The sequence below is a fragment of the Chenopodium album genome, chromosome 3 (genome assembly GCF_948465745.1).
Source record: "Chenopodium album chromosome 3, dcCheAlbu1.1, whole genome shotgun sequence".
Classification (NCBI taxonomy): domain Eukaryota; kingdom Viridiplantae; phylum Streptophyta; class Magnoliopsida; order Caryophyllales; family Amaranthaceae; genus Chenopodium; species Chenopodium album.
The window spans coordinates 59,247,197-59,319,285 of record NC_137836.1 but is presented as its reverse complement, the minus strand read 5'-3'; the positions used below and the strand labels follow the sequence as shown (position 1 = coordinate 59,319,285).

The 72,089-nt window shown below is 35.0% G+C and overlaps 1 protein-coding gene across 2 annotated transcripts; it reads left to right on the top strand.

Annotated features, from left to right (window-relative positions):
* Positions 1-31,648: 31,648 nt before the first annotated feature.
* LOC145624003 (protein HUA2-LIKE 2-like) lies at positions 31,649-51,753 on the top strand. 2 transcript variants are annotated; one of them, XM_081676928.1, is made up of 12 exons: positions 31,649-32,435; positions 34,066-34,142; positions 40,694-42,937; positions 43,058-43,547; positions 44,101-44,209; positions 44,342-44,454; positions 44,570-44,757; positions 49,465-49,978; positions 50,457-50,847; positions 50,971-51,093; positions 51,197-51,252; positions 51,346-51,753. In XM_081676928.1, the coding sequence occupies exons 1-11, from the start codon at positions 32,313-32,315 to the stop codon at positions 51,220-51,222; spliced, it is 4,398 nt and encodes a 1,465-aa protein (XP_081533054.1). In that variant the 5' UTR covers positions 31,649-32,312; the 3' UTR covers positions 51,223-51,252; positions 51,346-51,753. The 2 variants fall into 2 exon arrangements, with proteins under 2 accessions (XP_081533054.1, XP_081533052.1); XM_081676926.1 differs by having other exon boundaries at positions 51,341-51,753.
* Positions 51,754-72,089: the final 20,336 nt, after the last annotated feature.

The window sequence follows — 72,089 nt, the reverse complement described above, 5'->3', positions numbered from 1 at the left end:
ATTTTCTTCTTTTTTCACGTCCACAACAAAAAGGAAGGCGTCATCATGCAGCGTAAAAATGCAAGGCGTTATCATACAGCGTAAAATTGTGTGGCGTAGGTGTTTAGGTGTTGTGTAAATTTTCACTTCTTCCTCAGCTTTGCGAGATTTACCTCTCGGAACTAAAAGGTAGAGAATTACTTTACTTTAGGCGTTAGCTCACGAGTTGAAAGGCACGCCGAACCATTCAGGAACACACACTTCTTGATTAGAAGCAAGTACGGTAGTTAGTGAGCTTACTAACTTACCGGACAGTTAGGGCATCGTCCACCCCCTGTATAAAGAGCGACGAGACGATGTCGCACCTATGTAGGCACGTGCCCCCATGAGACATATGTACTTATCTTGTGGACAAAACTGCTGAGAGAGTTGCCGATTTTCTTCTTTCTCACTGAATTTGGATATATGCCTCCAGTCCTAAAACATGTATTTCTATCTTGTGGACATCGAGTTTTGACAAATAAATTATTAAGAACTTTATTTCGGCTGCGAAAGCCGAAACGTTTAGGCTGCAAAAGCCGAAACGTTTAGGCTGCAAAAGCCGAAAGGATGCGAAAGCCAAAATGTTTAGGTTGGGAAAGTCGAAAGGCTGCGAAAGCTGAAACATTCTTTTATCATATTTTAAACTTGTTAAAATCAGGCTAAAGTTTCAATGAAATATCGAGGGGAATACGACCAACGCTAACATGGTTGGGAGGAAATCATCCCCTTTTAATCCTTTTTAAATTGATTTCTTCTCATGACATGACATCACCCTTTACTTGTAAAAGCGTTCTACAATTGCAAAAGGATCAATCTAGATTCTTCAGCGTGTTAAGACTAGAAAATACTTTTTCTAGCCTGAATAGCTACTTATTTCAAACACTTAGCGAATCAAGGATCATTTCGACATCCTTAACATTTCTGAAAGATTCTCTACTCTTTGAGAACTTCGCAGAATAACTCTCGGATTTATTTCCTTTGACTACTTTAATTTGATCCTCGTCTATTCTAGACTCGATCAAAGTGGGGGCTAACTGTAGACATCTACTTTTGGCCTCCTGTCCCGACAAGAAGTTCAATGACGATAAATAAAACCATCTTTGTATTGGATCAAAGTGAAAAATACTTACAGATGACTAGCTAAACCGCAAAGACACAAAACCAAATACAAACAAGAGTTAATTAACTAAACCCGGTCATAATTAGGCTTAAGCCCATGCTTAAGACCCAATAATGACGGATTTAGAGGCGCATAGGTTAAATTTAATGTTGTCGCAGAAAAAGCCGCACGCATCTCAATGAGTCGCGCAGGTCTGGCGCGCGCAACTAATTTAGTTGCGCGCTACACCCAACGAAACTTCTAATGATGCACTTGCGGAAGATTCAGAATTTCATAAAAATATAAAATCGAATCAAACCATAATGTCGCGCGCAAGATATCCAGTTGCGCTGCCCATAGCAGCGCAACTAAATCACTTGCGCTGGGATGCAGCGCGCGACACCTGTTGCGGCAAAATACTTAAAACTCTAATTGCACCCATTCCCTATAAATAGGGGCTTAATACGAGGCTTAAACACACAGAAATTAACCTAAAAACTCTGGCAGAAAATCTTGTGAACTTGTGCTACCAAACCCTCTTGTCCTAAACACTCACCCCTTTTGATATTTTGTTACTACGGTGGAGGTTCCCGAACAAGAAGGAGCCCATAAGTGTTCTAAATGAAGATCTAGCAAAGAGAAGTGGTAAATTCCCGAGCACTTAGATAAATCACATTTACTTTTCTTGTTTAAAAGAACCTTAATCAATTAAATAGTGTTGTTTAACCACTCTAAAAAAAGATATTTAATTAATCAACTCCACATAGTATCTTGCGTTAAATAAGATTAGAATTGAATAATTAATTGATTGATTGATCACTTAAGCCAAGGAGAATCTTGTTTATTTTTGCTCCTTTCACAAATTTGAATTAAATAAAGAATAATGACTTCGCAATGTAATTCCTACGTGATTGATGCATGTAAATAAAATTAACTAACTTAGTTTTAGGTATCGCGTTGCATATATTGTTTGGTGATGAAATTGTGAAAAAGGAAGAGCTAGTATAGGCCGCACTAGGGCTAGAATAACGATTCTCCTCTAAAGGGAACGTTATTTTAGTACCCTCGCTCCCGAACTCATTTTTGGATTATGTAGACCAATTTGGGCATGGGTAAAGTTACGATTTGTGCTAATTATCCCGTGAACTCCACATGAGAGAAAGGCATGAACGAGGTTTATGAGTTTTCCCAAAACTCATTGGCAACTCCTACTTGTTTCTTACAAAAAAGCGTAATGATAGAATCAATTCTAATTCAAGGTCCCCCAAACAGTCAGGAATTCAAATCCTAATACACCCTAACAAGTGTAAAGTCCTAGGCTTTTAAAGGGCCATAGGCATCTACGGAAGGATCCCCTACGATAGGAACACCCTCCTTACAGAGCTACCTCTAACCAAGCCTTGCCCTGGCTCAGCCAGTACAGTTCCTTCGGGCACCAAGGGGGCATTTCCCTTGTCTTTCTTTCCATCCCCCGAACTGTGATTTCCATATGGAGCGTTACGGGGGCGGTCGGTCAGCTCAACCATTACAATGCTAGTCCTAGCTTTGGCTAGGGGTGTACATAAATTAACCGGACCTGAACCGGACCGGACTAGACCCGGACCGGAACATTCAGGTCTGGTCCCAGTCCTTAAAAATGGTCTATTCCGATTTTCGGTCTGGCCGGGTTTAACCCGAACATTTTCGGTCCAGACCGAAAACCCAGTTTTTATTTTTTATTTTTTGGTTATAATAAAGAACCAATTCATTCTCACTCTCAAGTCTCACAAACGTTTAGTTCAATTCTCTCACCTAAAAAACCCTAAGTTCAATTCTCTCTCACCGGCGATTCTCCCTCACACCTGCGATTCTCCCTCACCGGCGATTCTCCATCACCGGCGATTCTCTCTCACCGGAATCAAATCTCTCTCTACGACTCCTCATTCATGGTTAGTGTTTTTTTCTCAATTATTGATGATTATTTACTTGGTTGATGTTTGCATGTTGATTTTTTAAATTTTATTACATTTTTTGAGTGCATTTATATGGGTTTTAGGGTTTCTTTGAATCTATGGGTTTATGATTTTTCAATAGCTTTGATTCTGGGTTTTTGTTTTTTCAATGCCCACCACCTGTTCGATAAAATTACAACATTTGCTACTAAGCTCTGAAATAATTTGGTAGTTAGTAATTGTGAAGTTATTTATTGATTTGACTCTGATTTCAATCTGGGTTTTGGTTATTCTGTTGTTTTCAGCACAAAGTTGGGTTTGATAATGGAAATTATGCAATTTTGGTTTTTGTGAAAGGTTGATTAATTTCGTTGTAATTGCAATTGAATGGTTGTTTTATCTGTTGATTGATGGATTGATTGTTGTTTGTTTTCAATTTTAATCTGAAGTTGATGGAAGAAAGGAATTTCTAATGTAAATTAGGCAATTTTGGTTATTGCTGAATTTTGATGATGAATTTTGGTTTGGAGGAACTAGAAACAACCCATGAAGCAACAGAGCTAGGAGGTTGTCCACCTTATTAAGAAAAAGAAGCTAATATTAGTTGGGATAACCTAGCTGGTAATTTGGATTGGGTCAGAAATAATAAGTGTTATTTATTTATTTTCAATAAACAATAGTAGAAAAAATGAAAAAGGCACCCCCATAATGCCACTGGTTCAGTCCAAACCGGTGGCAAAAAAGGCTAAAAATGGGCAAATTCAAACCAAGGTAGCATAATGGAACCGGTTCAGTTCAAACCGGTGGCAAAAATATGTAGGCCACTGGTTTGAACCGATGCCTTTTTCAAAAAAAAAAAAAAAAAACCCGCGTCTTCCTCCCCTCCTTTCTTCCTTCTCTTTCTCTTTCATTTTCATTTCTCCACTGTTGCATTCCCGAATAGGCGAAAACCCTCACCTGCAGTCTCCCCTTTTCCCTCCACCACAGCTGCCACCGTCGCCGGCCAGGGTCGAAAACCCTCCACCACAGTACAGCCGCCCTTTCTCCCCTGTCCTTCTCTTTCCCCCTTCATTTCTCTTTCATTTTCCACCACAGTCGCGTCCACCACTGCGCAGCCGCCACCACCACTCCAACGTCGCGCCACCGCCGCTGGTTCCTCCACCACCGAGGGTCGTCCTCAACCTCTTCTCCCCTTAGCTTCCACCTCCAACTAGCTTAAATTAGGGTAAGTTTTAAAGATAACAGAGTTAAATTTGTGTTCTGCTTTGGGCTATTTATTGAAATCATAGACTTTGAGTTGACTGAAGATAAATCAAAGTAAATTGTGAGCTTTGTATGGCATAAAACATAATGCTAGCTAGTATGCAGTAGCTTAAGTAAGTTGTAATAATTGTGTTCTGTAGCTCAAGATAAATCAAAGTAAATTGTGTTCAGTTGAAGTGTTGAGTATTGGAAACCTATAATAATTCTAGTAATAATTCCAGTGTGTCTGAATTATCTTCCCTGCCCTAACCTATCTCTTTTTAATGTAGGCGGAGAGCTCCCAATCCAAATGAACGCCCGCTTATTCTCAAGACACGGCACAATCACTTAGTGAAGTGGATGTAGAAGAATTGTATGCTACTTTGCCTTCGGGTAAAAATTTAAAAGTGGGGCGGGAATATCTACAAAATAGAAAGAGTAAGAGGACAAAACCTTATTGGGGAGACTTCATTGAGTATGTTGAAGGCGGGAGACTACGAGCCGAATGTAAGTACTGTGAAAAAACCTATGATGCTGATGGAAACCTTAATGGCTCAAAAAATATTTAAAAACATGCAGAATCATGTCTTAGTAATCCTACCAATGTAAATAAGGGCAAAGATAAACAAACTGAATTGCTTTTTGATAAAGAAAATGATAGTGGCAAATTGAAGTGTGGGAATGTTAACTTAAAAGAGATTAGGGAAGCATTGATTTACATGATTATTGTTGATGAGTTACCTTTTAAACATGTAGAGAAGCCGGGTTTTAAGCACTTAATGCAAGTTACATGTCCACTATTTACTACTCCCTCTCGTGTGACCATTGCTCGTGTTATGTAAAGATCTACTATAGTGAGATTGAGAGAAATGTTTAAAGCTTGTCAAAGAATTTCTAGGACCACTGATACTTGTACCTCGATACAACGAATCAATTATATGTGTCTTACGACTCATTTTATTGATAGTGAGTGGAAATTGCATATAAAGATAATCAATTTTTGTCCAATATCAAGTCACAAAGGTGAGGCTATTGGAAAATCTGTCGAGGCATGTTTAGAGCATTGGGGTATTGAGGATAAGCTTTTCACTGTCACTGTTGATAATGCCTCTTCAAATGATGTTGCTTGTATGCACTTAAGTAGAATGGTTAGAAGAACCGGATGTATTAATGATGGAAAAAATCTTCATGTTAGATGCATGGCTCATATCATTAATCTAAATAACACGGTGTGTGCATTGATAGAGTTAGAAATGCCGTGAAACATGTGAAAAAATCTCCCGCTAGAATATCTAGGTTCAAAGATCTTGTGCAAAAAGCAAATATAGATTCTAAAGCTTCCTTGTCTTTTGATGTTCCCACTGGTTGGAATTCTACATTCACAATGTTGGACACGGCTTTGAAATTTCAGCGTGTTTTTAGTTGGTTATCTCTTCCCGATAGAGAGGATTTGAATGATAATGAAAGACCTCCCGAAGAAGAAGATTGGAAAAAAAGTAAAGAGATTAACTTTGTTTTTGAAGGGGTTCCATGTTTTGACTAAACGTATCTCTGGCTCTCATTATGTGACAAGTAATAGAGGATTGAGAGAGATTGCTTCCATGTATAATATGTTGAATAAGTGGAAGAAAAGTGAGGATTTGAACTTTCAAGCTATGGCTATTGCAATGAAACAAAAGTTTGATAAGTATTGGGGGAATATGAATAAAATGAACAAGCTTATTTATGTTGCTTCTATTCTTGACCCTCATTGCAAGTTCATACTTGTTGAATTGTCACTAATTGATATGCATGGAAAAGAAAAGGGTTTGAAGCTTGCCAATGAGGTGAAGGAATTCACTTACACTTTATTTGATGAATATAGAAATATGTACACTTCTTCTATTTCTCAAAGATGCATTAACTAGGTGGGGTATTAATGGTCATCGTTATCCGGTTCTTAAGTGCATGGCACGTGATATACTAGCAGCCCCACTGTCTACAGTTGCATCTAAATTTGCTTTTAGTACGGGAGGTCGTACTCTAGATCCATTTCGGAGCTCTCTAACACCTAAGGTAAAATTCTTCTTTCGGTTTTGTGATGCATGCTAGTTTGTTGTGCAGCCCTTTTATTTAAATTATGATGAATTTGATAAATCATGTTGGTAAGTTTTTATGCTTCTTTTGGTCAGTTTGAAAGTATAACAGCAAAATTTTGTTAACATCAGCAAGAAAAATAGAAATCTGACTATATTTGTCCTGATTTCCTGATAGATATAGTCACAAATTAAAAGTCTGAAAATAGATTACAAATTTAATGTTTTGTTCTTCTGAAACTCTGAGTTTACCAGAAATGATGTTTGACTGTTGAATACCAATTGCCATATCATATGAAGCATTATTTTTTCTTGGATTGTATAACTTTTTACAGTTGGAATAAAATAGCTGAATACTTGTTTGCTAGTTCTGGATTAATTTTCCCTTTACTGTACTTTGCAATTTGCATAGATGTTGCTAGAAATAGATTACAAATTTAATGTTCTGTTCTTTTGAATTTGATTGATAAAAGTTTGCTTAGCTTTCTAATCTTTTCTTGAAAAAAGTCTACAGTACCTGTTTTTTAAAATCTGTCTTGGAAGCTCTTGTGTAACTCACTGAAATTTGATTGTCCTGTAGAATTGAACTTACATACTAATCAGTTTTTGAATGCTATGTGGTAAACTTTGGACATGATTATTTCCTTAAAATTTTGATACAGGTTTACTTGTTTACGTTTATGTTTACAGATGACTAGTTAAGAATGCATTTTCTAAATTCCTTAACTTTGGTAATGTTGTCTTTGTATTAAGATGGTTCAAGCCCTTATTTGTTCACAAAATTGGTTAAGAGCAAAGGGATTGCTAATTATTGATGTGGAGGAAACTTTGAAAGAGTTAGAGGAAATCGAGAAAGGTAGTTATGTTATTTAGCACTTTTACTTATTTTTCAATTACTACTTATTAATTATTAGTACAATCTAATATAATCTATTTTCGTTTTGATTTAGATGTGCAATGTGGCGATGTAGACAATGAAGTCATTTTTGTAGACTCGTTAGTTTGAAGCGCGTGATTGAAGGGAGATAAGGGATCAAGCATGCTAATATAATCAATTTTGGACTTTATGTAACCTGTTAAGTATGGTTTATACTATGTTTTGATGTATATAATAAGTAGATAACTATGTTTTGTACTAAAAAAAAGGTCAAAATTTGTGCAAAAGAAGGTCATGAAACAGGTTCAAATACAGGTGTTGAAACAGGTCCAATAACAGGTCCAAAAACAAGTTCAGAACATGTCCAAAGTAGGCCTTTATAAAAAAAGAAAATAAAACAGGTCCAAACCTGAACCGGACCTGGACCGGTTGAAACAAGTCCATTAAAGGTTCTTTAAACAGGTCTGATCCGGTCGTGGACCAGTGTTCACCCCTAGGTCTGGCCAACCTGATATGTTGATAAAAGGGGGGAGGAAGACTTCGTTCGACTGCCACAGAAGCCTGTGGCTGATTTTGGACAGATTGATCAGAAGCGGCCGTAGAAGCTTGCGACTGATTTTGGCCAGATTGACCTGCGGCCATTCGATATAAAGAGCGGGGCAAAGAAGTTGGCAAATCGTCCGGTGCAAGGATCGAGTTAGTAAATAAAGCGCGAGATACATTCAGACTCCGTCCAAAAGTAGAGGTGCCTAGTTGATTCTGGCGCTCCTCAAAAGAGGTGGTCACTTCGACCACCGAGCATTCACTACCACCAACAATAGCGGTATTTGTGTTTGAGGTTGTGGTCTTCACGTCCGTATTATTCGGATCATAGGAGGCCAGGGGTTAGACTAGGCTTCCCATCCGGATTTCTTACATCAAAAAGGTCGTGGGTTTGCCTCATACGCGTCATGCTTGGCTGCAAGGACATAGAAGAACAGGTGGGGGTGAGTTGGTACGCACTAGAAATGTACCCAATCCATAAAGACAAGGACTTGTCCCCGTCCACTCTAGATTCCTCAGTCCTAGACAAACAGACGACCTCATGAGGAGAAATGAACGAGGCCGAGTGTCGATTTAAGATGTTCGAAAATAACAAACAAATATAAAAAGAAAATTAATAAGGAAAAGAGAGAATTCGGTTACCTTCTTCCGAGTAGAAAGTTGGAAGACTTTGAAGTTCTTGGATGAAAAGTTGACCGGAAAACTCAACTGCTTGGTCGGAAAACTCTAGTACACGGGTAAGCTCTTGTGATCCGTGCCATTTATGGCACCTTTAGGCTATGTTTTCTTTATATTTCTATGCTCGTTTTTAGTCGTTTATGTCGTGTTTTTAGGGAATAATGCTTGATTTGCGTGTTTGTGTGTTAGTTTAGAGAAATGCGTGCTTTTAACGGTTTTCTTATTATTTTATTCATTTCTCGGATATTTCCCTTGCTTCTCCGTTTGTTTGACTTGTTTTGCAGGTGTGTCGAGCTTCCCGGGATTTAATCATCAAGGAGGGAGCTCAAGTGCATTCAAGAAATTTAACGGAGCCAATTTAGGGAAGCCAAGCACGCAAGTCAAGCCAATCCAAGAAATAAAGGAAAATGAAGGCTTGCAAAGTATTAAAAAGGACCTTTGTGCATTGTTTCGGCCATATCTCGAGTTATACAGATCAGATTGAGGTGATTCAAGTTGGATTGGAAACTAGACTTGAAGAGCTTTCCAATGATAGGTCTAACGCCTTCATAAAATTCCTATATTGTGAGTTACAACCTTCCAAAGTTGGCCCTGCAAATCTGCCGCAACCTAATTTTGCCGATTTTTGGCAGTAAGTCCCCGAGGGCTAGCCACGGGCGCGGGCTTTGTCCGCGGGCGCGGGCTTTGGCCGCGGGCGCGGGCTTTGGCCGCGGGCGCGGGCTTTGGCCGCGGGCGCGGGCTTTGGCCGCGGGCGCGGGCTTTGGCCGCGGGCACGGCTATCGGGGTTTCCATTCCCCTCCGCGGGCGCGTCCGATTTCTCCGAGGGTGCGGGCTTCCGGGTCTTTTACGATTTTAAGCTTCTTTTCTCCTTTTGTTTATAGATAGTTTTGGGGGGTTTTCATTATCATTCATTCATGTAATTCTTAGTTTTGGAGAATAGTTTTCTCTCTCTTAGGTTGAGAGCTTCTCTCTCTAGATTAGGCTAGATTAGGAGTAGTTTTAGAGAGAGAAAGTGAAGGATTTCAATGGTGATTAAGAGATTGAAGATACAAGGGTGACAATTGTGTTCAAGATCTTCTCTATTATCAATGAGCATTCTTAACTCTATCTCACCTTATTGATTTATTAAATTTCATGTTTGTTTGAATTGATTTTGATGTTTAATGCTTGTTTAGTGTATTTGTTCTTGATATTTTGTGAACTCTTGATTTCTTTAGTTGATTGTTGATTAGATGATGATGTTAGAGTAGTTGTTGGCTAGGAATTGGGTGAAACTTGTATGATTGATTAATTTTGGAATTGTGTTGATTGATTGTTGAGATTAAAGTGATTAATGTAGGTTTTCATGTGTGTAATTCGATTAGGCCTCAAGAATTATGCTAGGTTGCATTGTAATTGCTAATGATACGAACAATTGATTTAGTAATTGCAATTATCGATTGGTTTTGATTGTGATTCTCTTAGTTTGTTATTTATAGTGAACCCTAGCTTAACAATTAGGAGATAGCTCTTTGATTCCAATTGATTGCTCTTATCATTAGTTTTTCACAACCTTTGATTGGCATGCTCTTCTCAAGTTGTTGCAAATGACATGATTACTTGTTGATCCCCGTTCCTAGTGTTTTATTTGTTTGGTTACTTGATTCGTTAGTTGTTAGTGTTACATCTTACCTTCGATTTCGACCTAGCTTAGGCACATAATTGAAAGTGCTTGAACATTACCGTTCCTTTGGGTTCGACCCTTGACTTGCCTCAATACTCGTATTTAGGTTTGTTAAGTGTTTATAAATTTAGTTTGACCAAGGGAAGATTAGATAACGACCTAGTTTTCCCCTCATCATCTTGAAGATTCAAAGCAAAAAGTAACTTTCTCTCTCTAGAAGCTCTGACTTCTCTCTAAAAATTTGAAAATGCAAAGTAATAAATGAGGTTAAACCCTTGATATATATAGGCAAAACTTAAGGGGTAAAATGGTAAAAACGCTGTTCCTTCCTAAAGAATGTTAAATGGTTAACATTCAAAGAATTTTGACCTAGAAGTCGAACGATTAAAAAAAAACCGCTCCGCCACTTTTGACGAAATTCGTGCAATTGCCAAGTCATTTAAGACAAAATTCGAACGGGCGTCATAATTGCCCGTAAAATTCTACATCTACCTCGGAAGTTGAACTATTCTCTTGAAAAAATGGAGTGCAACTGGTTGCTAATCTAAGGCCATTCGGTCCATCCCATCCGCCTGACTATCCAACGAAGTTCCTTGAAAATGTTAGGCGAGTCGAATAAGGCATCCGGCCTAAATCAAAAGCCATTCGGCCCATCTCGTTCGACTTACGATACGACTAAGTTCCTTGAGAACGTCAGATTAATCGAACAGGGCATTCAGCCCAATCAGATGACCCCGTCCGACCTCTACAGACATCCTCAAATGCTCTAAGACGCCTAAGTACTCGGACGAGTAAAGATCAGAGGAGGCGGCCTGTTTGGGAGCAAACCACCCCCTTTAAGGGGCAAATATTTAGGGTAAAAATTACCCGACTACGTGGTCCAATCCCACAGCGACACGTGGCCTAACCAAGAGGTGACACGTGTCACTATAAAAAGATGACACGTATAATGAACATTAAAGCAACTGAAAACACAAAAGAGTAAAGGCCTCCTTACAACAGGATGCCTAACTACCCTTGAAAGCCGCAAAAACGGCGCCCTAGAGGGACACGTGCCCTACACTAATTGCGTAACCAATCAGAGCACACTTTCTTAGGTCACTTACCCTAAGGGGCACAAATAATTCCCACCCCTATAAATACCCCAATAATTAATGATGGTAGGGGTGGATTGTGACATAACATTAAATAGAACACTAAATAGCTCCAACTTCTCTCTACTTTCTCTCTCTAGCCTTTCCGATTTCAGGTTACTAACTTAACCGTCAGAGGCGAAGATTCCGTCACCGGAATATTCATGTTTTATAGGTGTCCGAGTCTTGTTTCCAGCAAAAGCGTGACCAGTATCCCGAGGGATTCCAAAAAGTCCCAAAACATATTAAATATTAAGGCAATTGATAAGAGGGTTTTCCCTTCACTTTTACCACTTTCACTTGAAAGTGTATGTCAACAATGGTTCTTCTCTTTAGATAAAGAAAAGATCGATGTTTGGGAGTCTATTACAAATGCTTTCATTGATAGGTATAAGTGTAACATTCAAGTTGAAACTGATCATAGGGAACTTGAAATGCTTAAACAAAAAGAGAATGAAGGTTTCACCGCATTTTACAATAGATGGAAAGAAACTTTCGCTAGGATGATTGGAGTTCCAAAAGAGAAAGAATCTGTAAGGATGTTCATTAAGAATCTCCAAGACAAATATTAAAAGCACTTGAAATATCAATGCAATTTAAATACCTTCAAAGTCGTTTACAACATAGGCATTGACATTGAAGATGACCTTGCAAACAGAAAGCTGCTAACAATAGTAACAACAGTGGTTGGAAAGGAAAAAAGAACGACATTCCTTCTTCTTCCAAAAACAATGTTAGCACCTTTAATCTCAATAATGTCTTAGCCATGGATAATCAAGGACCCATAAAGAAATTAAGAAAAGAGTTCACCCCTATTGGGATGAGTTATGACATCGCCTTCTATCGTCTTCATACTAAGGGACATATCACTCCTATCGAACATGTTGACTCGAATGAACAATACAAGAGGGGGGGTGAATTGTATTGTAGAGGAACTAGGGTAATTTTTGCGAAATTCTTAAAGGAACTTAAACAAAAACTTTAAAGTGCAAGAGAGATTTTACGTGGAAAACTTCTTGGCCCTAATCAAGAAGAAAAACCACGAACACAAGGGATTTTAAACTCAACTCTTAATAATAATAGGGCAAACAACCTATTACAAATTAAGACTCTAAACTCAAGTTCCTCAATGAACTTAAGTTCCCCCTTAACTGATCCCTCAATCAGTTAAGCTCTCGAATCTCTCTCTTTCTCCCTGCTTCACTCAAAGCAATAACACACTCTAGAGTTTACCCAAAATCTTCCCCAATACAACTCAAGACAAAAACTCCTAAGATTCTAAGTACAAGGACACTCAAGGACTTAAGTGGATTTTTGACTCTTTTCGAAAAACTAAGAATTGTAATGCTCAAGTGTACTTTTTAAAACAGAAAACTGATCCTATTTATATAAGAGGAAACCAATTGAGACCTTACGTTTACCTCAACTCCCACTACACCACAACTTCCATGAAATAAGGAAGTGCAGTTCGTGGATGCTTGGGCAGCAAGCTGAAGCGCACAAAAGGAAGTGGTTCCTTTATTTTCTCAACTTCATTGACTAAGTAAAAAGCCGTTTTTCAAAATAGTTTTACCAAGTCAGATTTTCCAAAAGATTAGGATAAAATAAAAACAGAAAATATTTTAAATAAGATATTTTTCACTTAAAAAATAGTTTTCAGAAATAAGATTAAATCTTGTTTAAAACAAGGAAAATAAAATCTTTAAAACTCGAAATTAAATCCACTTAAATTCTATCAATTTTCCACGTATTTAACATATATACAAGAAGTCTAAAATAAATAATAAAGATACAATAGAGTCCTTGGAACACAATGAAGCTTCGACTCTGGAGCTTCAGTTCCTCACTAAAGGAACTTGGCTACTGATTGTCTTCTATGCTTGTCCATAGCTCATCCTTTAGACTTGTTCCATGCTCCATTCTAACTCTAGAACTTCGTTGCATATAAAACCTGTCAAGTACATCAAAGCTAATAGACAAAAGTTAATGCCCTTATGGTTTGCTTAGGTTCCTTGAGTCATCATCAAAACTTAAGATCAACAGAACACATTCAAGATCCCAAGCCTGAAAAAAGGTTTCCTAGTTGGAATCCAAATGCCCATTGCAAATACCATCAAGGTAGGGGTCATAGTTTCGAGAATTGTTGGAAGCTAAAAGAGATAATCCAATATTTGATCAATAATAACAAGCTTCCCATACCTTTAGTCAAGAAGACTGATTGATGATAAGCTCAAAGAATGAGGCGCGCTTCAATAACAAGATTTCATATTTCTTTTCTTATTTCTTGATTTCCCCTTTCCAATAATTCTAGCATAGACACCAATAATTTTCCTTAGATATATTTCTTAGAGTTTGATTTTTATATCCCCCATGTGTTCATACTTGAGGTATATACGTTCCAAGAGTTTTGGTGCGTAATCTCTTTCACTTTATGTTGTTTACATATTATTAGACTTGGTGATGACTCTCAAACCATAACATATAATCAAACATTGTAATTATGCAAGCAATCAATCATACCAAATTAATTCTTGAATAATTAGTGACCACATAACTTTTAAATGTTCACTAAAAAAATGAGAATACGCAACACTTACGATTGCAACACTTACAGAAATGTTACTCTTAATAATCTAACGCAACAATATTTATTTATTATCTTGAAACTAAAGTAACAGAAAAAAAAAAGTGTTGCTCTAGACTATATAAGGCAATAGTCGATTAAAGTGTTACCTTTTTCTTGTCTAAGACAACTAACATAATAATTGTTGCATGAAAAAGATAACAATAACAAAAATATTGTTTGAATATGTAACATTAATATCTATGTTGCCATCTATGGCAACATTTATATTAAAAAGACAACATAATTTAAGATGTTGCTTTTATGATGGAGTTGGTAGGGAACTCACCTTGTGACTTAGAGTTCACAAGTTCGAGCCCTACCAACTACTAAATGCTTGGGAGTGGCAACATTTAGAAACATTTTTCATTTCTTGTGACTTTTTTGAATTGTCTCCTTAGATGGCAACATTTTTCATTTGATGTTGCCTTATGTATCATTTTACCTTGGCTTTAAAAATTGTTGTCTTTGAATAAAAATGTGTTTCCTTATGAATAGACAACGAGGGCATATACTACACCTCATATGTGTTGCCTTAGCTTCAAGGCAACACTTTTTTTATATTAGGCAATGGTTTTGCACTGTTACCTTCGCTTTATTTTGTTGTAGTGGTTAAATCCTTTTTAATCTACCTCGATGTCAAAGACATCTTAAACACATAATATAATGCGCCTCAAACTCTATCCCTCGGTGTTAGAAACACCTTAAGTGCACATAGGCACCGGAATATAATTTATTCCTGTGTACTAAGACACTTGATAGCTTAAGTCCCATGCTTAAAGCATCAATAAAAATTATATGAACCATAATAAAATTTCCTTTTCATATTCCAAACCAAATTAAACATTTAGTTTAATCAAACATGCCTTCAATCATGCTAATAATAAAAGTATGGTTCATATCCAACATGTCATCATATTTAATTCCAATCACTAATCCATCATTACTAATTCATACATCACAAATCAATTTCAAAAAAAAAATACATCACAAATCATTCTCCAACATTAACCATACAACACTTTCCAACCAATACCTATCATGATACTACTTTGAATTAATTAATGAAAGTCAAGCATGTTTTTGCATATTCAAATACTTACCAAGTACGCGAACATACCTTGAATATGATCTTAAAATCACCACGACTACAAGAAATCACTCACTTGGAAATCTCCTACAATCCAAAATTACAATGAGGCATTAATACCTATTCCACACAAATTTCCAGCAATATATACACTCCCTAAATCACTCATAAATCCTTTAAAACAAGCTAAAATTTAATTTAAAACCCTTACTTTTATTTCCAACTAACTGGTAATTAAATATCCTTTCAAGAAACTTAATTGTAGCTTATATACAAAATTCCAGCTTTATCAAATCATCTGAAATTGTTGTAATTGTGTTTTAAAACACTTATTTCAATAATTTAAATCACCCATAAACAATTTTCATCAATATTCATAAACTTGAAAACCTAGGGTTTGTAATTTGGGGCTTTTTAATTCAAAACCAAATTTGAAAATTTATATGAAATAGAAATTACTTATCTCTTGATTCGTGAACCAAAACTGACAATAGCCATGTCGTGGCGAACCACTGACCTAAAAGACGATTCCTCGCTACCTCCCGGTACAGCAAACTAGAAGCGGTCGCCCTTCCGGATAAGCACGACGATGGAGTTTATGTGCACTCGCAAACCCGACTGGAATTCAGAATACTTGCCTAGAAATCAAGAACAGTGATTAGTATTTTAGAGAAGAGAGAGAGGTACGAATTGTTGTGTATTTTGGCCGAAGAAGAACAGAGTATTTATAAAGTGAAGGAGAGCAACGACCAGCATTGAAGAAGGTAACAACCAGTAGAAATTAGGGAAAATGGCTAGTTGTAACAGTTAGCCCTTAATCTCCATGATTAATGGAGAATCCGAACAGTCAAACGGAGTGAATAATGTAACTGATTACAATATTTTAAAACAAGGTGAGCCAAAAAAAGGAAATATAATTTCTCCAAAAAGATAAGAGGGACACACGCTCGCGCATTCCCCGAGTCCACGAGTCCCGAGCCCATCCCGACTCGGCGCGTGTCTGTGTGGTACAATACCCACCTCTAAGTCACTCAACTAAGTAGTGCTAAGACACTACAACACATAAACAAGGCAAAATCTCTCCCCCAAACCAATGTAGGACTTTTTCCTTTTCATTTGTTTTCTCTCTCTCTTGTTTTTTCCCCAAACACTCTTGTTTTATATCAAGAACTTCCAACATATACATCATACTTAAAATCAAACATCATAAAAATCATCACAAAACCCAAAACAATAATTGGATCAAGGGTGGATTGAATTAAAATCAAAAAGGAAGATTTTTTTATATGTACATGAAAAAGGGAGAAAAAGAGGAGATAGTGGTCAAGGATGCTGCTGCTGCCGCACTATGTTGGCAGCGGCCGACTGTGGTGGTGCAGTCGGCCACCGATGGTGTGCGTGTGAAATAAAGAAGGGAAGGGGGGAAATTAAGGGGAAAGAAAATAACAGGAGAGAGAGATAGTTTACCTTTAGGTATTCTCCACCTTAGGCAAAGTTTGAATTTGCTCATGTGATGGGTATTTATACCCTCTCTCAATAACCCTCCTACTTAAAATTCCTTTACTGCCCTTAATGATTCCTACTCATATCAACTTTAGTCTTTTGACTTTCTTTTAAATATCCCATTGACTTTCAAATTTCCCTTTTTATAAAATTATATGCCCCAAATTATAAAATAAAGTATTTTCAAAATTATTAAATAAATAAATTTAACCTTTAATTTAAAATAAAACTCTTTAAATTAATAAAACAGCATAAATAATACATTTCAACTTATTTAAATACTTTAAGAAATACTTATTTAAATTAAAATATGTATAAAAATATGGGGTATTACATGGAGTATAACTCAAACACAAATTTTTGTATGCGGCTTGTTGTACCATGCGGTAGGGGCTACTAGAGTTTCTCGGTCAAGGGTTACTCGGGTTTCTCGGTCAGGAATTACTCGAGTTGTCGGGGTTACTCAAGTTTCTCGGTCAGGGGTTACTCGAGTTTATCAGTCAGGGGTTACTCGAATTGCCGAGGTTACTCAAGTTTCTTGATCAAGGGTTACTCGAGTTTCTCGGTCGGAGTTACTCGGTCAGGGGTTACTCGATCAGGGGTTACTTGAGTTACTCTAGACCGAGTAACCCCTCAAGTAACCTCTAACCAAGTAACCCCTCAAGTACTCTGACTGAACTCTTAAGTATCGCCTGACCGAGTAACCCCTGACCGAACTCCTTAAGTAACCCCTGACCGAATTACTTGATTAACCCTGACCAAACTCCTTAAATAACCCCTAACCGAGTAACTCGAGTAACACTTGACCGAGTAAGTCGAGTAACCCATGACCAAGTAAGTCGAGTAACCCATGACCAAGTAACCCCTAACCGAGTAACTTGAGTAAGATCGAATAACTCGAGTGACCCATGACCGAGTAACCCCTCAAGTAACCCTTGACCGAGTGAACCCCACGAGTAACCCTTGACCGAGCGAACCCCACGAGGCCACGAGTAACCCCTATTCTAGCTCCTCAAGTGGCCCCTGACCGAGTAACTCGAGTAACCCCTAACAAACTCGGGTAACCCTCTAAAAAAAACTCGGGTAACCCCTGCCGCATGGTGTGGCCTGTTGCACCAAAAAGTTGTTGTAACCCAAAAACCCTTTATCATCACGTATTGCCAACTAGGCCTAAATTTACCGATTCAATCGGGTCCCATTTTGCAGGGGAATGATGGAATGCTACCCGGTATAGGTCACCTTTCCCAATACCAAGTGACGTTAGCTTTTTTTATATTTATTTAATTTAAGGTAAATAATAGTACTTAATAAATCAATAACAATACTTAATAAATTAATAACAGCACCTTAATTTAAAATCACAGTTTTTAATAATACAGTGATTATACTATAATTCGCTTTGATAACTTATATGATTTTTATTGGTACTAGTTATCACTACTTTACCATTTATATCTTAAACAAATTAGTGTTTATATTTAATAGCTCACCATGCTTCGCAATATAGAATGTTTTACTTAGAGAGTTTTGACCAATACCAGAACTTCGTCGATAATGGAACCTCCAGCGTTCTGAGCTTCCGGCTTTACCAAGGTAGCTAACCCCAACCCCGTCTTCTTTAGATCAGGCACAGCACAGATCTAATTTTTTCCCACCTTAGATCGTAGTCTCTACTCAAAAAATCTCTATTGTATTTGTGATGGTACTTTTAAACATAAAAATAATCATCAGTGACATAAGTTTTGAGAGGATAATGTTCCCTTTTGAAAGGAAATTTTTTTATTTAACTTGAAAAGATTACAACACTCATTTCTTACGGAATTAAAAACAAAAAGTCTAAACAGACATGACAAGAAATAGAGTTTTTCTCTACTTTAAGAGAGATGGAGAACCAATTTGTCTCTTAAGGTGAGGATTTTCTCTAGAGAATTTTCTTGTTTTCAGAAATGCTCTAGCCAACTCACTTCAAGCCTGCCTTCACTTCTTTGCCTAATGCCCTTTATATAGGGAAGGCTCACAAAGGTCACCGACACTTTCTATGGTTTACAGCAAACGATGACTCAACAAGTGAATATAGTTCACTACTTTAGTAAAGATTCTATAAAACAAATAAAACGTGCTACAACAGTAAAAGTAGAATACATTATTGCATGCTGGTGTAGGCTCGGGACTTCATCATATCTTGTAGACCACCTTTACTGTCCTTAGTGTCTTCATAATGGACATACATTTGGTTGTCTTCTTCTATACCGAGATCTATCACACATTTGGTAGCATAGGATTCATCCCATGTGACAAAGATCTCCAATAAGTGCTCTTTTCCTTCTAAGGATATATATCTCCCGGCTTCAACTTGTTCAAGATAATCATACACTGATTCACCATGTAATATTCCTTCTAAATAATTTCTTAACCATTTCGGTGCTACTATTGTGGTATTTCCCACATGTATTATGACTAGTGGTTCTTCCTTTATCGCTATGAATTGGTTAATATACTGAGCAATATAGAAAAACCCATAAGCTCTTACCTCCGTAGGGTCTTTTACTCGTCTATGTTGAATACAGATTGGATCTTTGACTTTGCTATGAACATCTTCAAACATGATCAGGAAATGCAGAGAGCTAACTTTTCCTTCAACCATTTCAATGTTTTCACTTTGCACTTGGACTTGTTCAACTCTTCCTTTGTATCTTGTTGCATCATAAAATCTCCTAAATATATACCTTTGAAATGTTGTGAGCTTCTCAATGAAAGTAGTATTATTATTAGGAAATGGTACCATGCTATGAACCATTCCATAATCCCAAGCTTTGTTGTGCTCTACCATATATGTTGCCCTCCAATCCAGAGAATGTGGATGAATTGACACAGTGCCCACTCTGGAATTGGTGTTGAACATTATTCTACATCCCCATACATCATAGACATCATACAACTTGTATAACCTTGATACAATTAAATCGTACCATAATCTAATATCGTTATCTTTTATTATATTTAGTATTATATTCTAAATATCTGGAATGAGTCGCAGAATGATAACCATTACTTCGTACATTAGGAACCTTCGAACGGCTACATAACAACTCTTAATCAAACCATCTCGATATCTCTTTTTTTATGAAACAATCTGGCCTCCATCAAGGCCCAAGTAAAGCGTGAAACCCGCTCCATTGCTTTATTTATTTGTTCAATAAGAGTTTTTCTCTCTGCCTCCATCTTTTCTAGTTGATGGGCGAGAGGTTTTTCTAATGTCTTGTGCTTCTTCGCCAGTGGCTAATTCTCTAGTCAAACTATCTTCCGAAAAATTCTTCGATCCCTGTATATGTTCAACAGTAAAAGAGAATTGGTTAATCCATAATTGCCAACGCAGGAGTCTCCCTTGCGCTTGCATATTAGACAAATTCTTTTTAACAAAACCAAGTATGCCTTTGCAATCTGTTCTTATTAAGAACTGTTTAGGGGCTAAGAAGATTAAGAACTTCTCAATTCCTCTAATGACTACAAGGATTTCCTTTTGCATTGTAGGATAATTTAACTCAGCTTTATTAAAACTTCCACTGCTATATCTACAAAGTCTTTCTCCTTCTTTGATTTTTAACACAGCACTCCACTGCTCATTACTAGCATCTGTTTCTAGGATTAAATCATCTTCACTAGTAGGTAGTGTTAGTACAGGAAGATCTTTACACACAGCTTTTAAATCTTGAACAATTTTGAAATCACTTTCCTTCCAGTTCCAAGTTATTTCTTTCTTGAGTTTTTGTTGTAATGGTTTTCTTAACAGAGCAAGATTTTCTATGAAATTAGAAGCATAAGTTAAACATCCTAGAAATCATCTAGCCGTTTTCTATCTTCAATTTTATCTGGGAATTTTTCGATCTTTTCCAGAATATGTTTTTGCAATATTATTTATCCTAATTTAAACTCTAATCCTAGAAACTCAATTTCTTGTTTAGCATAAACACATTTATCTTTTCCAAACATTATACCATGCTCAGCACATTTTTGGGTTACAGCTTTAAGATCATTCCTATGTTGTTCTAAATCTTTTGAGAATCAAACAACAATGATTAAGTTCTCTAAAAATATTATTCATTCTTCTCTAAAATACCCGTGGAGCATTTTTTAATCCAAAAGGCATTACTAACCATTCATAATGCCCTTGAGGGGCACTAAATGCAGTTAATGGTGCTTTCTTCTTCCAATTTAATTTGCCAGTAGCCATTTTTACAATCCATCTTAGAAAACCATGTGGCTCTTTGTATTCTATTAAATAACACAGTTTATTAATGTAATAGCCATCAAAGACAGTATTCTCATTTGGCTGTTTATAATTAATGACCATTCTAGATTTACCTCTTTTTTCTTCTACATGATTTCTTACCATGAATGTTGGACTATTATGAGGACTTTTGCTCTTCCTAATCAACTTTTTATTCAGCAATTCTTTTATTTGTTCATCAAATTTCAATATATCTTGGTTAGCATATGCCTTATCCTTTTCCCAATGTTCTAATGGATTTGTTGAATATAGTTTTTCACATAATTTTTCTTGTTGCTTATTTATCTGATCTATTAATGATAAATCATAGTCAGAAATTTTAAGTGCAAACTCTCGTTGTGTAGGTGTAACACTATGCTGGCTGCGTGCAAATTCTTCTAGTACATAATTAACCATAAGTAACACCCAAAAAGTGTTATATAAAGTGGTAAAAGTGTTATTATAAACAATAGGTAACACTTTAGTGGGTGATACATCCGCCCATGTTACCTAAGGTCTTATGTAACATTTTGACTAACTTATGGTAACACTTTTAAAAGTGATACAATTAGCCCTTTTACGTAACACTTTTTTATATTATTAGTATCATTTCTTAAGTGTTACTTTTTATCTTTTATGTAACACTTACTTATCTTATAGTAACATTTTTCAATCATATAGTAGCACTTTATCTAACTTTATGTATCACTTTAGCAAACTAATGTATCACCTAGTTGATTATTAGGTAACATTTTTCAATCATCAGTAACATTTTAATCCACATTATGTATTACTTTTTGCAAAATAATGTAACACCTTATTAATCAATTATTATTATTATTATTATTATTATTATTATTATTATTATTATTATTATTATTATTATTATTATTATCAACTTTTTAATTTTTTTAAATATAAAAATAGTATTATCATGTACAACAACCACGAATGTAAAATTAAATAATAGACAATAATTTCAATTGATATAATTTCATAGTTTCTTACAAAAAACATCCATAATTACACCAATTTGTTTGTTTAATCTAATAATTAAAACAAAAGGACAGTAAACTTTATTCTATATATCAGACCACCAAATTCCAAGAAAGAAAAGTCAAAACAAGTCTATGTAGTTTCCAAATAGACAGCAGTAATAACAACAGCTAGCAGTAACAGCCGCGCAGACAACAGCTAGTAGTAACAGCGCGTAAATAGTTAGCAGCTAGCAATAACAGCGCAAAGATAGCAGCAGAACAACACTGCCTAGTGGTGATAGTCCGTGTAGTTAGCAGACAACAATAGCAGCAAGCTGATAGGAGCAGGCGAGGCAGCAATATTAGCAGTAGGCAACAGTAACAAGCCTGTAGAAATAAAACCAACAATCGTCAATAATCTAGCTTTATTGAAATAAAAGAAAAACATGAATGCTAATCTATCTCAAATGAAAAAAGTGGTTCATAGCACGTTATATCTCATCTAAAACAATCCAGGTCCACTACTCCTACATTATTGAAAGTTAGTTAAAAAAAAAAAAAAAAAAAAAAAAAAAAAAAAAAAGCAAACATAGGAGTAATGATCCATGAATGGCACATTGTAAATTCTCTCTTTCCTTTTATTACTTCAGTTTCTTAAAGGAACGACCAAGATTTATTGTCTTACTGAGGTCTTGAAGAACTTTATATAGATAGTTGTGGATAGAATTAGCAATTCTTGGTATTAGCTGCCATCACACAAGGGGGGCTAGGTACTGCAAAGTGTATCATGTAGTTTAGTGAGAGCCTAAAATATGGTTATTTTGTGATATATTCAGCATAAATACAGTAGCTTATGGTTCAATTGTATTCAAATGAGTGTATAAATTTCAATAAAAATGCAATAGCTTAACTTGAGAATTAAAAAAAAAAAAAAAGATACACTACAAAACTTCCTACTTGCAGAATGAGTGAACTTTCACACTTATAATATAAATATAAATACAAGCTATATACTACTAAGTGCTAAGTGATTATTGAGGATGTACTACATTACCACTCAACAATGAGAAAGAGGCAAAGAGAGGATGACTAGGATGTTAAGCAACTTAAGGCAGCTTAGGGTCCAGCAATGACTTGACTTGCTGTCTTCTTGATGCTGCTATTTTTTTTTTTTGACAAATTCTTGATACTGCTAATTAATTATTGATCAGAATAAAAAAAAAAAGAAACACATAATTAGAATTTAGAAAGAATAAATTAAAAAAGATATAATTAAAATTCAGGCTTCAAAAATCATTTATATATCAGAAATTAAAGGGGAAAACTGACAAAATTGAAGGAGTTGGAGGTGAGCAGCCGTGAGCTGTTGAGGAACTCCTTGTTTGATTAAAAAGAACTGATAATGAGACTAATAAAGCAGGTTTATATCTACCTCAAATGTGGACGTCTTTGCTCCAACCATTGTTATGTACTTATGTCTGCCATTGATTAGTTTTTTTTTTTTGAAAAAATGTAGAAAATTCCACTTATAAGATGTTGGTGGATTTCTACTCAAAATACGAGCATCTCTACTTCGATCACTAGGACCATTGCTATGGCCGCCACCAGCGAAACAATAAAAACCCAAAAAGTTTCGCCTTTGAGAAGAAATAAACGTATAAGATAAACAAATTACCACAATTTGGATTTTGGAGTTAATTAACTCAAACAAATGCCTATTTACAACAAATAATTTCATAAAAATCATCATATACCCAAGAACAGAACAAAAATTCACAAAATTGTATTAAAAAGAAGAAAAATCGAAGAAAAAGGGTGAAATTCAAGTTATGCGGAAATCAGAATGAATAACAAAACTCTAATCAATAAATGTTACCCCTTGCAATGAATAGGCAGCAAAAATAAACCCTAGATCGAAATTATTGACAATGCAAAATCAAAAATCAAAGAAAACTCACAACTTTCGATTGTTAAAAGTGGCGTATTTTCTGTAGTTAACACCGCTCGTTGGTCCATCTCGTCGGTGCTCTTGACTGTGACAACGGTCCTCCGACTGCTCCATCCTCTTCCTGCGTAGCTTGCTTTGCCTCACCTTAGAGGAGAGAGAAGAAGACATAAAGTAAAAATAAAAAGGAACAAAACAAAACCAAAACAGTAAAAAAAGAAAAAAAAAAAAAAAAAAAGGCGAAAATATCATTTGATATTTTGAGGAGTAAGTAACTAGGGATGATATAGAAAATTATAAATACGGCTAGTGTTACCATATTTTTCAAAAAAAAAAAAATAGTGTTGCCATAAAATGTTACCTATTTTAAAAGTGATACTTTATAATGTTACTTATGATAAAAGTGTTACCTTCAATGTTACCTTCTACAAAAATGTTACTAAAGTGTTACTTATCATTCTAATAATTTTGCATTTTAAAAAGTGTTACCAAAACGTGTTACCAAAACGTGTTACATAAACTCAATTATGTACTAGTGTTCCATAGTCTAATGAGTATAAGCCTTTGTTATTTTTTGTATAGGAACAGAATGACCATTAATAGTAAAGATTATTTGACCAATGGTTCGAGTGCATGGAGAGTATAACCTTTGAAAGTTGTTTCCTATTATCATATCATGACTGGATTGATCATTAGCCCATAAAATAGGAATAATACATTGAACTCCTCCAATTTCTATTGGTAATTCTTCAATTATTTCCGTATGCATCATGACACTATTATGAGCAATTTTAACTTGCATAGGATTTAGTATTTTTCCACAAGAATTCTGGGAATAATGATCTTTTTCCAAAACATGTAGAACAACCACTATTAATAGTCTATTAATATATGCACATAATTTATATTTATTATAATCTTTAATGCATATATCAATTGGAACATAAATGCTATTAAGATTAGTACCAGATATTTCATTACAGGCTTCCATTTGCATATTGAATTCATCTTCATATACTAGTTCACTCACAGTTTTGGTTTTATATCCAATTACCTTTCTTTTATCAATAATAGAATTATTCGGATCTTCATGCACTTCTAAATTAGAACATGAACCAATATCTATACTATGTCTTGCTAGTTTGCTTTAAGGCTTTCTTAGCTTCATATTTTTCATTTAACTTTTTTATTAAAGCCAATATTTCTTCTTCATCTTCTTCGGGTTTCTCATTGACTTGTTTTTTCATCCTTATTATAGTTGAATTTTGTCTACTTAGACTTGGTGTTCTAAGACTCATACTTCTCTGCATTTTAGGATTAGTAGTTACCCCAATATGAAGTAATCTTGAGTCATCAATTAACATCTTACTTGACCTATTTTTTACCGCAGGATTCATGAAGAATTTTTCCCAAGTTTTTCAATTTCAATCTCATTAGGATCTACTTTAATTTTATAGGTGTGATTTTCTTCTTAGGGCCTCCTCCTTGCTCATATTTCTGAGCATCTACTATTTGTTTCTTGAACGATGAATCTATAGTGTTAACTAACTTATAGACTACCTTCCATCTTAATTGTATAGGTCGAGTTCCTTTATGCATGTTTACTCCATCAGTTAATAACTTGATTGCTAGAAACTTTATAGCATATGAATCTTTTATCATAAGTAACATTATAAAGTATCACTTTTAAAATAGGTAACATTTTATGGTAACACTATTTTTTTTTTTTTTTGAAAAATATGGTAACACTAACCGTATTTATAATTTTCTATATCATCCCTAGTTACTTACTCCTCAAAATATCAAATGATATTTTCGCCCTGTTTTTTTTTCTTTTTTCACTGTTTTGGTTTTGTTTTGGATAACATTGTTTACATTAATGTTTTCATTAATAATATCTTCTCCAACATCATTATTATCCATTACTCTTTTAACTGGTTTATTTTCAATCTTTTGCTTAACCACTTCTATAAGTAGAAAGTCTAGATCATCTAGTTTCATTAATCCCATTTGTTGAAATCTTCTCTAAAGTAGCATAGTTATTTTCCTCTACTACATTATCATCAACAATCCCTTTTTCAGAAATTATTTTCATGATATCATTTAGCTTATCAGGTTCTTCTTCTTTATCAAACAAGATTTGCAATTCTTCAATTGGTTTCTCCCGAAGATGATGGCTCGTCTTTAGTTTCTTCGTTATTTTCTTGATTACTAGTAGGTCTTTTAGGGAGTTATACAATAAACTTCTTATTTTTATCTAGATTTTGAAAAGGATATTTATATTTATAAGGAACAATTTTTTCCTTACTAGATGATACTTCTTTTTTTTGAAAAGTAAGATACATTGAGGAGCTTAGGTACGTCTTCTCACAAGACTGTGACCTAAACTATCAAGGAGTAAAAAATAAGAAAATTTACTATCTAAAAATGGATCTATATCTTGATGAGTCGGAGTAGAGTAGCCGAGAGAGGCAACATAGTCTGATGCCCGATTGCCTTCCCGATAGATGTGTCTTGCCTGAAAATTCGTAAAAGAATCCAAAATAGCCTTGGCATCCGCCATAAGAAGCTGAAGTTTCCATGGACAGCTGGAATGACCCTGCAAAATATTAATAACAGTAAGATTATTGCCTTTAATAAAAATATCAGAAATATTAAATTCCCCAGCAAGAAGGAGGCCATTTTGAAGGGCAATAGCTTCGGCAAGGAAGGCTGAACAAGAACCTAAATTATAAGTTCGACTGATGATATGATTCCCCAGGTGATCCTGAATGACCACACCTGCAGTAGCAAAATTCTGATAGGAAGAACCATCAAAATTAAGTTTACAAAAGCCGAAAGGAGGTGGAGACCATGAGACAATAGGTGGAGGGGACGGAGGAGGAGGCAATGGAGGTGACACAGTCAGCAAGTGAATTGTGTCAAGAAGGGAACGAGATTCCCATTCCTTAAACATAAGGAAAGCCCGTATAAAAACACTATGAATAGTAGCAGAAGAGTTCTTAAAAATAACTGCATTATGATGTTTCCAAATAATCCAAAACAAGATAGTTATCTTAGGAAGGAGTTTAGGCATAATGAACTTAAGGAAAACCTGGATTTTAGGTGGAATATCTAATTTCCAAATCCAATGAAATTCCCATTTAGAGATAGGAATTGAAGGAGTTATGTCTTCGTCATGTGCAATTACTAGATATATAAATGGATCAAATTATGGAGATAATTAAGTTCGTACTTTTGGGTCGTCGTTTTGCCATAGCTAGAGGTACTAACGATCTTTGGACTAGTAAAATAGCCCAAAGCCCAATTGGACGGATCCTATAAGGTCACACAAAGGGGCTAGATCGAGCATTAGAGGACGAGGCCCATCATGGGCCTCATCACTCTAGGTGGCCGGCCATGTAGGGGAATTAAGAGGTTTTTGGGCTTCGTGCCCTAGTCTAATTATAATGAGATTATAAATTGTAGGCATCGCTCGAAGTGCGCCTACGTAAAAAGCATGTGTGAATATGCTCGGCACTCTTAGGAAGTGGGAATTGACGTATACGATTAGGGACAACGATTAGGGACAAGGAAAGTAGGGAGTCGCCAACAAGTTTTTAAGGAACTTGTAAACCGTTCACGGATCATAAAAGGCAACCACGATAAAGGGACAACGATAGGCAACAACGATTGACCCGTGAAGGTTACACCCCATTCATAATCCATGAGATTACTAACTCCATATGGTTCGGAACCACGAAAGGAGGATCGGGGATGATGGTACGAAGTGAGTCATGGAGTCACATTCGCCCGTATTAGCCTCTACTCGATTCTTATAGTGAAAAGCATTCCTGCGATCTCAAAGGCATACAAACAAAATATTCAATTTGCTCCAAACTATTATTATTCTAAATTGGTTGAATATTAATGCAACATATAATTCTAAAATATTAGTGATCACTTTAATTAATAACAAGATTAAAAAGGAACCTAAATCGGTTGTCCAAATTATCTTATTAGGCGTGGTTTTCAATTACATATTCCCTTTAAACATGCAATATGGTGATCATAACAATAATAGAATAAACATTAATATTGGAAGCAATTTAGCAATAATTCCAACAATATAAAATCGTTAGAAAAGTAATAGAAATAAGAAGAACATAATTCTTACTTTGATTCTGTTTGTTTGCAACTACAAAATAATAAACGAGTTATTAACTTCAAGGAAATAATAATAAAAACAACAATTAAATTAAATTAAATAAAGTAGAGTTGATTTGGGGCCAAACCCTCAAACAGTTCTACCTTTCACGCCTTGGCTTAAGGACAAAATCACGAGTAAAGTATGGACTCCTTTGAGTACTTGAAGAAGGAATTTTGAAATAAGAAGGGTAGGCTAGTGTTTAGGCTAAAGCATAAGAGAGAAAAATAAACTAGAGAATTAATTGATGCCCCGTACATCAGAAATGAGGGGGTATTTATAGAGAAAATGTGCTGAGTGAGCACACGGAACCCTAAAATGATAAAAACCCTAAAAACGTATCCCGCGACACGGCAATCTGTACCGTGACACGGGAAGTCCCACCGTCAGACGGGAAACATTCCCGTGACACGGTGCATTTTTAATGTGACGCGGGAAATTTTCAGTAAACGGGGAAGAAAACGCGTTAAGGGTTTACGCGGAAAAGACACGGAAATTCCCGTGTCACGGCAGATTTCCCGTGTCACGGGAAATCCCACCGTCATACGGGAAAGATTCCCGTGACACGGTGGGTAACTGCCGTGGCGCGGGAATTCCCAGCCTGCTTTTCCGTCTAAATACATTTTAAACCCTAATTTCGTTCAGCATTTTAAGTGCCGATTGATAATTTCGGGCCATTTTCTGATTTATTATTATTTGGGCTAAAATTAGAAAATAATTAATTAAAATAAATAAAAGGTTTGGGCCAAAAATAAATAATAAATTTGGGCTGAAATTAAAACTATGCTTTTACCAAACATCAAGACTAGTCCGTGGACTGTTCAAAAATATGAATTGAATTTAATCAAATACGATTTTTTAAGCACTCTCGGGATTAAATACTGAACCCGACCAATAGTGGCGGTGAAAGGTTGTTCATCATCGGGTTTGGTTTTGGAGAGACATTTTTAGGTGTCTACATAAATAGACTAGGTGCCTAGGTTTGCATGTACAGAAGGAATTAACTGATCAATGTGATCAAACCCTAATTAGCAAACACGGAACCCAACCCCTCTCAAAGTCCTCTCTCTCTCACGGCTCTCTCCTCCTCCTCCTCACGCCGGTGGTGGTTCGTGGTGGTGGTGGTGGTTCGTGCGGTGGTCGGTTGTCCATAAAGGTGGTGATCGCGGTTTTCCTAAATCATTCGACCAATCTAGTATTGGTGGACGGCTCGTTCGAATCTCGTGGACTAAGTAGAGGAGCAATGCTTGGGGCTCTATTCTCTCCCTGATTTGCCTGTCGAATAGCTTCGTGGAATTCACGCGTCAAAGGTATGATTATGTGTCTTGTGTGTTATGCATGTGATTCTTGGGATTGGTACTTGATTGAATATGATTCATGTTTTTCCGCTGCGTAGTACCTATAAACTCCTACAGGAAGAACATGAGAATGGGCAAGCCAAGTAGCAAATTTGACAGTGAACTGACCATCTTTAGAGAGATCCCAACAAGGTTCATCTAGAACATTATAGGAGGGAAGGGGAATTCCTCTGATAGTTTGAACTATATTATTGGGAAGAATAGTAAGCAGAAGAGGGACATCCCAAGTATTATCATTAGTGATGAACATATCAACTATCATATCAATATTCGCAGTTTCATCAGGGTCCAGACCGAGAAGGGCAATAATATTGGTGTGAGCACACCAAATATCAACCAAAAATAGGATAGAAGAACCATTCCCCACCTTCCACCGAAGTCCTCTAATTAAGAGAGGGCAGATTTGGAGAATCTTTTTCCAAATCCAAGAGTCTCTAGGCTGAGTACGGTAGGTAAGGAAGTGAGCTTTACGTAAATATTTAGCAGTGACAGACTGGACCCATAAGTTAGACGGGTCAAACATAATCTTCCAACCAAGTTTAGCCAAGAATGTAGAGTTAATAGCATTTGATTTACGAAGACCAAGACCCCCTTAGGATTTAGGTTGACAAATTGTATCCCAAGCAACCATAGGTAAGCCTGCCTTTGCTGGGGACTGCTTCTAAAAGAAACTTCTACTTAAACTATCAAGAGACAAAGTAATTGAAACAGGTAAACGAGTAGTGGTCATAGCATACGAAGGTAGATTGATGTCTTACCTCGTCTGTTAAAACAAGTTGTACTTGTTTAACTTGTTCTTTTAAATTAAAATCACTTACTTTTTTTTTTATTTATTAATATCGGTTGTGGTTATTGATATTTTGTTTTCAATATTAATACAACGAGCATGTATGTTATCAACCTCTGATCTTAATTCACCAATTTGATCTACTATATAATTAAGGACTGGACCAAAATTACTAGTATTTTTAGGAATATGATAATAATGTTTAAAATCAGGTTTCTTACACTCAATAGAAGGAATAGTATACTCTACCTTTACTTAATTATTAACAACTTAGTTTAACTTTTAATTGTATGATTCTGGTACCAATTCTTGTACCTTAACAGTTTCTAATTTATAATAACAGTATTGTCTTCTGAATAATCGATTTTACTTATGCAATAACAGTATGCAAATATAACACTTTATTTCTAATACAAACCTTTAGCCTTTTAATATATAAGTGATACTAAAAAGAGCAAAATGACACCTTGAAAACAATATTGAAGAAACATGTAACATTATTAATTTTATTATAATAAGCTCAAACTTAAAATAACAATATTAAAATAGCAAATAAAGTTTTTCTAACACTAAATGATTTTATTTATTTATTTTTTTCGGCTCTATACCTGGTAGTGGGATATACTTAAGCCTTGTTCTTTTGAGCTTATGGGCAGAGCAGGTTAAATTTCAGCTCAGCAGAGCGGAGCCGAGCCGAACCGAGCCGAGCAGAGAAGATTTCAACATTATTATTAATACTATTATTAATGTTATTATTATTAATGTTGTTTTTGTTGTTGTTGTTATTATTATTATTATTATTATTATTATTATTATTATTATTATTATTATTATTATTATTATTATTATTATTATTATTATTACTACTACTACTACTACTACTACTATTACTATTACTATTATTATTATTATTATTATTATTATTATTATTATTTTTTTTTTTTTTTTTTGAAAGCAAATTATTATTATGATTATTATTATTATTACTACTACTACTATTATTATTATATACGATTTAGGTGAGTGAAAACATAAGTATATGTGTACCATATTTAACATATGTTTATAGTAGAAAGATAAAAGACAACATTTTACTTATATTTATTTCACAAAAATTTTAAAATAAAATGATTTAATGAGTATTAATGATTTTACTTATAAATTTGTCTTAATCTTATATTTTTAACCCTAATAATAATAATAATATACAGAGTACTACTTGAAAACAACTTTTTTTTTTTAATTCTTAAAATGTATGGGAAAATTTGAAAAATAATTCAACTCAATGAACTAACAATCAACACCCACATAAAATGTTTCTACACATTGTGATTCTAATATCAAATGTTTATAAAAGAAATTGTTATAATTATTTATTTTTTTTGAAAGAATTGTTATAATTATTAGAAATTATTAATTAATAATATTATTAAATATTAATTCTTAATAGTTTGAATTATTAAATATTATTATTAATAATTATGATTAATGAATATTAATTATTATTAAAATTATTTTTAAATATTAATAATTATTCAAAATAATAAATTATTATCATCAATACAATATTAAGTATTATTATTGTTGTTACTATTACTTATTATTTAAAAATTAAGCAGAGCAGATTTGTTTTGAGCCTTACTTCATTTTAAATACCCCAACACACACTATAGTAAGTCCAAACTCTAGTAACTTTACCTTCTTAACCTCCATGAGCATTTCCTTCCCCATCCCCCAAAAGGGGAAATTAAAAAAAAAATCTCAGAGCGGCGCACGTTAGCAAACCATCCCCAAAATTAACTCCCCCTCAATTTCCCTTTCTCTAATTGTTTTCACTTTCTCTCTCTTCCCCTCCTCTCTTCTCTTCTGTGTTGTTGTTTAGGGTTATCTGCAACCGCAGTCACTCCCTTTTCTCTCTCCTCCCCTTTTCTTCAATTTCAATTTCACTTTCAATTTTCAAATTCGATTTTGAATTTCCCAATTCAATTTCCCCAAATTTCCTTTCCAATTTTTCTAGGGCTTTTACAACTTTCAATGCCTCGGAATTTCCCGACTTCATCGGCTTCTGGTGTTTCTAGCGACTGTGTTCCTGCTACTCGCTTCTTCGCCAAAGCAGCGAGTGGCCGCATCACTTTTCGAATTATTCTTCGATTTTTTCTTTTCTTCCCTAATTTGATTTTTAATTTGGCATGACATAGAGAGTTTTCTTGCTTCTATACCCCTTTTTTCCTTTTTCTTTTTTGTCAATTGAGAGTGGGGTTTTGAATTTTTGAAATAAATTTTGGGTTTTTGATCGGGGAGAGTTGGTTTTTCTATGGCGCCGAGTCGAAGGAAGGGCGCTAGTAAGGCTGCTGCTGCTGCCGCGGCTCGCCGGCAGTGGAATGTCGGCGATCTTGTTCTTGCTAAGGTCAAAGGTTTTCCGGCTTGGCCGGCTACGGTATGTTTTTCTGCTTTGATCTTCTATTGGGGTTTATGGGTAGTTATAAATCATGGTAATTAGTGGTTTTGCTTCGAATTTTGAATTTTTAATTTCTGGGTTTGATGTTATTTTCTGTGAAATTCAGGGATTTTAGCTTATTAGTTTAATTATTGGATCTTGTGGGTGATTTAAGTTTATGTGGGTTGTTGTTGCTTCTTAATTTTTTGATTGTATGTTCCAGTTTAGGTGCAGAGAAGTTTGCTTTACCCTCTGATTTCTTGTGTATTATTGTGCAATGATGTTGGTTGTGGTTTAAGTGAAATCATACACTTATATGGAACTCGTAGGGTTTCGGTTTCTTGTCAGATCATGATGGTTGATCAATGGAGGTTCATTTTTACTTGTAGAAGTAATCAAAAGGGGAAACTTTCTTCATTAGCGAACATATAGGATTTCAATTAATAAAAATAGTTTAAGGTGTACGAGGAAGCAAGGTTTTTATTCTTTTTTTGCTTAATTTGATGTTTCACTCGGTCTCTTTGCTGTTTTGAAATGTTTTGATGTGATCCTTTAGATTTGTAGAGAGTGTTGGTTCATGGATGTTATTGCTTATGCCTTTATCTACACAATTTCAATTGAAATTAGACTTTTGTTGAGAGAGAAGCATCCTGGTTAGTACCTGTGAATAGGCTATCCACCAATATCGTTTCATGGCTTAAGTATTTCTTGGGTATGACACTTTTTTTGGTTGGATTCAATAGTTGGTATGCAAATCTTGTATTCCAAAATTTATCTTGTTGGCTACCATCCCATAAGAGTTTAGGTTTGTAAATAATTCTTTTCACAAATATAGAAAGTTTAAAACCTGATCATTTAACATGTGTAAGATTTCCTTCATTTATTCGCTAGGTTTTAGGTGCTGCATTGTTATTTTTAAACGGAATAATTTGGGGGCGATGTGATGGATTGATTAAAGTGAAACAAAAATGTGAATTTAGTTGTTTTGTTGATCATGGCTATTGAATGTATTGATAGATGTGTATATACTACCAAATACATGTAAATATGTAATGCTGTTTCTATAGAGATGTTATGTTGGATATACTTGTCATGGATACTTGTATTTAGGTTATATATTACCACTGTTTACCACTGTTTACACGTAATATTTTTCTATAGTGATTTCATGATGGAAGCAACTATTCACAATAAATAGGATTATTTTGTTGATTTGTTATATTTGTGTGATATGTAACAATCATATTACCATAAATGAGGATGTTTTGGTGGTTGTATCAAATCTGAAGAGAAATGTTGACTTTGTTAGGGTTGTGGAGGTTATATTTTGTTCTATATGGAAAGAAAGCATAATTTATAACACGTGAGGGCATTGGGAGATGTTTATTGCCCAAAGGTACATGAGGAAAGCTTGGAAGCTTAAAAAGACTATTTCCTTTTAATGTTGAATTATGGAATTAATGCTTGCATAGTGTTAAAATTTTGAGCTTTGGCATGCTGTACTCATTATTTTCATAATAAATCCCCTTTTGCCTCATTTTTCTTGTTTATTTAAGCTGCCTTGGGCTGTATAATTCTGGTAGTGTGACCTATTGATCACTAACACTTGAATTTTACCTTTTGGTGCTAGGTAAGTGAGCCAGAGAAATGGGGTTATTCTCGTGATTGGAAGAAAGTACTTGTTTATTTCTTTGGAACAAAGCAAATGTGAGTATTTGTTTGATGTTTAAATGTTTGGGATGTGAATTTGAATTTGTTAGACTAAAATGCTTTGGTGTATTTTATTATTGACACTTAGTATCTTGAATGTATTTTTTATGATTTTTTTTTTGACTTTTCACTTGTCTATTGAAGAAATCTCCACCATGATTGGGGCTTGTTTGTTTGGTTGTTAGTTGATGCACAATAGGCTTTAATCATGGGTTTTTGAGTCATCAATATCATGCAATTTACACTTTAGGTGATATGTTTAGGTGTTTGTGTGAGTTATGTATTTATATTAAATGAAATAGCTTTAACCAAGTAGAAAGAGTTAAGCTCTTTTTTTTTTTTTTTTAAATTTTTTTTAAGCAAGGATTAGAAAGAAGAATCACAATTGCTTATAGAGAAAGCACATTTAAAGCTAGAGGCTAATAATTTGGACATCATATAAAGGTTCTTATAATTCGAAGCAAGCCTTAAAGGGAGGCATTTGTATTTTATTATTTTTGTAAAATTTTTAAAAAAACAATTCGTAATGAGCCTTTAATTCTTAGGATCATATTAAAAAATAATATAATAAATTAAAATAAAGGACTAAACATAAATAGTCACTTCCTGACCATGGTAGTGCATGTTGTGTGCTAAGATTTATATAGCATGTGTTATAGCTTGTTTGATAGATGTTAAAACTTTTACTTTTGGCACCATTTTCCATACTAAAATGCTGAATTTTTGTTGTTTACACACCTTTATGTGTAAATGGCCTTCTTTAACAATTCAATTCAACTTGGATAGTCTTGTTTAAGCTCTAAAATCTCATGAAAGTCTTCAAACTAAATCTTGACATATTTAACTTGCCTAATTTAAATTAGGTCAACTAAGATATCTTTTTAAGATTTTTAAATTTTTTTTTTTTTTGTTGTATCTACTTTCAATATTTTGGTTAGACACACTAATATCTTTAATTGTGTGTTAGTAAAAATTATAAATGTTTAATATTTGGACAATATACATTTAAAACAAACCCAACATCTTACATGGTAACATTTTCTTTCAATACTAGCAAAATAAAATTGGTCAAAATGGTGTGTGAATAATGCAAAAAATCAAAATTATTCAATCAAAGTCTTAATCCCATAAGTGGGGTTAGCTACAAGAACCAAAAGTTAGTATTTTTGTAGTCATCAACAAAAATCTTTCTCCTCCATCCCTTATTTTCAAATACCTCTTCCTCATGCAAATCCAAATACTTTCTATCCTTCCTAACTCCTTCTAACCAAGTAATTTCCGGTCTCCCTCTCCCTTGTTTAACCCTTCCATAGTTCTACTCTTCGTACCGATGCACCCTTGGGTCTCCGTCTTATATGCCCAAACCAACGCAGGTGATTTCCCCTTAATTTGTCAGTAATGCCTTGCCACACCCACTTTCTGGTGAATAACCTCATTCCTGATTCTATCTTTTTTCTCTTACTGTGTTCCCGCACATCCAACTTAACACCAACTTGACACGCGCATTTCCGTAACCTTCATCTTTTTAATGTGCTCCTTCTTAGAAGCCCAACATTTTGTAACATTGAGCAACACTAGAATTTCCCCTTAAACTACAAGAGAATGCTTCAGTCACATAACACACAAACACTTCTGCGGCCGTTCTCCATTTAGGCTACCCCGACTTAATCTTGTAGGTCATGTCGTGATCAATGTCACCATTTTTCCTGTATGACTGACCTAAGATACTTAAAACCTTTCACTCATGGTCAAGTTCTTTCCATCCAAACTCACCACATCATCGCTTGTTAAGTTTGTTGTGTGTAATTTAGGATAAAGTGAGTATGTTTTACAATGCTTACATGTCACTGTCATTAGAATTTTTAGAGCCAAGCTCTTATCTTAACAAATTTTTGTAATTAAGTCCAATCTATTTGGTATAATTGCACGTGTAGAACATGTTATTCGAATTGTCGTCGTTTCATCAACATTCTTGTATGCAGATACAAAGTTAGTGGGTTACTCCTATCTTTCATGGGGTATGAAAGTTGATATGTTTTGCAAAATGTCTTAGTGACTTATGAACATCCAATCTTAGTTCTAAAAAGGCGCATGGCGCAGGAGATTTAACCAATTCAGATGCAAGCACCTATAGAAGGCGTGCACCTCATCCAAGGCGCATAACTGAACGCCTTAGTCGCTTTATGTTAAATAGCGCGAAAAATTGATATTTGGATCTAAAAATCTTATAAAGACCATTTTTTTAGTTTTTAAATTAAATCTTATCCAGTGTTAAAAGTATAATTCAAGCAATAGCCCCATGTTAATTTAATGAAAATACTTCAATTTAAACCCCAATTAAAAAATCCTAAATATTAGAAAACCCTAATTTACTGGATGCTGAACAATTGGAGAAATAAATGGGTGTTGCTGAGAGGATAGAACAATCCTCAACACTAGATTAAAGAGGTTTTGTTTATGTTTTTTTTTTCCTTTACGGATGAAGGCCAACTTCCCCATTTGATTTTAGTAACCGCGCGACTACCACCCCTCTTTTCTTAGCACCTCAAATATGAACTGGGACTTTATAAGTTGCTTTTGTTTTGATGCCAAGGATGCTCCAAAGTAGTGGCGTATCCAGGATTCTTATACACGGTATGCACTATAAGTCAATAACACACAATAAAAATTGATATATACGCATCGGTTGATGAGCCATATTTTCTTTCTCAATTATTTATTATTTTTTTTTTGAAAAATAATTATTTATCAATTAATTTACGACTAAGATTTAAGATTGTTTTGTATGAAGTATATATTTTTGACATGATCTTGCAAAAAAAGATTTAAGATTAAATCACTATAATTACATTATTTTTTTACTTGATTGATATAAAAAAATAAAAAATTTCAATCTTAATAAAGGTTTTAAGAATTTACAAGTATTAGTATATCTAAAAAACATATAAAGAAAACAACAACGAGTACTATTATGATTTATAATCCATTAATAATTTAATATGAGATGCTCCAATAGCCCATTAGGTGCTAAGTGCCACAATGATACAAAATTGATAATGTTAGTAAATATAGCAATTGCGCAAGTTAAACATGGCACTTTGCTTAATCTAAATTGTGAATTACCTGCCTTGTTGAATTAATGAACTTTGCGATTTAAATTAATTCTCTATCTAGGCTATGCACATGCATACCCTCAATGCATTTTGTGTATCCGCCCATGCTCCAAAGTGATTAAAGCAATTCTTGCATATATGAAAAATTCATTTTAACTTGAGTAAGTTTCATAATATTATACTACCTCCGTTGTTTTTTAGTTATTAGTTGACACGTTTTGACTTTAGCACTATTCACATACTTTTCATGTTTTGTGATTTATGTGTGAAGAAAAATGTTGTCAAGTGGGATCTTGTTAGATTCGTCACAATGTATATTTTCAAAATATAACTTTTTATAATTTTTATTTATCGATAATTAAAGATATTAACGATTGAATATGTGCATTGACAAATGTGACTAAAGAAATGTGAACTAAGAAGAAATAGAGGAAGTATATACTGTTTTACCTTTATTTTTCCAAAAAGAATATTTGTTAGCCTTGTTTGATAAGGTATTTTAGGCATGTTAGGACTCGTTCTCTTTAGCTTATTTTCAGTCAACTCAACTCCAATAAGTTCAGTTCAATTCTTAATTTCCTTCTCTCATAAAGTAATCAATTCAGTTTAGCTCAGCTCCAATAAGTTTTCATCTCAGTTCATCAGTAATCACAACAGGCCCTTAGGATGTGTTTTAATTACTTGATTTTACATATTAGAACTAATTTGTGCTTACCTAAACTTATTAGAACTTATTTAATTGTAAATTGAACTTGGTAGCCCTTAGACACCCTTAGTAAAACTTGTTTTCCCTGAATTTGAACTTATTAACTCCTATTAGAGCCTATTCTAATTTAAGCTATTGTAAATTATCAACCCTTATTTGAACATCTATTTACGATGAGTTAAATAAGTGTATCACACCATGTACTAATTCTCCATCACTCATGCTAGACATGTGTGTTTCTATTCACGTAGAGGAGCTTCTAGAATTGTGCCAGAATAAATATAAAACTTGCTCACAGGATGTAACCTCTTTACGGAGAGGCTTTAAACAGGCTACCCCCTTGTATCATATTATCAAATTATGATTAAAGTAATACAGTTTCCCATATATGGTCCAAACAAAACTTATTAGCTTTGTTGTCTAAATGAAATCTGTAATATTGTCTTCCTAACAGTATCCAATGTACACCTTTGTACCTTTGATCATATATATCTGCATATATGCATTGGTTTTAACAATTAAATGTTGTTCGTTTGAATATACTGATTAGATAAACCTAACACGATCCACTATTATTGTTTTAATCATATCCAAAATCTATGTAGTTTGACAACCACAAAACCATATTTTTAGCTAAGAAGTAAATTCATGTGATGCATATCCTTATGTGTATACTTTTTTCATCCTCTTGTAGATGCCCTTTTTCCCTCTCCTTATTAGGCATCTTGAACTTCTTCCTTTTTAAGTTGTCTCTTTACCATATTTTATAATATCTTGTTCCTGACATCCTCCCTTTATAGCCTTCTATTTAGAGATGCTATATGAGTTACGTGATTGCTGCGGAGATGGCAAATTGTCTTTATGTTAGCACCTAAGATGATTTGTAATCTGCAATCTTCTTTCTACTTGTGATGATAATCCAATTTGCGTGTTTGAAAAATTGCAAATTAAATGTTGACGTAATAGTTTTCTGGCCTTCAATTGAAATTGCTCCTTTGTTTTAGAAGATTAGTAAAAGTGAGATTAATGAAAGGATACTAAGCTGGTATATCTGATGCTGGAAGGAAAGGCTGACATTATTAATAATGCCGTGATGACATACAATTAAGAGTGATAGTGACAACAGAAATCTTTTATTCAAGCTAATTGATCTTGCATGAATTTTTCCAGAGATTTAAGGTAGTCAGGTAGGAATATAGATGCTCAAAGCAAGGAGCTTAATTTAAGCATGTATGTGGCTGGAGAGGTGGGCGTTGATAATTTAGGGTTCGTTTGGCATTGTTGTGGTTTTCTGTTTTTTGGTTTTTTGTTCTCTAAAAGTATATGATATGAGTCCCATAATGAATCAAAAATTATATAAACTTATTAAAATTATGATAATTATGAAAACTGACAATAGAAAAGTGGAAACTCCTTTTTCTTGTTTCCTGTTGTTGGTTTTCAAAAAAACAGGAAACTGAAAACTAAAACTGATGCCAAACAAGCCCTTTGTTATTTATCATTATTTTTTTTTCCAGTTTTGATTTTATTCAGAACAAAGATGGTTTTTATTTTAAATATTGAAGCTTTGTTTTTTCTTAAAATCTTTTCACAAGAGTATCAAGGATGTTGATCAAATGATCTCATTATTAAAATTGTTGGAAATGCACTAAAACCCTTTTTGAAATATTTTGTACAATTATAGCATTATTTGGTGATTACAAGCTACTCTTGAAAGCCTTCTTTACTCTCTTTTGTCTATTTCTTTGTTTAATTTATCATTATTTTTTTTTCCAGTTTTGATTTTATTCAGAACAAAGATGGTTTTTATTTTAAATATTGAAGCTTTGTTTTTTCTTAAAATCTTTTCACAAGAGTATCAAGGATGTTGATCAAATGATCTCATTATTAAAATTGTTGGAAATGCACTAAAACCCTTTTTGAAATATTTTGTACAATTATAGCATTATTTGGTGATTACAAGCTACTCTTGAGAGCCTTCTTTACTCTCTTTTGTCTATTTCTTTGTTTATTTTACAATAGGCGGTATACATCCTCCAAGCTAGTTATTCCTTTTTGGAATATCCCAAAATCTGACATACTATATCTAAATTTATCTTTCATTTATTTATATTCTATATACTCTATAGTTTTGAGTATTACGATGTTACATGTTGAGCTGTGGGAAAAATTGTTGATGTGAGCGGATAACTAATTCTTTTTTCTGAACCTTTCTACTCTAAGGCTAATAATAAATTAATTTGATTTGGGTATTTTTTTGTAAGCGTCAAATCTATGCATACATTTTGGGAATGCTGGATAGCTTTAGTTTAAAAAAGAAAGAATACCAAACACAAACGAGAGTATGGAAGCTTGTAGAAGTGATAAATTTTTTGGGAAACAAATATGTGTGTTTTTGTAAGTGTTGTTTCCAGCCTTTTGTATATTATGACAAGTTTTGGTCCACTTTAAAACAGAACGGGTATGCAGAGCGCAATTTACTGCCTAATTATGTTACATTAGTCTGTTTTACCATACCAGTACACGTGTTCTCACTATGCAGTTCATGGGGAGGGGAGGGGGACACTTGTTAGGTAACACTGGTCTTGACATGAGGGCAAGTTGTATGCTCTTTGTATTGACCTTGTTTTGGTGAGTTCATATTTGAACAGCTGCGTTTAATTTAGTTTGATTGTGTATAGAATGCATTTTAGAATTGTAATTGTGGTGATCTTCTTCCTTAAATGCAGAGCCTTCTGCAACCCTGCTGATGTGGAAGAATTCACAGAAGAGAAGAAAGAATTTCTTCTGGGAAAGCGCCAAGGAAGAGGTGCTGATTTTGTTCGAGCTGTGCAGGAGATTGTTGATTGTTATGAGAAGTTAAAGGAAAATAATCAGAATGATCGGCTGAGGTCTGGCGGTGCTTCTGCTGAAAATGCTGTAACTGATGATCTTAATGCATCTAATGCAAGAGTTCCTGATGCAACACATAATTCCACTGTGAAATCACCTAATTCTTGTAGACCAAAAGATGAACCAGGTACTGCTTTGGAAGATGTTGGAGCGCTTACAGAAGTAGAATCAACGCAGCAAACTGTGGCATCAGAAGAACAGGATAATAATGCTGCTGGACCCAGCTTTTCCATGCCTAATACTTATACTTTGAGAAAAAAGTCTAGAAGCAGTCAGCCTCAACGGTCTGCTAACAAAAAGAAAGTGTCTGTTCAAAGGTCCAGAAGTTCCCTGAGATTTCATTCGCGTGGTCTACAGAATGGTGATTTGAAATGTTGTGATAGTAATCTTTTGGATGATATTGGTTTAAATGGATTTTTAGATGGTCCATTGAGAAGAGCCAAGAGGAGTAAAAGATCACCTGATCTGAATGTTCCCAGTGTTGAGGATTCACCCATCTGTAATTCCAATGGAACCGTTGAAGATAATGGATCTGAAATTGCTATGGCTGACTCTGAGAACCTTAGTAATAATGATGGTAGTGCCATTGAATCTGACCATAAACGTGAACAATTAGATTTTTTCAGTGAAGGTTTTGAAAGAGGTCTTGAATTGAGCAGAAGGCTTGATTTTCATGCAAAGACTGTTGTTGTGAGAAAAAAAAGGAACTCAGGAAGAAAACGAATTCAAAATGATGTTCTAGAATCTACTTCAAGATCTGATCATGAAGTTAGTAATGAGTTACGGGTCCTAAAAGATAATATGGCGTTGCCATCCTTGTGTGGAAAATTGATTGAAAATCATCACAAGGATGAAAGTGATGAACACTTACCCCTAGTAAAGCGCGCTAGAGTTCGAATGGGAAAAATGCTAGCTGAAGAGCATCAGCAGCTTGATTTTCTTGTGAAGGCTGAAGAAAAATCCTTAGGGTCTGTTCCAGTTAGTGCTTGTAAGGTAGCAAGCACTTCCTTGAGCTGTGATGATAGCCATCCGCCTACAAGTACTTCCTTGAACTGTGATGATATCCATCTGCCTAAAAGTACTTCCATGGATTATGATGATATCAGTCCACCTAAGGATTTGTTAACTGTGAATGAACTAATTGTGTCGTCGCCTGTGGATAATGTTCTAAAGGTTGCAGAGGATAAGTCACAGACTCAAAAGGAAATTGACTCCTGTGTTGTAAATGAGCCGGTAGCATTTTCACCGGTGAATAATTGTATCCACATTCCTGAAGATAAGCCTCAGCTTTTGAAGACTAAGACAAATCTCCCGTTTGGCTGTGTCTTTGATGGTGAAGCTGCCTTACCTCCATCTAAGCGCCTTCATCGAGCCTTAGAAGCCATGTCAGCTAATGCTGCTGAAGAGAGTCAAACACCAGTTGAAACCGAAGTGTCTCATTTCCCTCTTGCTGAGATTAACTCTGATATGCATGAGAGTGACGAAGCAGGCAATGACCTGGAATCACATCACGATTCCTTGAACTGTAATAATACTTTCCATGATGATTGTGCTGGACCTTCTAACATTTCTGATCCAACCAGTTATGAAGTAATAACCACGTCATTTCAAGACGTGTCTATGTTGGATTCACCTCACAGGATTTCGGACTCTGAAAAGACTGAATCCAAAGATAATTCTAAGGAAGTGACTGTTTGTTTAGAAAATAAAGATCCCAGTGGGACAGAGATCACTATTGTGTCTGACGATATCCTCCCAGAGGCTTCACAAGCCTTTTTAAGCAGTGTTCCTGAGTCAGGGCTGTCAGAATCACTGTCTACTGTACTAACTCAGCCTCACTTGGAGGTCTTAAGTAAGGTAGGGGAAGAAGAAATGGATGAATGTGGGACAGAATGTAACAAGCCTGAGAATAAGCTGCAATCTGGAAAGGAAGTAAACTCTGAATTAGGGGAAGATAAAGATACAAATGTTGGATGCAGTAATGGTACTACTGTAGGTCTCTGTAATGGAAAGGCTGAAAATTTTGCAACAAATGAAAATTTGAAGGTTGTAATGACCAAAATGACTGAAGCTGTTAGTTTGTAAGTAATTTTGCTGATCACTTTTTCCTCATTTGTTGCTCATTTTATTTTCTTTAAGTTTTGCATCTCTGGGGCTGGTTTATCTCATTAATTGTATGCTACTTTGGCTTGTAATCTCAGATGTGAAACTCTGAACGAAGTTGAAAGTACAACAGATGTAAGAATGGATGCCTCTTCATCACCGCCATTGAATGCTTCACAACAAATATGTCATGATGCAGTATCTGGTGGCCGGTCAAATGATTTAAATGATGATAGTAAAACTACAATTACCCTTCCCGCTGAAGTAGAAAAGCAGAAGCATGTTTCTCATTTAAACAACCTTATAGCTGCCTCAGATAACAGTTATCATTCTCTGCGTAGGGAGGGTGAAGCCATTGATGCCAAGTTACCTCTTGCCAGGCTAGCTGCAGATGCTTCTGAAAGTAAAGTTTTAGATGCTGATATGTGTCTTCAGGTTAAGTCAGGGGAAAGAACTAATCTAGCAGAAGTAAAAGCTACTCTTGCTTCGCTTGAATTTTCACTTGGGATTTTGACTAGAACTAAAGAGAGCATAGGCAAGGCAACTCGAATCGCAGTTGATTGTGTAAAATTTGGCAGTGCTGTTGAGGTATGATCAACTCTCAAATATTTTATTTTAATGATCTTTGTGAACTTGTTAGCTGCATATGGTTGAAGTTTTCTTGCTATTTCTTTTCTTATTTATTTCTGTATGGGGGTTTACATGTATATAGTTGTCTAGAAAATATTTTTTAATTTTCAAACCGGAAGTCCAAGCTCAGAGGCACAGGTGTATGATAGAAGGTTGCTTTCGTTTAAAATAATGTATAATATACTCAGTATTCAGTACATTTACATTCTGCTTTTGTTGAAATCTGGTCCCACATTTAGCTCAATAGCCGAACATCATAAATGTTGATTCTGCTGTAACAATGTCATGATGGGTTAAGTGATAGCCATATTGTCTCAAAGGTTCAGTCAGTTAATTTATACATGTATGAAGAGTTGGATTTTTTTTAATAGTTATAAACTAATGGCACTGTTTTTGAGGACAATAAATTGTGAATTTTAGATTATCACTTTTTGATGGATGGAGTTTTATAAATTTTATCTATATTTGTAGTTTTTAGAGGTATTACAGTGTTGACTAAGAGTTTGAGTAGGTGGTAGATCTTCTTGCTCTCTATTTGGAGAAAGAGTCAAGCATGCGCCGGCGAGTAGATCTATTCTTCCTTGTGGATTCTATTGCTCAATGCTCTCGAGCTTTGAAAGGTATATTTTTATCACTATTACTGTCATGCAAGTACTTTTGCTTGTTTCCATAATTAAATGTAGCATGATTGCTTGCAATGCCTTGTTGTGGGTTTTTTTTTTGGCTTTGTGAATTAAAATTTCTGTGTCCAGGTGAAGTTGGTGGTACATATATATCTGCTGTCAAAGAAAACCTTGCACGCATGTTGTCAGCTGCTGCTCCACCTGGTCAAGCTGGGAGAGAAAATCGTAGGCAATGCTTGAAGGCAAGTTTAACAACAACAATTTTTTACCCAGCTTATGTTGAGTTCAGTTCTGGTTATCTGCAATTGTAATACTATCATAAGCATGGTCAATCTTGACATCTATCTTCTGTTTCAGGTCTTACGGCTTTGGCTAGAAAGAAGGATCCTCCCAGAATCCATTATCTGTCAACATATACGGGAGCTTGACTCACTTAATTGTTCCTCTTCTACTGGTGGCTATTCTCGTCGCATGTCAAGGACAGAGAGATCATTTGATGATCCTTTACGAGACATGGAAGGCATGCTGGTAGATGAGTATGGGAGGTAACATTCTACTCTCTGTCCACATCTGTACATGTGATTAATTTTCTTAGTTGAATAAGTTCTCCATTTTTTCTTTTCATAGTCAATTTTTCTCTAGATAAGAACGAGTTGCCAAAAACCTGTTTAAATTGTGTATGCATTGTGTAAAAAGATAGTACAACTTCCATTTACAACTTATGTATGATAAGATTATTTATATTAATATAACATATTTCCTCTGTTTCTCTATACTTGCAATATATTCTTTTAATGAATGTTTCAACAATACTTGCAAGTTGCAACACCCATAAAAACTAAAAAGACTGTATTTATATTGGAATGTAATAATGGTCTAAGTTATACCTAAAAGTCTTGAAGAATCCCGATATTCAGTGGGACTATAATTCTAGGTCGTCAATGGAATGCTGTTCACTGGCTAAGTTGCACATAAATGTTCCAATTGTGCATTTTACCATTCTTGAAACTCTTGGAATAGCTTAGGGAGAAAGTAATAAATTGTGGAGGTCCTAAAATTGCTTCTGAAGCTCTGAGACTGTTGAAACAGTAAGAGGGATAAAATATTCTCGTAGATAATAGCTAGAGGTGGCTTAAATGCTTTTAAAAGCATACAGACTTTTACATCCTCAAGGCCTTGTATGACTTGGCATAGTAGCGAGTCTTCAGGGATTGCACATTTTCACATAACATTATATTTTTTTTCTTTCTTAAAAATTATAATTAGCAACAATAGCGATACTTAATTGGAATAAACAGATTTGTTCACTGGTGGCTGGTTGTCGTTGGGAGGCTTGCTCTCCTAGATTAACACTTGTGGTTTTCAGCCACCTTTACATGAGAACCTCGAATTCCATCTACTCTTCCAAATTTTTAGTTTCTATTCATCAATTGCCACGAATGCACCTTTCTTTTTTTGACAAAGGATCCAATTTTTTGGGAGTTTGTAAAAGCGTCAGATTTGAGAATGATTTCATGGTTGTCGTTTGAAAACTGTCATCCAAAATTTTTAAACATTAACGGTTAAGATTTAATGAATTTTCAATTATTTTTAAATGTTGATTTATTAATTAAAAATCAATTTAATTATTTACTATTAAAAAAATATTTTATTTTTCTGATTTTTAATTATATTTTTTAATAATTATAACTGAATTTCATAAATTAATTTGAAATAAAAATTGCAAATTAGAATAATTTATTTTTGTTGGAATATTTCCTTTAAATTATTAGTGCCTTAGTGGTTAGTTAACTCTTAATGTTAGTGGAGTCATAATAGTAGTGGATTAATTTATTGGGTTAATGTTAGCATGATCAATGATCATGGGATCTAGCTTAGTTATTTTGCACTATATATATGTTGTTATGTAATATGTTTTTTAATGGATTTAATACAACTTTTATTAGTCATTCTTTCCCTTCTCTCATCTCTATTTAGAATTTTATCAATTTTCAAAAATTTAATTGAATATCTAAAATAAGGAAAATGAATTCTAATTAATTTAACATGTAAAACAGTTCAATAATTAAATCACAAATGTCTAATTTTAAATGTTATGGTAGTCATTTTTCAATGACTATTGTAAATTGTTCACATTATTGTTGAATGTTCACAAATTTGAAGAATCTCATACTGATATGGTAAGCTTTTGTTTATTTATGTATTTAAAGAGTTGCACCCAACCTCTTTATACTTCTTTCGTTTCAGAATACTTGCAACCAAGTTCTATTTAACACATTTTAACAAAGAGATTGTAAAAGGTTAATCAATCAATCAAAAGCCTTAATCCCATAATTGCGGTCGACTACATGAACTAAAAGTTATTATTCCGTATTGTCATTCATAAAAATCTTCCTCCTCCATCCCATATGATCAAATACCTCATTCTCGTGCAAATCCATATGTTTCATATCCTTGCTAACTCCTTCCACACCAAGTCATTAGATTGGAGAAGGTTAATGGACAATTAAATTACGTTGCTTTTAACTTTTTAAATCCAATACACTCTCTTACCAGTGTTGTAGTTATATAGACTAACTAATACTTCCTCTGTTCTTTTTTACTTGACCTGTTTCTTTTATCACGCTTGCTAATGCACAAGTTTAACCATCAATAATTTTAATACTCTATAAGTAAAAATTATAAAAGTTATATGTTGTGATATAGTACTTATTTAGACGATTCTAACAAAATCTTACATGAATATGTTTTTCTTTACCTATAATTCACAAAAGACGGTCAAAGGTGGGTTGGTGAATAGTGTAAAAGTCAAAGCGGGTCAAGTAAAAAAGAATGTAGGAAGTATGTTTGTTTACCCTTTAAAAATCTTTCTCAAAATGCCTACTGAGATGTTTGTTTGCAAATATTAGGAAACAGAGGAAGTATATTGTAAATATTGGATGACTTGCATGCATGTTGGAGTCAAATATGGTTACATAATTCACAAGCTTATTTATTTATTTAATTTTTTGTTGTTGCTTCTGCTGGTTTTGTGTTGAAATTAAGAGCTCTGATGAAATTGTGGTTAGTTTTCTTATCTAATTGTTACATATATTAGTTTCATGCTATGAGATGTTGGCTTCATCACCTCAAGTGTGAGGCGCTTGCTTTTTTTGTATTTATGTGTGTGTCTCTGTGTGTGTGTGTGTGTGTGTGTGTGTTTTTTTTTTTTTTTTTTTTTTTTTTTTTTAATTTCCTCAATTCCCTCTTGCTTCTCACCTCCTTTGAAACCTACTCTTCAAGAAATAGCATTTAATATTGTATTTTTGCAAAGCTTGGAGTCCAAAACATCTAGATTGGTTTTTGCTAAAAAGTTGCGTCTTAATGGTATTAGGCTCAAGGCATAACTTAGCGATGGGGTGAGTCTGGGCTTTAAGAAAATACCTCATTTTGTAGTATACGGTAGGAGTTGTGGGACCCATTTATTGCCTCACATATTTTATTAATGCGAAATAGAGAAAATCTAATTTTGAAACTTGATGAGTTCATATTTTCTGTCAATTAAATTCTAACAAGGTTTTACTATTCAAATTATCCATAATGTTGTTTTATTAGCTTCATTGTATTATATTAAAATTTATAATGAAATTTGTGCATTGACATATGTGGAAGTCAACATGCTGCATGTATTGGGAAACATATGAAGTTTAACTTTATTCTAGGTTTCTAACTTGCTATACTAATTTTACTAAAGTTGGGAGTCCCAACCTTTAGAATTTAGGGAAAAGAGCTTTAATGGATAGAGGGTCAAAGATAATGAATATGGTTGAAATCAAAGAAAAAAAATGAGGACTATAAGGGGGGGGGAGGGCGGGGGGATTGCTATGTTATGATATCTGACGATTTTTATTAATATAAGTCTATAACAAATATGACTTTAAATCTTAGTAGAAGTATATTTTATAGGGTCTAATGCAAACTGCCACTTTCAAAAGTATATTACACGTGTACTACTAAAAACATATAAATAGCTTTGGTCTTTATGCTGAAAGGCCCAAACCACTAAATGCCTTTGCTAAGCAGAGCTTGCATTGGATTACAAATTTACAATGTGAAAGATGCTCACAGGATGTAGTTTTGTTTAATTAATTCTTTATCTGAGTAAGGGAAGTAGTTATCTCTTAGATATATGGCTTCATCTGTATTATAGCACAAAATGAAACCAGTTGATAGAAACAATAATGGTGATTGCTAACAGTGTATAAGCTGATCCCAATATGGTTTGTTGTGCTACTAACTAAATTTTAAATGCAAGAATAAAGCAAGGAGGAGGAGTTTGATTGATTATAATTTGGAAATTACAGCCAAGTAAATGATAATTCACATGTGATAGATGGATCTTCTTCCAATTTAGCTTAATTAAGCTAAATTAAAACATTCGTTCAGTATTTAAAATATTTCCATGCATCTAATATTACTCCAACTAACTTATTAACCTCGAGACACTAACTGAATTATATTGCACTACCTAATATTTTCTCCTTTCATTGAATGGTTAATTTATAGCGGTTGCCTTCAATTTGTTAAATTTGCGGTTTTGTTTTCTTGATGGAAGGAAGATAAGTGGACTAATGGCATGATTTTTAATGGAATTTTACTTAATTGGCTATTTATCTGGCCAAATATTGAACTTTAGCTGAGTTGGTCCCTTGACAATTTTGGTAAATAGTCGTATTGCATTTAGTTTGGATCCTTTAGCTGCAGAGGGACAAAGCGCAGGAGAGTTATTTCCCTTCCTCTCTTTACTTCCTTTCCCTTCTATATTGCTATCCTAATGTTAGAGTGCATGGAGTCCTTTGGGTATTGTAGAGGCACCAAATGGAACCAGATTATGGTTGAAGGGTAATTTGAAGCCTTTTTTAGTGATGATTCTTAATTTTATGTGCTCACTTTGGTTCATTGATGATAGTTTCCATGTTGATCCTCATAATTTTTTTTTGAGGGGAATGAAGGGGGATGTCCTATTAATTTGTTAAATATGCGATAATATATGATGAAAGGAAGAAAAGGGGAATAAGGCATGATCTCTAACAAAATATTTCACCATTGGACTCAGTAATTATCTGGACAAATTTTGAATTCTAGCAGCATTGGTCCCTTGAAAACTTTGGTTAATGTTGCTAGTGATAAATTTTTAGTGTTTAATTTATCTTTTAGCTGCAATGTGCTGAATGGTAAAGATATTAAATGGTTTTTTTCCCCATCTTTTTCAGCAATTCAAGTTTTCAGCTTCCTGGATTTTGCATGCCCCGTATGCTTAAGGAAGAAGATTATGGGAGTGATTCTGATGGAGGGAGTTTTGAGGCTGTAACTCCTGAGCATGATTCTAAATATCAAGAGCCGCAGCCGCAGGAAAAGACTCCTGCGACTGCAACCGTGAAGCACAGACATATCTTAGAGGATGTTGATGGCGAGCTTGAAATGGAGGATGTGGCGCCCTCAAGTGATATTAAAATGGATCCAACTGCTTCTGCTGCCACTGCTACTTCTACTGCTACTGCTACTTCTCTTGATGCACACAATTGTAAAGAGCAATTTACCTCATTTGTTCCACCATTACCTCATGATGTTCCTCCTCGAGCACCTCCTTTACCTTCATCCCCACCCCCACTCCCACCTCTGCCACCACCGCCGCCACCCCCGCCACCACCACCGCCACCACTTGCTCCTAATGTCTCTAATGTGCCTCATATGGATGTTGATTCACAGCTTCATGTTGGTAGAAATGTAAGTTTAAAACTATATATGCAATTTAAGATGTTTTATTTTACCCCCTCCCTTTTGTGCTCCTTTTATTACCTGATGGTGGGTCGGTTGTGTACATCCCCTCATCTCTTAATTTTTTTTTTTTTTTTTTTTTTGAAATTTTCTTTTCTTTTCTTTATTTTTGTATTAGGTTTTTTCCCTTAAAAGTTATACTACGTATATCATATATTGTTTATTGTGTCTTGTGTGTGTAGTTTGGGTGGGAATGGGATGATAGAGTGTATATTATGCAGACCCTTACAATACAGTCTTTTGTGATTTATAGTGATTGGGGTTATGAGGTTCTGAGATTTAGGATCCTTTTGCACTCGAAAACCTTCTTATTGACTTACCCTTTGGAGTGATCTATTTTATTCTCTTATTTCAAGTTTCTCTATGGATGTATTATTGTCATTAGTTATTGATTTATAATTTGATGCCTGTATCTCTTTGGTTGCAGAATATGCAAGAAGCAATGTCAGCACGACCTCCGGTTTCCGGAATGCACCATCCAATGCAGATGCCTACATCAACTAGCTGCTCTTACAATTCCTATCCTGTAATGCATAATCATGTGGCACCAGGGAATAATCTTCAACCGATGGATGGGAATTTGTACGGTAAAGCTTATAATGCCAGGCCACCATATCCATCCTCATCCAATCAATTTTCTTACCTTCAGCCAGATCAACAAGTCCGGCCACAAAGGGAGATTGCACCCCCACCCTACTATGACCGGTCCCGCTTTGCTCAAAATGTAGATGGTGGCCAATTTTATGGAGACCACGATGTTAGGCAGCCGAGACATGAGTTGACAGACAGCTGGGGATATTCTAGACCTCCATACCCCAGTAAGACAGCCAAGTACCTTGAAATTTAATAATCTACGATTTATTGGTGTTTTGAAGACACTATAATATTGTTTTTGGGATCTATGCATTTCCAGATTCCTAACTTGTGTCCAACATTTTCAGGTCCATGTGAACCAATGAGACCACCTAACCATGGGTGGGGATTTCCTCCTCGTCCAATGCACCATGGAAATCACATGTCTGGTGGACCGCCTTGTGATGGTAGTATACCAGTGGCTGCAAGAGGTTTGTGCCATGTCTTCATTTTTCACTTGAGTGTTTGGTCCTGCTTTGATTTTGCTATTTCTTAGTTTCCTATGTTCGGGTGATTAAAAGACTCTTGTTGCAGCTCCTGGCTATTGGCGACCAAGATGAGCATTGTAGTATAGCTAATTGGCAACGGCTGTAAGTGTTGGCATAGCTCAAATTGTTAACATGTTTTCATTTTGCTGTTGTATAATTTATAATAATAAATTTCTTCTCTATTGTTCAGTTTAGGCAGAAATTTTTGGTCCAGATAATCTGGCTTTTGTGCAAAGGATTGAGGGACTCCTTGATGTGCAATATAATTCCAAGTTGCAAATACTGAGGATGGGCCCTTTGTTTCCTTGTATATAAACATGTATCTCAGTCACATTTGATTTTTACTCTTTGCACTGTATCGCCCAATGACGTATGGACTGTTATCTGATCCTGCTCAGCATGTATCATTCATAGTTCATCCTCCTCCCAAAGATGAGTTAGCATTAGTGTTAGTGCCGAAATACAAGGAAGCCCTCCTTAGGAAAGTGTTAAATTTTTGGGGCTGCTGTAATACATATCTGATTTATCTATTTGCAGTCGATATATGCACAGTTGTAAAGAAATTTTGTTTATAAATTTAATATATGCTCGAAGATCCCTTTATAGGAGTGGATGTGTTATCAGTTGGATTTGATCAATTACAAGGTAAGTTTTCAGGGTACATATGAGGGGGTTGGGTGGAGAATTGAAGTTTAATGAGAAACACTTTGATAGATCAGCCTTCTTTTTTTTTTTAACTGTAATATGAAAGTTTCACTCATAAAGTTGGAAAGATATTATCATAGGTAGAGAGAATTTTTAGCTTTGGCCTTTGGTCTTAAGAATTGGAATTAGTAATTGGAATTGACACAAGAGGGATAGGTATATTAGGAAAGTTGGTATTTTAATGATGTTATTGTAGTTATTCTTCCTAATGTTGCATTCCTCTACCAATCTTCTTGGAAATCAATGTGGAAGGCGTGATGGGCCACTACCAGGTATGGTCCATACCAAGAGACGAAAACAGTATAAAAATCAATAATAACAGTATAAAATTAATAATTACAATTACAATTTGATAAAAAAATATGCTCTTTCCTCTTTCCCTCTTTCTTCATCTATAATCTTGCTGTATAAAATCAACAATAACAGCATATTTATTAATAATAACAGTAAAAACAAAAACAAAAAAAGTACTTGGTATGGAACAATGGCTCTTGGTTGGATTGGCGGAACTATAACTTAAGTTTGAGCTATAATTGGGAAGTCATTTTTGTTAAGGCTTTGAGGCATATTTGGAAATTGAAATCATAGAAATAAGAACATCTTTAACAATAAAATTCTTAAATCCTATCTTTTTTTAAAATTAAGTACTTCCTGTAATAAAATACTACCTCTGTTACAGGTTATGTGCAACGATTAGACATTTTTCCTCTCTATTTTATGTCAAATCGTTGCACATAACTTATAACGGAGGTAGTACATGAAATTAAAGTAAGAATAAAGAGGATGTAGAGAGTAATCTTCATTGTCATATATCTTCTCCATTAGGTCATGCCCATACACATATATATACATATACATGTGAGTAGTAAGTATTAACCTCTCAAATAGAGTGTAAAGTCACCATTATGTGAAGGATTAAAGAAGTAAAGACAAAAGGGGGTTATAAAGGAAACTAATAAAACTAGGAAGTTACAAAGACATAATGGACATACATAACTCTATTTCATAACACTCCCCCTTGGATGTTCATTATTGAGGATTGTGCCTCATTAAAACCTTACTAGGAAAAACCTTAGTGAAGGAAAAAGAGTACATCATTTTCGTAATACGCCTTGACATGTTGCCTCATTAAAAAACCTTACCAGGAAAACCCTATGTGGGACAAAACCATGGTTAAGGGAAAAAGAGTGCAGCGCGTATTTTCTCCCCCTGATGAATGATAAATTGAGAACTTCCAATGTAATGAATCCAATGTCTTAGTAAATTCACACTTGTAGCTGAATAACATTCTTTGATATTTGATCCTCCCCGATCAAACTTGAATTTTCAAATCCACTGTGATGCATCTTCATTTCTCCATATTTCTGAGAACAAACCTATGTCGTTGCGTTTACCACTATCATACTTGTATATGACATTTTTTTTTCAAGTTGCCTTATCATCAAAATTATGCCTGCTTCTGGAGGTCGTAAAAGTAGCTATTAACTCAAATATTGATAATAATTTATGGCAACTCGTGATATCTTGATGTCATCATCTAATCTTATATGAATTAGTGATAATATAACATAGCAATTACTATGTACTTTACTCATGGTTCTTCTGGACTATAAGAAGATTATTCTTGTTGTAGTATATCTCATTACTACTCTTCTTTAGACATTTTGCATTGTATATGAGAGTTCTCCAATGAATACAAAATCGATTATTTCTCACATGGTTAAACTTTAGGTTGATATCTCAATAACTTAGCCAACAATACTCTCAATGAGTTTGAAAACAATATCAACATTGTCATTTTTCAGAATACAAAATTGGAAGAGCTAGATATTTGAGTACATTGTATGGTAAGTACGTTCTTCGGAAACTTTTCATGCATGATTCATAATATGCTATTGGATCGTCATCATATAAACTTTCATCACAATTATAAGTCCATCGAATTATAAATTTCTTCTTGTAAGCCTTCATCATAATTATAAACTTGTCATACCACAAATATTCACATATAACACAATTGTTGTATAGAACTAATGCATGTAATATAAAATGTAGAATTCATGATAAAATATAAAACAAAAAATATATATGTGATGAATAATGCATCATACTACATCCTACACATACAAGGAAAAATGCATAAATCTAAAACTCAAACATGCACATAAATAAAATTAAAGAATAAAAAAAAAAATTCAAACACAGTACATCGTGGATTTCATAAATCCATTTTCTAATTGGACTAATAGTCCATGATAAGCTTTTGATCATTAGAATTCATATTTCGTTGGACTTTTTGTCCATGATAAGCTTTTGGTTATTATCTTAGTTTCATGTCGACATCAAAATAGACATATATTTCTGACCCCCTATTCACAAGTCCATTCTCTCTGCATATGCATATTATTTATCGGTTCCATCATATACCGGTATCATATAATTCCTCAATATACAATTTTAATTTGCATGCTATTTTGACAATGATATCTGAATACATTTCTCATTGGTACCATTATAACTTTTCTTACATATTAGGTCATCCAGTATAATAATTCAGATATCTATACCACCTATCAAGTGTATGTCTCAGCTATTAATATACTATAATTATACTGTAAAAGTATCAACTGCACTATCTTGCCATATACTACATATTTATATCGGAACCGATCATATAATATAATCTACACTTTAGGTGTAGTGAATTAAAGAAAACTTGGCAAAATCTATCTTAATGTATGCACATAATATCTTTATCGCTATAATAAGTTGGCATGTAACTTTATAAAGTATCATTAGAGGGATCAACTGATTATAATTTTATAATTTTGCCAACTTACTTCAATTCTTCTCCATAAGTTGGTAAAATATCTCAAATATTGGGATAATTCTTCACCAACTTAAAGTATAATTTCGTGTGCAACAAATTTCATCTCATAGGATAATTATATATATTCAACAAATTTCGATCTCTTCTGAAGAATAATGAATTTTTGTTCTCTTCTAGAAATCAATATTGATATATAGGGAGATTAAGAATTGTGCAGTTGTCTATTTTCTTATTGTCTTTCTTATGTGCTGACATACAATAACCCCAATCAAGAGAATTGCTATATAAACATTAAATTTCCTATAATTATTGCACTAGGTGGTGATCTTCGAGATCACTAGCTAGAAACATTGATAGTATGATACTAGTCACTTAAAAATTCCACATATAATTTATACTTGGTGAGCTTCTGGTCACGTAATATTTGTTAACATATAATTTATTCTAGTGAACTTCTAGTCACCAATTATATTATCAAATGAACTTTTCTTTTAACACAAACTATTAAAAATCATAATTAAAATATAGCTCAATCTCAATGTTATGTCTTGCCATTCAATTATTTCATATATTTAACATGAGAGAGCATCAACACACTATTTCTTTCATATCAAATGAAACTTCAGGTTTCCATGACGAGAATTTATTAAACCCTGAATGACCTAATTTTTTTTAATTATCACATCCAATCATTTTTCCTTTAGTATTTATATTCCGGTCAGTTTTATAATACTGGTGATCACCTTATTATAGATACTTTATGCATGGCAATGAGTATGATGTGATATACGTACACCAATGTGTTTCTTTCTACAATTGGCAAGACAATTAAATAATATTCATATTCTACTGGAGCATTGATTGTAATCTTGATAGCTAATCTTGTTTGACAACATTTTATTCTCTTCTAGATTACTTTATATATAATCATAATATACTTTAATATACTAGAAATAATCTCTTTATGAGATCCATCAAAATGTGTCACTTTCTCAAATTTGTCATTGTCAATTATTTATTTTTATTTTTATTTTTTTTTCTCCCAAGGATTCTTATCTTTGTAACCCTTTGAATTACCACATTCAGGTGTGCTATTTTCAATAGCAACTGATGTTGTCCTTTTAGGATATCAACTTAATATGTACATTTATAGCTAGTATATAGGTAATAACATTTATTCATATCCATCTTCGGGATGGTATCATTCTAAATATTTGATTATCATGTGGCCACCTCTATTAAATAAATTATTGATATTTATGCTAGTGTATGTATCAAACCAACCATCAACATATTTAATTATTCATGTGCAAGAATTACATAAAAACAATGGATGTCTCCCCCCAATCTTTGCATATGGGGGTGTAAAAATAGTCCAATAATCTTTAAATCCCTTGCTCCTTTTAAGCCACAAATTCTTTTGCATTGCATGTATCAAACAAAGCAAAGTTATTCATTTCCTCTTGCCCAATTACATGAATCTTTAAATTGAAAATTCTCAAAAGTATGAGCATTAAGAATACATTATTCAACTAATTAATTAATCTTTTCACAATGTCATGATTAGATTAATTTTATTTCACATGAATATTATGTACTCATGTTTGTAATTATTATGAACTTTACATGAATGATAATCATCATGTAAATATGTACCTTTTAATCATAATAATTCTTATTCACTTCTGGGAATGAGTAAATTAATTTATTTTTCAACATTCATATATATAGATTGAGTTCAATATCTTAAATGTGCACCCAAACGAAAATATTAGAACTAATAAAAAAGATTTTGTATATTTTTCTCTTGACATTGTGTCTATAAAATCACTGAACATTTTCAAATCACGTACAAATGACCCTTCATTAATTTAAGGAACTTCAGGTCCTTACGTGTGAACACTTTATGTTCAATTCATACATTATTCCAACTTCAGGTACGGTACTTACGCGTAATATATTATATATAATTGAATTTTAAAAAAATAAATTACATTCATACTAAAACCATGATAGTTGTACAAATCATATGATCATGTTGTAGACACCCATTTGCGTCTCCCCAAAACCAAACCCAGTGATGAGTACCTTTCATGTCGAATCATAATCGAATGAGGTGAAAGTGTGGAAAGTCTAGTGTAGCGGTTAGTTTTTATTTCTTTTCTTTCTCTCTGTTTTTGAAAACCTATTTTTAGAAAACAGCCAATCCAGTTTGGTTTGGTCCATGGCAAGGGTCCAATAATAGTGTAGTTGGGTCGGGTTCGAAAAGACCTTTCCAACGATATATTATAAGCCCAATTCCGATGAATAATGAGGAAGTTATGGCTAAATTACTAAACTGGGCCCGATTTGATATTTATATGCGGCCCAATGATCTAGAGGAGGGCCTAATATTGATTTATAATTCCTAATGCAATTAAAATTGATTATAGTTTTCTAGATTCTTCTAGAAGGTTCTTTTCATTCCTAATTTAATTAGCATTAATAAATTGACTTTAGTTGACTTTTTAGAGTTTTATTCAGGATAAAAGAAGTGTTTTTAAGGAAAATACGATTTTTCCCTCTTGTACGGCTAAATTTTATCAAATTAAGAAAACGCGTGGAAACTGTTTTCTAGCGTCTGACGGTAGGAGCAGCGCCTGGCATCAGGATTGGCGTCTAGCGCTAGAGTCTGGCGCCAATTGATATGTCTATTTTATATAGTGTTTTACCCCCGTCCCTTGGTCATAATTAGTAGTGTTTTTGGCCCTTTAGGGCCACTTTTATTACTAATATGTGTTTTCTAGTGTTTTCGTAGTTTTGGTTGAGTTTTGCAGGGAATTGCACCTTTGGAGCATTTTCCCGGGATTTTTATGAAGCGACTACGAGCATTGGAAGAACACGACCACTTATGGAGCCCAAGGCCGGTTAGAGCCATCGAGCCGGTGATTAAGGGCTCGGTTATTTGGGTCGCGAGGCAATTGGACCATGTATTCGAGACCCGAGAGGAAATATGGATTGGGCCGAGGAATCTAGCCCAATCGAAGTCCAAAGCCTTGAAGATAAAGACCGGGCCCGATCGGGCAAGCAATCGCCCGATCGGGCGGATGCGTGGGAGTGCCATCAAGGGAAGGCGCGCCCGATCGGGTGAGCTGCTAGCTCGATCGGGCGCGGCAACTTAGAAGGAGCACTGGCAAAAAGGCGCGCCCGATCGGGCGGCCTCTAGCCCGATCGGGCGCGTGTTTTTGGAGAAGTGTTTTTTGACGAGCAATTAGTTTCTAATTAGGAGTTGTTTTAGTTTTGTTTTAAATACGTTTTGTGCGGAATAATTAGGGGTCTCTTCTCTTAGACCTCTTCTTCTTCTCTTAATTCTTCTTACTTAGACTTCTTTCTCTAAAACTCTCTCTCTAAACCTTTGTTATTATTTCTTTGATTAATTCCAGATTATTTGGTAACGATTTCTTTTCCCTTAATCTTAGTTATTTATTTTATTTCTTTCATCATGATTTATTCTATTATTTTGTTTAGTTTAGTTTTTAATATGTGTGAGTAGTTCAATTTCTAGGGTTTATGGGGATCTAATAAATAATATGAAGGGGGTAAATTATTGTTGTTGATTATCAATGATAGATTAATTTCCTATTGATTGATTTAATGCTCTGTGACTAGATTAGGCCTATCTTTTATGCATAAGTTTGACAATATTAATTCAAGAATCGAGAGATGAGAATTAATGTTTAGGTCCAGTTTCAATAGGCAAGTTAATTTATAAATGGTTAAGTCCAGATTCGAGAGATGAGATTTAATACCGGTAAATTAATTGTGTGATTGTAATAAGTAGCGAGAGCCCTTTACAATTTGGTTAATTGATGCATTGATGATTGACTATTATTGATTGTTGGTATTGCATGATAATTTCTTATTGGATTGTTTTAATGTTTTACAATTGCGGCTTGTAAAAGTATAGCAATATTAAATTGATGAATCGAGCAGATGTTAATTTGATATTAAAAGCTATTTTCAATAAGAACTTAGATCTAGTAAATTGCGAGAGCCTGTTAGATCTGTGTTGGTTAATAAATTGCGAGAGCCTGTTAATCATGTTATTTATGCAATGTCAATGATTGATTACCCTATTCTACCCCGGAATATTATTTATTGGTGAACCTATGCCCTAGATCCTTTTATATATTATTTTCTCTCTATTCCTACTCTTTTTAGTTTAGTTTCTTGTTCATTCATAAATATTGGTTACTTAAATAATTTAGATTATAATATTTAATTAGGAGTAAAAAGACTTGTTTCCCTGTGGAGATCGACCCTACTTCCCTATCTACTTTAGTTAGTGATTTAGGTAATTATTTTTGATTAGGGGATACGACTTTACCCTATCACCAATCTGTTTTATTCTTTTCGAAACTCTGATTCGTTTTTTTATCCATCCGGCTGATTTTCTCTATAAATAGCCTCCTAAAACCTCCGTTTTTAATCATAAAAAATCATCAACTCTCATCAAGATTCTCTTGATTACTCTCTCTGTCTCTCTTTTTTCTAAAACTAGCTTTTTGCATACGAAATTCCGCATTCACAAGATCTAGAAATACCTAGCCAAATTCGAAGTTGCCTTCTCCCTAGACGTGAAAGGTTTTAATTTCTGAGGGTTTGGTCCCAAATCTCTATTTCAATTATTTAATTTAATTCTTTGATTTTATATTTTCCTTGAAGTTACTAACGCGTGTATTTTGTTATTAGAAAGAGATACGAGGCATCCAAGTAAGTGCTTTAATTGATTTATTGATATTATGATTTAGAAATCATGCTTAGATTGTTATTATGATTCCTAGTGTCATGTTAGGGCGTTTTGATATTCCTAGTATCATGTTTAGGGTATTTATAATTTCTAATATCAAATATGACAATTGTGATTCCTGCGATGTGATATGTCCAATTTATATAGTGTTTTATCCCCGTCCCATGGTCATAATTAGTAGTATTTTTGGTTCTTTAGAGCCACTTTTATTACTAATTTGTGTTTTCTAGTGTTTTTGTAGCTTTGCTTGAGTTTTGTAGGAAATTGCACATTTGGAGCGTTTTTTGGGTTTTTCACGAAGCAACTACGATCAAAATTAGGAGGACACGACCGTCTTTGAAGCCCAGGACCGGTGTGAGCCGGTGATTAAGGGCTCGGTATGTGATACTGGGGCATATGGATCGAGTATTCAAGACCCGAAGAGGAAATTCGGATTGGGCCGAAGAATCGAGCCCAATCGAAGTCCTTGCCTCAAAGAAGAAGCCAAGCCCGATCATCGGGCGGGCGCGCACAAAGAAGCAGCAAGGAAAAGGCGCGTCCGATCGAGTGAGCGTAGGCTCGATCGGGCGCGGCGCGCCAGGAAGGGCGAAGAAAAAAAGGCGGGCCCGATCGGGCGCGTGTTTTTTAGAGACCTGATTAGTTTTCGTTTAGGATTTGTTTTAGGGATGTTAAGTACGATTTTTGTACGTAATTTTGATTACCTTCTTTTTTAGACTTTCTCTCTCTACTTAGCTTTTAGATTAGTTTCTCTCTCTAATACTTTGTTCTTGACTTTATTCTTAATTCTAGATTTCTTTGGTAACAATTTCTCTTCTCTTAATCTTAGTTATTTATTTTATTCCTTTGATCATGTCTTGTTTTATTGCTTTGATTAGTTTAGTTTTAATTATGTGTGAGTAGTTCTATTTCTAGGGTTTGTGATGCTAGATTAATTTCCTATTGATTGATTTAATGCTCTGTGCTAGATTAATTTCCTATTGATTGATTTAATTGTCCCTTGACAAAGAGAAAACCTCTACATGGGAATCAACAATAAACGCTTTCATTGATAGGTATAAGTGCAACATTCAAGTTGAAACTGATTATAGGGAACTTGAAATACTCAAGCAGAAAGAGAATGAAGGTTTCACTTCTTTCTTTAACAAATGGAGAGAGAAACCTCTGCTAGGATTATTGAAGTACCAAGCGAGAAAGAATCTGTGAGATTGTTCATCAAAAACCTTCAAGAGAAGTACTCCAAGCATCTGAAGTATCAAAATAATCTACATACCTTCAAGGACGTCTATGACATTGGAATCAATATTGAAGACGACCTGGCTAAGCTGAAAGCTGCTAACAGTAACTCCAACACTGGCTGGAAAGGCAAGAAGAACGACAATCCTTCTTCTTCCAAAACCACCCACTCAAACAATGTTAACACCTTCAATTTGAGTGAAGTCCTTGCTATGAACAACCAAGGACAAAAGAAACCATTTAGGAGGAACTTTACTCCTATAGGTATGAGTTATGACACCGCATTCGACCGACTAAATGCAAAAGGTCTTATAACTCCTATTGGACCATTTGGGAACCCACCAGTTGAGAAGAGGACAGCTAACTGGAACCCCAATGCACATTGCAAATATCACCAAGGTAGGAGCCACCTCACTGAAAATTGTTGGAAGTTTAAGGAAGCTATCTTAGATTTAATTGATAATAACAAACTACCATTGCCCCCTGCCAGTAAGAAGCCAAGCATCAACAATGCACCTCTTGCTCATTCCTTGGCCATCTTTGATGAGGAAAACGAGGTTGATCCCTCATCTCTTATCAAGCCTATTAAAGAAACTCATGCTATCGAAGAAGAGGAGGAAATCTTTTTCGATGCCATAGATGACTTTCCTGAACCAGCAATCAAAGAAGATGTACGAATGCTTATATGGTCCATGTGGGAGGGAACAGATTTGCTACGTGAGGCTCTCGAATTCGCAAAGAAACAAGCAGAGGAGCTTTAGAAAAAGATTGATAAAATTCCACCCACAAAGAAGAAAGCCTTCTCTCTACAAGTAACTGACGGACCCAAGAAGAGTAATAAACTCTATACTCCAATTGGGACTTCGTATGCTAAAATGTTCAAAATGCTCTCCGAGAGTAGTAAGGTTAAACCTCTCGAACCGAGACCATTTGAATCGCTAAAAAGGACAGATAGATTCTACTGTAAATACCATCAATCAGGGGGACACACTATTGAAAACTATTTTAAATTTAAAGATTTAATTCAGAAAATGATTGATGATAAGAAGCTAGTTCAAATCCCATGAGAAGAAGACATAAGCATTAATGGGGTTTGGGACAACGATGAAGAAGATGTCTACCTAAAAGACATGGAAGGACCTCCACCTTCAGTCTCATATTCAATAGATGATTTCTGGGTTGAAGAGGATTCACCTATAGACGTCCTCACAAGGTCTGGGAGAACACAACCTCCCATCTCAACACAACCTATGCCGACTACGCAGCAAATTCCCATACCTATCATAGAAGACAATGATATTGTCAAGAAATTCAAGAAGACCAAGGTCAAGATGAACGTATGGAAGCTTCTAGCTACATCTCGAGAACATAGGTTGGTAGTGATGAATGCCTTGGATAAGATAGGGATAGATTCTGACACCACATCCTGTCACGATCGATGCTTCACCCATGAGGATTAAAGCTATAGAAAATCCAATCATTAATACTTGTGGGGCTTTAATGAAGAGGTCTCCTTAATCGAGGAGGATGAAAGGACCCTTCTCTGCCACGACCCCCACTCCAATATGACGGAAATGCTATTCTTAAGAAATAAGGATATTTTCTTGGAATGACTCTAGGAAAGAAGAAGAGAATAGCAAAACAGCTGGAATTACCTGGCCTCCCTAAGTTAGATACTTTCGGACTTGGTTTCAAACCGACTCAGGAAGATCTAAAGCGAGCCCAGGAAAGGTCTAAGGCGCGTAGGAACGCTCGCATCCAAAAGAAAGCAATCCCAATGGATCATTATCCTCTTACCCTAAATGGACAATTCATAAAAGGAGAGGACTATCCATGCTATGAATTTCCCAAACCTTTTGTTGTAAATGGCATAAGGCAACCGGGATTCAAAATTTTCTTAGATTGCTACTTTCTTGATGAAATCTCAACTCCTATCCACAAGGAGAAAGCACCCCCATGCTTTAACTTTAATGTCATGGGATTACTATTTGGGCGAGAAAAAATGAGCCAAGATACATAGAGGATAAATCCTCTCTCATCCAAACGGTCTTACAAAGCGAGAACTTTGATCCCTCAAAGCTCAACACTCCAGCAGAAGGATCAGTATAAGGGTGGCGCAAGACAGTCAAGGTGACTACTCCAAGTGGAAGGAAAATCTCCATAACGACAGGGCAAGGACCGATATTTGAAGAGTCGTCTGAGTCAGAGTCAGAGTCAGAGTCAGAGTCTTTTCCTGTAGAGTCATCCAAGTCCTTAGTTGTAGCACCCCCTCCTTCTTTTATTTCTCCTCCTAGGATAGTTAGTAATCAAGTCCCTGAGGACATCTCCCTTTTCGATGTAATGATTTCCGAATTCAATAATATGTCTTCTTCTGCTTACTCCTCGTGTTTCTCTTTAACCCAAGATGACGAGCATTGCTTAACTAACAATGAAAATGACAAAGAAATTATTAAAGCAATGGAAACACTTGAAAAGAAAACACCGATAATTGAGGAAACTGAGACGGTTGATGTCTCAAATGATTCAACCATTAAAAGAGAGTTAAAATCGGATTAACACTTAATGAACAAGAAAGAACCGATTTAATTAATCTACTTATAGAATTTATTGATGTATTTGCTTGGTCATATAAAGATATTCCAGGTATTAATAGAGAAATAGCTCAACACTCTATACCACTAATTCCAAGAATGAAACCTGTAAAACAAAAGTTGCGTCAAATGAAACCCGACGTAGCTCTTAAAATAAAAGAAGAAGTTCAAAAACAAATAACTGCAGGTTTTATCAGGGTATCCAAATACCCCGAATGGGTCGCCAACGTCGTCCCAGTTCCAAAGAAGGATGGAACGGTAAGAATGTGTGTCGATTATCGAGACCTAAATAAGGAAAGTCCAAAGGACGACTTCCCTTTACCACACATCGATATTCTAGTAGATAATAAAGTGAATCATGCACTTCTCACGTTCATGGATGGATACGCAAGATACAATCAGATTCTCATGGCAGAAGAAGACATGGATAAAACAACCTTCATAACACCATGGGGTACTTACTGTTACACAGTAATGCCATTCGGGTTGAAAAATGCGGGTGCTGCTTACCAACGAGCAGCGACTGCCTTACTCCATGACATGATGCACAAAGAAGTTGAAGTATATGTGGACGATATGATTGTAAAGTCAAAAGATCGCCCAGGCCATCAAGTAGCCGTGAGAAAATTCTTTGAAAGGCTAAGGAAATAAAACATGAGGTTGAATCTATCCAAGTGTGCTTTTGGAGTCACCTCAGGCAAGCTTTTGGGATATGTCATAAGCTCTAGAGGAATAGAGATAGACCCAACCAAGATCAAGGTAATCATGTCAATGCCACCGCCCAAAACCGAGAAACAAATTCGAGGATTTATTGGCCGGTTGCAATATATAAGTAGGTTCATATCCAAATTAACAACAATAATTGAACCAATATTCAAGAAGCTTAAAAAGAATGTACCAGTAATATGGGACGATGAGTGTCAAAAAGCCTTTGAAAAGATCAAAGCCTATTGTAGGAAATATACAAGCATTACCCCAAACTTGAACCCCACTGTAATCATACACTAAAGTACGGTGGCGTCTAAAGGGAAAGAATATAGAGCAAAAGAGTCGCCAACAAGTTTTAGGAACTTGTAAACTGTTCACGAGGTGAAGGTTACACCCCTTAACGATCCAGGAGATCACCAACTCCAATAGGTCTGGAACCATGACTGGTGTTCGGAGATGAAGGTATAAATCCAACCTAAAAGAGATTGAACCTGCCCTAATAATAGGCCTTTACTTTATTCTGATCGTATTCATGTGCGATTTCCGACTAACATACAAACAATAGGTTAACCCTAAACCTGTTTATCTATGTTGGTTGAATATTAATTCACAAATAAAACTATTATTGGCGATCACTTGAATTATAATAATATTAACCCTAAACAAGATTATTAATTATCTTATTAAGCATGATAACAAGTACCAATTCCCTTTAAACATGCATAAAAGGTGTGATCAAGCAATAATAATAAATATCAAGCAACATAATAATAACAATAACAATTATCATCATAATAATAATCATGAATTATAAAAATAATCATAATCATGTTAAAGCATAAAAATAGCAAGATCCTAGGCATGATACTAACAAGATTAATAACAAACCCTAGCATGTCACTAAACAATAAAAATCAAAGCTTTAGCCCTAACATGATACTAACATAAATATTAGAAAGAAAATAAGAAGCATCACAGAAATCATAATTGACATTATATTCTTTACCCTAAACATGATACTAGGAAGCAATAAAACATCCTAACATGATACTAGGAATCAAAATAACAATCTAAGCATGATTTCTATATCATAATATCAATAAAACAATTAAAGCACTTACTTGGATGCCTCGTATCTCTTTCTAATAACAAAATACACGCGTTAGTAACTTTAAGGAAAATAATAATCAAACAATTAAATTAAATAATTGAAATAGAGATTTGAGACCAAACCCTCAGAAATTAAAACCTTTCACATCTAGGGGGAAGGCAACTTTGAACAATGTTAGGTGTGTCTAGTGCTAATGTATGAGGAATTGTGTTTGTAAAAGGCTAGGCTAGAAAGAGGGAATGAATCAAGAAATTCTTGATGAGAGTTGATGAGAAGAAAGAATTAGAGAATTTATGATTGAAAAAGGGGAAATATGACCTCTATTTATAGAGAAAAAAGAGGGTCGAAGAATAAGAAAAGAATCCGAATTCGAATCGAAATAAAACTCGATGGACAACAGTTTTTGCGGATTTTGTTTTTATAATATCTTTTGATCTAGAAGTCCAAATAAGGCATATGATATGTCGTTGGAAATATCTTGAAGTCTACTTTCCAACCCAATTAGAATAAGATTAAAATCTTTTGTAGATAAAAAGATATGGCCGAAATAGTAGGACGGTATCAGTTTTGGATAGAGTTTCATATCTCATTCATATCTTTTTCGTTATAGCTCGGAATTAAAATTATAATATATCATTGGAAAGATAATTTCAAGATATATCCAACCATATAAAATTTAGATAAAGATTATGAGGCACGAAAATAAAATCTGACTGTCTTTGAACATCTTTAAATTCGAATAGAATTAGGATTTAAGAAAAGGAAAGTTTTTATAAAAGGAAAGTTTTTATTTAACTCAAATTCTTTAATCTTATCTTTTCAAAAAGGATAATTAAGATCTTTTAGAAACTTATAGAAGCATATAATTAATCCTAATTATTTTAGGAATAGGATTAAACCTTTGGACCCTCCACATGATCATTGGGTCGTAGGTAAGATCCGGTTCGAGCACAGTTTAGTATTTTGGCCATAACTTCCTCATTATTCATCGGAATTGGGCTTATAATATACCGTTGGAAAGGTCTTTTCAAGCCCTATCCAACTACAATATTTTTGGACCCTTTTTTATGGACAAAAAAAAACTGGAATGCACGTTTTTCATAAATAAGGTAAGAAAAGAAATATTTTCAAAAACAGAAAGAAGAAATATTTTAATAAAAACATGCTCATCACTAGACTTTTCACACTTTCTCTTTGTTCTATAATCAATGACATGAAAGGTATTCATCACTGGGTTTGGTTTTGGGGAGACACAAATGGGTGTCTACAGAAGCCCCCACTTTGACTGAGTTTGGAGAAACGCAAGTTTCGAAAACAAAAGTCAAAGTATCGATAGGGACGGAGAATGATTCAGAACGTTCTGCAATTTTAAATCATTCTTGTAACGCCGATACCTGCAAAACTAGCTTTAGTTAAATAGATAATAGAATTAAGAAACGCGTATCTTGCACCGTCGAGAACACATCTCTGGGGGTAACCGATTTGTTGCTGTTGCATTGCTGTTACAACTTTCCACAATCTATGGAACGCAATTTTGCTGTTTTGATATTCACTCGTCTCTGAACAATAGAGCTTTTTTGATATGTTCACGCGTCTCTGAACAAAGAGCTTTTTTTGGATATGTCCACGCGACTTTGAACAAAGAGCTTCTTTTTTCTTGAATCATAGTGACAACCTTCCCAATCATAGCAAAAGTCGCCGAAGACCGCCTCATCACGAACCGCCGTTCTCAAATCTCGGTGACAACCTCCATAATCTTAGAGAATGCCGTCAAAGACCGCCCATCTCGTGATATCTTCTCAAATCTTGGTGACAACCTCCATAATCTTAGCGAATGCCGTCGAAGACCGCCCATCTCGTGCTATCTTCTCAAATCTTAGTGACAACCTCCACAATGTTAGCGAATGCCGTCGAAGACTGCCCATCTCGTGCTATCTTCTCAAATCTTGGCGATAACCTCCACAAACTTAGCGAATGCTGTCTAAAATAACCTCTCTTGAAGTCATCCTCAGTTGTTGCGATAATATTCCGAAGAAAACTACCGAAGACCAACGCTTGTCGATCATTAACGCTCGCTTGAACTTTGCTTCCACTATGCCAGTACGTCAGCGCTTTTACTTCTTGTGAACCATCATGTCAGTGCCTCTGCTGTTTATGAACCAGTATGTCGGTGCTTCTGAACCAGTATGTCGATGTTTTGAATTGTATGAACCATTATGTTGGTGCCTTTGCTGAGCCAATGCTTAGGGGCTTTAAGCTAAGTGAGACGACCATTCATCAGGTCGATCACTTATTGGGATTGTAATCAAGCCGACTACTTAATCATGTCAAATTGCTTATAGGGGCTAACTGGCGTACCATGGAACCCGAAATTGCTGTTCTGAGAGGCTTCGAGCTCTGTCGCTGCTGAAATATCTCTGGCGCCGCAATTTTGCTCTGTCACCAGACGTTGGGATCTAGGGCCAGGCGCTGAAATCTATTGCCAGAAGCTAGATGTTGTCGTCTGGCGCCGGAGTCGGGTCTTCCCTATTCTGCTCTTGCTGCCACTGTTGCTTGATTTTGCTCCAAACTTTGAACTTGGTTGTTTCCTATCAACCAAATCCGCTCAAATCTTTTGTAAATTAAAGCTCTTCATCTCTAATTTACTAATCTATGTAATTTTGCTCAAGATCCTCTCATCTTGGAAGAATCTCCTGTGTCATGTTCGCGGTTTTTTCGAAAAAATCCGAGAATGTCCTCGCTTGCTGGGATGCACCTGCATTTATATCTTTGACTATAGGACTTTGCCAATCTCTTTAATTATCTTAGGGTTGACCTAATGTTTAGTGTTTCTTGACTCATACTTGACACAAACTCAAGGTATAAACTTGACTTGCTGTGATTGACTCGAGGTTGACTCGACTCGAAGTGTTTGACACATGTGTTAGACTCAAATCAAGGTGATATGACACGACATGACTCGACGTGTACATGATTCGTGTGTGCATTATAATGTGATCGTGCGACTCGAAAATGCAAAAAAGCAAAAATTTTCCATCATTTTTGTGGAGGGTACCGACTTTCTCCCGAAAAAGAAAGACGCGAAAAAGAATCGAAGTGAAGTTTTTTGAAGATGCATGTTGAATGAGCTTAGTCAAATGTTGTCTCTCACAGTACAAGGATTGTAACATCATAGACTATCCTAGTTGACTCGATAATGAAAGTATTTAGGTAACTTAGGCACGGAGGCTAAGCACTTCATACTTCAATGCAATGATGATTATGATTGATGAGTGATTTTGACATGACAAGGCATGCTTCAGCGTTATGTTAAGATTTCATGACAAAGGGTTCCTAAGGGAATTATATTTGGTCATGTATCTGTGCGGTGTGTGAAAGTGATACTAAAGTTAGGCCGCAAGGGCTAAGTGTGTGGAAAATATATTGAAAAGAGTCAAATAATGGTGACTCTTTAGGCTAGGTAAGCTAATGATGTAGGGATCAAGCCTCCAAGTCTAGCTCTAAGTGAAAAGGGATGAGCATAGGAGACCCCTTGATATGATCATGGTGTGAGTGTGTGAATGTGAATATGAATGCATTTTTATTACGGCCGCACCTCGATGTGAGGTTGCCTACGTATCCGTTAGGAATCAGGCCGAACGTAGCTCTAGCCGAACCTCGCACAAGTGTGTGTATACCTCAAAAAGGTCTTTTTAAGGGTTGTAACGGGGTTAGGCTAAAGGTTGAAGAAGAAGGGGATAAAAGTTCAAGACCCTAGATAAGTCCCCAAGGTGTGCAACTTTGCTTTTGAATATTTGTATTTTCTTGCTTGAGGCTTTTGACTCTTTTTTAGCTCTCTCTCTCTTTTTTTTTTTTTTTTTTTTTTTTTTTTTGTTTTATTTATTTTTGCTCTCTTTTTTTTTCTTTTGCATTTTTTTATTTTTGTAAGTGTGGGCAATCCCGATCATGCGGTCTATCACTCACTTGGCATTCATGTTTCTCAGGCACGGTACCGAGCACTCGATAAGAGACGCAATCTGAGACGTGTTCATATCGAAGACGTGTTCATATCGAAGACATTGGAACACTTGCCCTTTTGTACACTTTTATTATTTTTTATTGCTTATTTATTTATTTTGATCTTTTGAAATCACTCAAGCTTTTTTTTTTTTTTAAAAATTGCATACGTTGCACACTGCCCCATCCCAAGGTTAGGTAGATGTAGGTTGAAGAAAGAAAGGTCTATCGTTAGACGAGGCTCAAAGTGGTTTATCAAGAAGAGATTGTATATTTGAAGGGTGAAAGGAGATATGATGTGGCTACAAGGGGTGCCTCAAATCATTGGTATACCTTGTGCTTAATTCGACATAGATTTTTATTTTATTATTTTTTTTAATGCAATGCAATGCAATGATCATATACAAGGAAATAAATGCTCATTTTATTTAAAAAGTGAAGGGTAAAAATCAAACTCTAAGAAATAAATTCAAGGAGGATGAAGGGTGCCTATGCTAGACTTATTGGGGAAAGGGTTTGAAAAAAAGAAGAAGAAAGCATGAAATCTTGGTGAGAAGCTTGCCTTGTGCATGTGTTTCATCATTACCCTCATTTTTTTATTTGTCAATCACATGACTCAAACTCGATTCAACATGCATGGATGGAAGAATGGCGGAAGAATGAAGGTTGTGATATGGAGGGATCATGTAGAAAATGGAAAGGTGATGTAGGTGGAGAGATGTGAAAAATTAGGAGTAGAATGTACCCCCAACTCAAATGACGGAAAAGACCGACTCATGCATGAACCTAAGACATGGTCATGATGACATATACTCAAAGTGTGTGCTAAGTATAGTGACTAGTGAGTGTAGGTGACATGTTAAGACTTGTGTCATGACCATGTGGCTAGACTATGTGACTAGACTCGAACAAAGACTAAGTTAAGACCTCGCGTATATGCATTAAACTGGACAGGCTGTGGTATTTTAGTCATAACTTTTGATCTGTGACTCTTATTGGGATGAAACAAACGCCAAATTAAAGATAAAACTCGGGGCTACAGATCCAAAGGTTATAAGACTCGTAAATCTTCCTAGAACTCCGGCTATGACCAAAACAAGTTGACGTTTGTGCAGTATACGGGAATAAAAATCCGGGTTGACTTAAAGGAACTATGACTCGATTTTAGGTATATTTTTTAGCTCAAATTAATTAATTAATTAATTAAACAAAGTCCTTTAGTCATTAACTAGTTTATTTAGGCTTAATCACAAGTCAAACCAAATGGTTAGTTTAGTCACATAATAAGTATGCACAAGTAAGAGATGCGCAAGTAGTAAAGTAGTCACAATATGATGCAATGAGTTTGCAACCTAACCATGGATCTAGTTCTCTAAAGTTCAGGATATGGGTTATTCAAGGGGGTTGCATGGTGAATTGTCCAGATGCACCGCACGGAAGCCTAACCGTGAAGGGTTGGCACGAGTGGATGGGACACCGCGAGTTAAAAACTCGCTTCCATGGTTTGGTGAATTTTACATTCTCGGATGTACCCTTTGTTGCACAGAGCGTTCAATCAGGTAGATGGATCATGAATTCCTAGAGGGTTATGTCCATATGTAGAACAAATATGGGTTTCAGAAAAGTGAGAAAAACTCAATCAGGAAGTAGGATCAAGCAAACAGTGCTAAAAACTGGTCAAAATTAGAACGCATATTTCTGGCTCGGTATTGGAAGAACTTGGCGCCAGTGATGTGTCTATTTTATATAGTATTTTACCACCGTCCCTTGGTCATAATTAGTAGTGTTTTTGGCTCTTTAAAGCCACTTTTATTACTAATTGGTGTTTTCTAGTGTTTTCGTAGATTTGGTTGACTTTTGCAGGGATTTATGCTTTTGGAGTATTTTCCCGAGATATTTTAGAGCAATCACAAGCATTGAAGAAGCACGAGCAGATTCCATAGCCCAGGGCCGGTTAGAGCCATCGAACCGGTGATTAAGGGCTCGGTATAGGTGATGCCGGGGCATTTGGACCGAGTATTCAAGACCGGAAGAGGAAACCCAGACTGGCCCGAGGAATTGGAGCCCAATTGTAGTCCAAATAGTGGCCCAAGTGAGCCGCCCGGCCAAAGAGGCTGGCGCCCGGAGGCGCGCCCGGCCGGGTGGGAGAAGCTAAGGTGGTCGCCCGGTGACGCGCCCGACCGGGCGCGAGATTAGTACTAGAGAGTAAAAAGGCGCGCCCAATCGGGCGGTGCCTCGCTTGATCGGGCGCGTGTATTTATTAGTTGACGATTAGCGTCGTTTTAGTTTGTTTTAGTTTAGGATTTGTACGGAGTATAAATACTCCTCCGTAATACGATTTTAGGATCTCTCTTTCCTCTCTCTCTTTTTATTCTTTCTTACTCTCTTAATTGTTCTCTTATATTTCTTTCTCTTAAACCTTTGTTCTTAATTCTACTCTTAATTCCAGCTTTATTTTGGTAACGATTTCTCTTCTCTTAATCTTAGTTATTTATTTTATTCCTTTAATTATGTCTTATTTTATTGCTTTGATTAGTTTAGTTTTTATCATGTGTGAGTAGTTTTATTTCTAGGGTTTATGGGGATCCATAAATAATATGAAGGGGTAATTTATTGTTGTTAATTATTAATGTTAGATTAATTTCCTGTTGATTGATTTAATGCTCTGTGACTAGATTAGGCCTAATCTTTTATGCATGAGTTTGACAATATTGATTCGAGATTCGAGAGATGAGAATTGATGTTTAGGTGTAGTTTCAATAGGCAGATTAATTTATAAATGGTTAAGTCAAGATTCGAGAGATGATATTTAATACCGGTAGATTAATTCTGTGATTGTAATACGTAGCGAAAGCCCTTTACAATATGGTTAATTGATGCATTGATGATTAACTATTATTGGTTCTTGATATTGCATGATAATTTCTTATTGAATTGTTTTAACGCTTTACAATTATGGCTTGTAAAGGTATAACA

Coding starts and splice junctions, on each gene's coding strand:
- LOC145624003 (XM_081676928.1), top strand. CDS start 32,313: ATGGCGCCGAGTCGAAGGAAGGGCGCTAGTAAGGCTGCTGCTGCTGCC. Junction 50,848..50,970: donor TTCTAGACCTCCATACCCCA/GTAAGACAGCCA, acceptor CAACATTTTCAG/GTCCATGTGAACCAATGAGA. Junction 51,094..51,196: donor TATACCAGTGGCTGCAAGAG/GTTTGTGCCATG, acceptor CTCTTGTTGCAG/CTCCTGGCTATTGGCGACCA.